Below are 72,089 nucleotides of genomic sequence, written 5' to 3'. Positions count from 1 at the left end.
AAAGAATATCAAACATTGTCTTTACAAGTAGAACTGCAAGTCCCAGCTAGCCTGCCCCGCATGCTGGTACTTGGAGAACCACAAGTACCAGCATGCAGGGCATTAAGGGCCCACTAGTACCTGTAGTTCACCTGTAAAAAAAATGTTTAAAAAAACACAGGACACACACACCGTGACAGTATAAGTTTATTAAACATACATACACACACACACATGTACACATACTCACCTATGTAACCTGTAGCATCGGTCCACTTGTCCGGTAAAGTATCCCTAGGGGACCTGTGAAAAAAAACATACTCACCATCTCCTATGCGAGGTTCTGTCCTCTTCGTTCCAAAGTAGGCATCCCCGGACTTGGCAAAAAAAAAAAACGAAAACGCGATCCACGAACTTAGTACCGTTCTATAGAACGGTACTTCCCGAATGAGAGCTTAGCGGCGGGGTATCACCATGGAAACCCCGCTGCTAAGCGTTCATTGGCTGAGAGAGGTCATCTCCCGTCTCTCAGCCAATGAACGGCTCCCTCCATTGTAGTCAATGGTGGGAACCGCAGGGTAAACTTTAATAACCTTGCGGCTCCCAGCATTGACTACAATGGAGGGAGCCGTTCATTGGCTGAGAGAGACGGGAGATGGCCTCTCTCAGCCAATGAACGCTTAGCAGCGGGGTTTCCATGGTGATACCCCGCCGCTAAGCTCTCATTCGGGAAGTACCGTTCTATAGAACGGTACTAAGTTCGTGGATCGCGTTTTCGTTTTTTTTTTTTTGCCAAGTCCGGGGATGCCTACTTTGGAACGAAGAGGACAGAACCTCGCATAGGAGATGGTGAGTATGTTTTTTTTCACAGGTCCCCTATGGATACTTTACCGGACAAGTGGACCGATGCTACAGGGTTACATAGGTGAGTATGTGTACATGTGTGTGTGTGTGTGTGTGTGTGTATGTATGTTTAATAAACTTATACTGTCACGGTGTGTGTGTCCTGTGTTTTTTTAAAAAATTTTTTTACAGGTGAACTACAGGTACTAGTGGGCCCTTAATGCCCTGCATGCTGGTACTTGTGGTTCTCCAAGTACCAGCATGCGGGGCAGGCTTGCTGGGACTTGCAGTTCTACTTGTAAAGACAATGTTTGATATTCTTTATTTACACCACACCACACAATCAACCCGCCACCCACCGCCACCAGGGGTGGCGGGGATAGCCCCGGGCTATCAGCCTGGGCCTGGGGTGCCCTGGAGAGGGTGACCCCTTTATTGGGGGGGTCCCCAGCTCTCCAGGGATCCCCGGCCTGGGCTGACTAGCGGTCAGGGCTGATGCTGCGGCTGGGGGGCCCGGTGAAAGGGCTCCCCTGGCTGTGGCATCAGCCCCCCGCTAGAAAAAGTCCAGTGCTGGTTCTGGAACATACAGGGGAACCCTACTCATTTTTTTCCCCTGTATTTCCAGAACCAGGACCGGATCAGAGCCCAGAGCTGGTTGCGCAGAATACGGGGGACCCCTACGTCGTTTGTCCCCCGTATTTTGGCAACCAGCTCTGGTTCTGACTAGCCCGGTGCTGGTTGTGTTTAAGTACAGGGGACCCCTATGTCGTTTGTCCCCTGTATTTAAGCACACCCAGCACTGGGTCACTAATGCCCGGGGCTGGTTGCTCTTTTTTGGGGGGGGAGGACGCCATTTTTTTCTCTTTTTACACAGGTTTTTTTTTTTTTATTTACCACAGCAGCACAGACGGGTCTCACGGACCCGTTAGTGCTCTGTGTCAATGACACAGATGCAAGTAGCACGGATCTCCTGGTCCGTGCGTGCATCTGTGTCATTGAAATACACAGCAGCACAGACGGGTCTCACTGACCCATCTGTGCTCTGTGTCACTGTCAATCACACAGATGCATGTAGCACGGATCTCACGAGTCCGTGCTACATGCAAATGAGCACCATAATGCTGATTGGCTGAGAGCCGTGACAGACGGCTCTGTCAGCCAATCAGCACTTTGCCCATTAAAGGCAAAGGCATTTTTTTTTAAATGGCCGCTCGAGGCAAAACCTCGAGATCCGACAGCAGATCTCGAGGTTTTGCCTCGGGAGAGGGATCCGGGGCAGACAGGGAGATCCGAGCTTGGGCTCGGATCGCCCCGGATCCCCGAAGTTCGGGTGGGTTCGGTTCTCAGGGAACCGAACCCGCTCATCCCTACTTTATACCCCTGTCATTGTGTGTGTATGTATATATATATATGTATATATATATATATTTATTGTATTTAACCCCTTATCAGGGTTACATATATATTTACACTCCTGTGTATGGCAGTCAGTTTTGTGGGCAGGGAGGTGTCATGGAGGCAGTGCAGTGTTTGGTATGCAAAGAGGTACTGTTTTGATAAGGAAGGGTCAGGGAGGCAGTGTAGGTAGGTAGGGGTGAGTATGGAGGGGGTCAGGGAGGCAGTGTAGGTAGGTAGGGGTGAGTATGGAGGGGGTTAGGGAGGCAGTGTAGGTAGGTAGGGGTGAGTATGGAGGGGGTTAGGGAGGCAGTGTAGGTAGGTAGGGGTGAGTATGGAGGGGGTTAGGGAGGCAGTGTAGGTAGGTAGGGGTGAGTATGGAGGGGGTTAGGGAGGCAGTGTAGGTAGGTAGGGGTGAGTATGGAGGGGGTTAGGGAGGCAGTGTAGGTAGGTAGGGGTGAGTATGGAGGGGGTTAGGGAGGCAGTGTAGGTAGGTAGGGGTGAGTATGGAGGGGGTTAGGGAGGCAGTGTAGGTAGGTAGGGGTGAGTATGGAGGGGGTTAGGGAGGCAGTGTAGGTAGGTAGGGGTGAGTATGGAGGGGGTCAGGGAGGCAGTGTAGGTAGGTAGGGGTGAGTATGGAGGGGGTCAGGGAGGCAGTGTAGGTAGGTAGGGGTGAGTATGGAGGGGGTTAGGGAGGCAGTGTAGGTAGGTAGGGGTGAGTATGGAGGGGGTTAGGGAGGCAGTGTAGGTAGGTAGGGGTGAGTATGGAGGGGGTTAGGGAGGCAGTGTAGGTAGGTAGGGGTGAGTATGGAGGGGGTTAGGGAGGCAGTGTAGGTAGGTAGGGGTGAGTATGGAGGGGGTTAGGGAGGCAGTGTAGGTAGGTAGGGGTGAGTATGGAGGGGGTTAGGGAGGCAGTGTAGGTAGGTAGGGGTGAGTATGGAGGGGGTTAGGGAGGCAGTGTAGGTAGGTAGGGGTGAGTATGGAGGGGGTCAGGGAGGCAGTGTAGGTAGGTAGGGGTGAGTATGGAGGGGGTCAGGGAGGCAGTGTAGGTAGGTAGGGGTGAGTATGGAGGGGGTTAGGGAGGCAGTGTAGGTAGGTAGGGGTGAGTATGGAGGGGGTTAGGGAGGCAGTGTAGGTAGGTAGGGGTGAGTATGGAGGGGGTTAGGGAGGCAGTGTAGGTAGGTAGGGGTGAGTATGGAGGGGGTTAGGGAGGCAGTGTAGGTAGGTAGGGGTGAGTATGGAGGGGGTCAGGGAGGCAGTGTAGGTAGGTAGGGGTGAGTATGGAGGGGGTTAGGGAGGCAGTGTAGGTAGGTAGGGGTGAGTATGGAGGGGGTTAGGGAGGCAGTGTAGGTAGGTAGGGGTGAGTATGGAGGGGGTTAGGGAGGCAGTGTAGGTAGGTAGGGGTGAGTATGGAGGGGGTTAGGGAGGCAGTGTAGGTAGGTAGGGGTGAGTATGGAGGGGGTTAGGGAGGCAGTGTAGGTAGGTAGGGGTGAGTATGGAGGGGGTTAGGGAGGCAGTGTAGGTAGGTAGGGGTGAGTATGGAGGGGGTTAGGGAGGCAGTGTAGGTAGGTAGGGGTGAGTATGGAGGGGGTCAGGGAGGCAGTGTAGGTAGGTAGGGGTGAGTATGGAGGGGGTCAGGGAGGCAGTGTAGGTAGGTAGGGGTGAGTATGGAGGGGGTTAGGGAGGCAGTGTAGGTAGGTAGGGGTGAGTATGGAGGGGGTCAGGGAGGCAGTGTAGGTAGGTAGGGGTGAGTATGGAGGGGGTCAGGGAGGCAGTGTAGGTAGGTAGGGGTGAGTATGGAGGGGGTCAGGGAGGCAGTGTAGGTAGGTAGGGGTGAGTATGGAGGGGGTTAGGGAGGCAGTGTAGGTAGGTAGGGGTGAGTATGGAGGGGGTTAGGGAGGCAGTGTAGGTAGGTAGGGGTGAGTATGGAGGGGGTTAGGGAGGCAGTGTAGGTAGGTAGGGGTGAGTATGGAGGGGGTTAGGGAGGCAGTGTAGGTAGGTAGGTAGGGGTGAGTATGGAGGGGGTTAGGGAGGCAGTGTAGGTAGGTAGGGGTGAGTATGGAGGGGGTTAGGGAGGCAGTGTAGGTAGGTAGGGGTGAGTATGGAGGGGGTCAGGGAGGCAGTGTAGGTAGGTAGGGGTGAGTATGGAGGGGGTCAGGGAGGCAGTGTAGGTAGGTAGGGGTGAGTATGGAGGGGGTTAGGGAGGCAGTGTAGGTAGGTAGGGGTGAGTATGGAGGGGGTTAGGGAGGCAGTGTAGGTAGGTAGGGGTGAGTATGGAGGGGGTTAGGGAGGCAGTGTAGGTAGGTAGGGGTGAGTATGGAGGGGGTTAGGGAGGCAGTGTAGGTAGGTAGGGGTGAGTATGGAGGGGGTTAGGGAGGCAGTGTAGGTAGGTAGGGGTGAGTATGGAGGGGGTTAGGGAGGCAGTGTAGGTAGGTAGGGGTGAGTATGGAGGGGGTTAGGGAGGCAGTGTAGGTAGGTAGGGGTGAGTATGGAGGGGGTTAGGGAGGCAGTGTAGGTAGGTAGGGGTGAGTATGGAGGGGGTTAGGGAGGCAGTGTAGGTAGGTAGGGGTGAGTATGGAGGGGGTTAGGGAGGCAGTGTAGGTAGGTAGGGGTGAGTATGGAGGGGGTTAGGGAGGCAGTGTAGGTAGGTAGGGGTGAGTATGGAGGGGGTTAGGGAGGCAGTGTAGGTAGGTAGGGGTGAGTATGGAGGGGGTTAGGGAGGCAGTGTAGGTAGGTAGGGGTGAGTATGGAGGGGGTTAGGGAGGCAGTGTAGGTAGGTAGGGGTGAGTATGGAGGGGGTTAGGGAGGCAGTGTAGGTAGGTAGGGGTGAGTATGGAGGGGGTCAGGGAGGCAGTGTAGGTAGGTAGGGGTGAGTATGGAGGGGGTCAGGGAGGCAGTGTAGGTAGGTAGGGGTGAGTATGGAGGGGGTTAGGGAGGCAGTGTAGGTAGGTAGGGGTGAGTATGGAGGGGGTTAGGGAGGCAGTGTAGGTAGGTAGGGGTGAGTATGGAGGGGGTTAGGGAGGCAGTGTAGGTAGGTAGGGGTGAGTATGGAGGGGGTTAGGGAGGCAGTGTAGGTAGGTAGGGGTGAGTATGGAGGGGGTTAGGGAGGCAGTGTAGGTAGGTAGGGGTGAGTATGGAGGGGGTTAGGGAGGCAGTGTAGGTAGGTAGGGGTGAGTATGGAGGGGGTTAGGGAGGCAGTGTAGGTAGGTAGGGGTGAGTATGGAGGGGGTTAGGGAGGCAGTGTAGGTAGGTAGGGGTGAGTATGGAGGGGGTTAGGGAGGCAGTGTAGGTAGGTAGGGGTGAGTATGGAGGGGGTTAGGGAGGCAGTGTAGGTAGGTAGGGGTGAGTATGGAGGGGGTTAGGGAGGCAGTGTAGGTAGGTAGGGGTGAGTATGGAGGGGGTTAGGGAGGCAGTGTAGGTAGGTAGGGGTGAGTATGGAGGGGATTAGGGAGGCAGTGTAGGTAGGTAGGGGTGAGTATGGAGGGGGTTAGGGAGGCAGTGTAGGTAGGTAGGGGTGAGTATGGAGGGGGTTAGGGAGGCAGTGTAGGTAGGTAGGGGTGAGTATGGAGGGGGTTAGGGAGGCAGTGTAGGTAGGTAGGGGTGAGTATGGAGGGGGTTAGGGAGGCAGTGTAGGTAGGTAGGGGTGAGTATGGAGGGGGTTAGGGAGGCAGTGTAGGTAGGTAGGGGTGAGTATGGAGGGGGTTAGGGAGACAGTGTAGGTAGGTAGGGGTGAGTATGGAGGGGGTTAGGGAGGCAGTGTAGGTAGGTAGGGGTGAGTATGGAGGGGGTTAGGGAGGCAGTGTAGGTAGGTAGGGGTGAGTATGGAGGGGGTTAGGGAGACAGTGTAGGTAGGTAGGGGTGAGTATGGAGGGGGTTAGGGAGGCAGTGTAGGTAGGTAGGGGTGAGTATGGAGGGGGTTAGGGAGGCAGTGTAGGTAGGTAGGGGTGAGTATGGAGGGGGTTAGGGAGGCAGTGTAGGTAGGTAGGGGTGAGTATGGAGGGGGTTAGGGAGGCAGTGCCCACACGTTATACACACAGTGCTCTCACCAGCAGCAGTCACAGCCTCACAATGAGCCTCTCCCATCTGCTCAGCTCCAGGATCAGAGGAGCATGTGATAGGATCCTCCAATCAGAGCCCACCGCCTGCTCCTCTGACTCCTCTGCAGAGTGTACTGGGATTTATTACTAGGGATGGGCATCAGAAGCCCACCAAATGATGGCTGGACTTCCAATGTCGAAACTTTTGATGTGATGGTAACTAATCATTGCATCAAAAGAATTAGATAGAAAAAAACTTCATATAATTTGTGCATGCACAAAAACCCTTATTTCTGCATGCACAATACCAGTGCAGCACGGCTGGACGGGGACAGGACTGAGGGTGGGATCAGGGCCGAGACTATAGATGGACATCGGAAACCGATGGTTAGCAACCATTGATGTTTTGGATTTGATGAAAATACTTTTTCCCTCTTGCGATAGAGGGAGTGGATACAAATCAGTGGGGCTCAATGGGGTTTCACTGACTTCCCGACGGCCTAATCCTATCCCGAATTTAGATGTACACAAACCCGATGTTTACGTACATCTCTGGCGGTGCGAGATCTGCGCATACGCAGATGCCCCGTAAGCTGCAGCATGATTGACATGCTGCAGCCGTTTAGGGGTGAGACATGGAGGGGTATTCAATTTAGAGCGAAAAGTCCGGAGTTCCGCATGGCGAGGTTTTTGCAGCACATCGGAGGTTTTGCCAGCGAAAAAGTATCATGCTCGCCCCCGCTTATACACGTATTCAATTTGAAATCGTCGAAAACGGGACCCGGCGAAACTGAAATCAGCGAAAACTTTGTCCAGTTTTGGGGAAATCAGCCTGTCACCCCCCAAAAGATGCTCTGACATGGGGGATCAGTCTGGATACCCCGATTAGCCCTGCTGAAGGTTTTTGGGGTCTTTAAATGGGCTCAATAGCTGCTATTTTGGGGATTTGGGAAAGTGGTGAAGAATAGTATTTTGGAGTTGTTTTTCCAGAAAATAATTAGCCCCAGCATATTTAAAAGTTGCTAAAGTGAAGTTTTTAAAAAAGTGAAAAATCCACCTTACGCAAGCACCTGCAATGAAAAAAACACTTGGGGCATACTTGGGGACTCCCCTAGATTGTAGTTCGCTAGTTTTTAACTTTGTTCCTCAAAAATGTTTTTTTTCACCCCCAAAATGAAAGTGCTTTTTTTGGGGTGTTCTGAGGTCTTTTTTTAAAATTTTTTGACACAGATTACCTTTGGGGGACTGTCTGAAGGCTGCACGGGTGTTCCCGCAACGTTGCACCCCAAAACCCCAATTCTGCACTTTTTTCCGCCACCTATTCATATGTGATACTTTTTCGACGGGTCGAATGGATTAGACTTTCCGTCTAGGTAAAAAGTTTTCAAATTGAATACGGGGATAATTTGCCGCCGGGCGAAATGACGTAATCAGCTAAACTTTTTAGCCGATTCCGGCTTTTCGCTCCAAAGTGAATACCCCTACTGGTCTTAAAAATGGTGGCGTGTCTGCCCCGTTTGAGGAGTCTGCATCATCCGACTCATATTTATTGGCCTTGGCGACGTAGAGTAGACAGCCATTCTGAGTAGCCTTAGGTTCATTGAGATGGCTTTTCCTCTGACTGATTGTCGCGATGGTGATCAAATGCTGCATCTTTGGATTAGGGGTGAGCGGGTTCGGATTTCTGAAATCCGAACCCCCCCGAGCCCCCCCGATCCGAGGCAGATCCGAGTCAGGCTCGACTTTTCCCGCCTGACTCGGATCTGAAATCGAGGCAAAACGTCATCATCCCGCCTTCAGAGTCTCGCGGGTTTTGGATCCTATATAAGGTACCTGCATCGGCGCCATTTTCTCACTCGGCTGTGGACAGTGAAGAGGGAGGGTGGGAGTTAGGGCTGGCTGGGCTGTGTAGTGTAGTGTAGTGCAGAGTAGTGTTGTGCTGTGCTGTGCTGTGCTGCACTGTGCTGCTGTTGTCCACTACTTCAAAGTCCATAGGGGCTGGCTTTGTTGTGCTGTGCTGCTGTTGTTAATAGGGGCTGTGTCCACTACTTCAAAGTCCATAGGGGCTGGCTGGACTGTGTTGTGCAGTCAGTTCTCCATAGGGGCTGTGTCCACTCCAAAGTCCTGTGCAGTGTCCCAGTCCTAAAGGGGTGCTGTAGTGTTGTCCAGGGGGTGCTCTGTCCATCAGGGGTGCTCCCCCCAAGAGCTAAAAAAATGATATTTTTTGTGTGCATCAACAAAGTAGTGCCAAGCGTGCGCCTGTGTCATAAGTAAAGGGCCGGCTGGCTTGACCGTTAAAGGGTGCTGTAACTCCCAAAGTACACTCCAGTCCAAACCAAAAAAAATAATATTTTCTGTGTTTGTGAATTGTGTGCGCAGTAGCCGCACGTGCATCAACAAAGTAGTGCCAAGCGTGCGCCTGTGTCATAAGTAAAGGGCCAGCTGGCTTGACCGTTAAAGGGTGCTGTAACCCCCAAAGTACACTCCAGTCCAAACTAAAAAAAAAATTATTTTCTGTGTTTGTGAATTGTGTGCGCAGTAGCCGCACGTGCATCAACAAAGTAGTGCCAAGCGTGCGCCTGTGTCATAAGTAAAGGGCCGGCTGGCTTGACCGTTAAAGGGTGCTGTAACCCCCAAAGTACACTCCAGTCCAAACCAAAAAAAAAATTATTTTCTGTGTTTGTGAATTGTGTGCGCAGTAGCCGCACGTGCATCAACAAAGTAGTGCCAAGCGTGTGCCTGTGTCATAAGTAAAGGGCCGGCTGGCTTGACCGTTAAAGGGTGCTGTAACCCCCAAAGTACACTCCAAACCAAAAAAATATATATTTTCTGTGTTTGTGACTTGTGTGCACTGTGGCTGCACGTGCATCAACAAAGGAGCAGCGCCAAGCGTGCGCCTGTGTCCCATAAGTAAAGAGCCGGCTGGCTCATTTCTTAAAGGGTGGTGTAACCCACAAAGTGCACTACTCTCCAGCAAAAATAAAAAAATATTTTCTGTGTTTGTGTGCGCTTTAGCCGCACGTATATATCAATATAACATAAATGGAGGACCAAACTTTCTCCGATAAAAATAAAATAGGGAAAGATCAAGAACCACTTCCTCCTAGTGCTATTGCTGCTGCTGGGAGTTGTTCATCATCCCAGAGAGGAAGTAGGAACATCACTACTTTTACTAAACAATTGACCCTCCAACAGTCCCTAGCGATGAGGATGAAGTACGACAGCAGTCATCCTGAAGCAAAACGTATAACTGAGGCCTTGACTGCTATGTTGGTGTTAGACGTGCGTCCGGTATCAGCCATTAGTGCAGTGGGATTTAGACAATTGATGGAGGTAGTGTGTCCCCGGTTCCAAATCCCGTCTAGATTCCACCTGCATCCTCAAAGCAGCAGCGACAAGCGTGCGTCTATCTGTTAAAGGGTGGTGTAACCCTCAAAGTGCGCTCCACAAACAATAAAAATATTCTTTTTTTTTTCTGTCTTTGTGAATTGTGTGGGCTGTAGCCGCACTTGCATCCTCAAAGCAGCAGTGACAAGCGTGCATCTGTCTGTTAAAGGATTACATCGGTGACAGCATCCAAGTAGGCATGTCAGATAGTCCGTACCTGTACTGGCAGGAAAAAGAAGCAATTTGGAGGTCCCTGTACAAACTGGCTCTATTTTACCTGAGTTGCCCCCACTCCAGTGTGTACTCCGAAAGAGTGTTTAGTGCAGCCGGGAACCTTGTCAGCGAAAGGCGTAGGAGGTTGCTTCCACAAAATGTGGAGAAGATGATGTTCATAAAATGAATTATCAACTCTTCCAGGGAGACCAGCCTCCAGAACGTACAGAGGGACCTGTGGTTCCAGCGGGGACAAATTAATACTCTGTGAGGATGAGGATGTACACACTGAAGAGGGTGAGGAATCGGTGGATGAGGAGGATGAGGATGACATCTTGCCTCCGTAGAGCCAGTTTGTGCAGGGACAGATTAATTGCCAGCTTGTTTTGTGGGGGCCCAAACGAACCAATCATTTCAGCCACAGTTGTGTGGCAGACCCTGGCGCTGAAATGATTGGTTTGTTAAAGTGTGCATGTCCTGTTTATACAACATAAGGGTGGGTGGGAGGGCCGAAGGACAATTCCATCTTGCACCTCTTTTTTTTCTTTGCATTATGTACAGTTTGGGGCCTAGTTTTTCAAACTGCCATCCTGTCTGCCACTGCAGTTTCACGCCTAGATGGGTCACGTGTTTGTGCCGCCCACTCGTGTCGCTTAGCATAGTCATCCAGCTACCTCGGTGCAACCTTTTGGACATAAAAACACTATTGTGAGGTGTTCAGAATAGACTGGAAATGAGTGGAAATTAAGGTTATTGAGGTTAATAATAGCATAGGAGCAGAAAAACCTACAAATTCTGTGATTTTAGCTGTTTTTATGCTTTTTAAAAAAAAAATACAGATCCAAAACACAAAACCCAGAACCCAAAACACGGAAGGGTGGTTTTGGCAAAACCAATCCAGATCCAAAACACGCAGAAAGATCCAGATCCAAAACCAAAACACAAAACACGAAAAGTGGCCGGTGCACACCCCTACTTTGGATATCAGATGTCTCCTGCGGCATTAACATATTTTTGCACCATCCAAAGACGCAGCTACATTACTATTGCTATTATATGGGATGCCGGCATTCGGGATTCCGGCAGTTACAATCACGACGCCGGCATCCGGAGAGGGTTAAAATGCAGACACTTGTCGGTCGGTAATCTGACTCTCCCGATCTCCCTACCATAACCCTCACCAGTGCCTGATCCTAACCTAGGAGCTTACAATCTAGGGGAGAGGAGAGACAGACAGATGACATGAGGCATGAGTGTGTAGAGGGGGACCTGAGTGCAGGAAATAGGCAAGATAGAGATGGCTGAGGCAGGAGGGACAGTGACCTGGTGACATGGTTATGTGGTGGAAGGGTATGCTTTGATGAACAGGTGGGTTTTCAGTGCACGTTTGAAGCTCTGCAAGGTCGGGGAGAGCCTGATTGAGCGAGGGATCTCATTCCAGTGAAGGGGAGCTGCATGGGCAAAATCTTGGATACGAGCATGAGATGAAGTAACCAGGGTGGAGGAGAGATAACAGTCATTGGCAGACCGGAGTGAGCGGGAGGGAGTAAGTTAGGAGATGAGGTTGGAGATGTAGGGAGCAGTAGAGTTATGGTGGGTACACACTACACGATATACTCCCTGAGCGATATCGTGTAGTGTTGTCCCCGGCAGGCTGTGCTCAATGTCGTTCATGACATTGAGCACAGCCACTGAACGATATCATTAATGATACCGTTCAGCGCCGGGCTCCCTTCCCCAGTCCCTGACATGCAGCAAACGCGCGTCGTCGTTATTGTTCATCTTTTTGGGGTTAAAAATGGACGATAAAGTGGACGACTGAATGATAACGATATCGTTCAGTCATCCACTTTATCGCCCAGTGTGTACACACCTTTAGAGAGGGCCTTGTATGTGAAGATGAGGAGTTTGAAGAGGATTCTGTAGGCAGGGCCATCTCTTCCATTGGGCTTATTGGGCAGTTGCCCAAGGGCCCGAAGCTTGTAGGTGCCCACCAATCCGCCCCCCTGCAGCCACGGCCAGTTGGTAAATTTGTGATATTTCTATAAGTCGGCCGCCGGTGCACTGTATTCTGATCTAACCTACCCCAACCCCCCAAACACCACCCCCCCTGATGATGAGTACTCACCTCTGTGTCCCTGTTTCACTTCATTCACTGGCTTCAGACCGGTCAGACATAGTCTCTCTGCATGTGTGGGAGGTCTGCTGGGCATGCAGGAGGGTTTCATTTTATTGACCATTTACATTTTTTTCCCGTGAATTGCCTTGCCCAGGGCCCACACTGCTGTTAAGACAACCCTGTCTGTAGGGGAATGGGAGCCAGTGCAGGTTTTGGCAGAGGGGAGCAGCAGAAGTGGAACTCAGGACTCTACAACCTAGAGGGCTCAATGGATATTTTGAGACCAAGTGGTTTATGTGACACTCCATCAACTATAGGTCCATATTTCTGGTTATGTGATTTTTTTCACACATTTAAAAGATATTATACAGATATACATTGCCTTTATTATAGTTTATTTTAGTATATTATATATATATTATAAATAGGAGTATTACTATGTACAGTCAGACTTTACAGACATTTCCATTTTTATATGTGGTTTATAATTCTATTTGTAAGTGAATATATAGAGAAATCACCCTTACAGGTTGTTTGAGTGTATTTCATTGCTACAAACACATACAGGTTGCAGAGAGCACTGTTTAGAGGCCACACAAGATTTGTATATCTGCACAGGTGTAATTCATTTATTGCCGTTATCTTTTATTCAGGTTATCCGCTATCTATAAAAGTGGAGGTTGTGTTTTAAGATCCCCGAAATGTGTATTTTTTATATGATATTAGGAATATGCACACCGGATCTGTAGGGAACATAAAATGAAAGGACAGTGTTCAAGTCAGCTATGCCTTGACAAAGACCCATAGAGGGTAGAAACGCGTCGGTAGCTGACTTGAAAACAGAGATCTTATTATTATCATCTGAGTCACACGGAAAACAGGGTTTGAACTAGGGGTGTGCACCGGCCACTTTTCGTGTTTTGTGTTTTGGTTTTGGATCTGGATCTTTCTTCGTGTTTTGGATCTGGATTGGTTTTGCCAAAACCACCCTTCCGTGTTTTGGGTTCTGGGTTTTGTGTTTTGGATCTGTATTTTTTTTTAAAAAAGCATAAAAACAGCTAAAATCACAGAATTTGTAGGTTTTTCTGCTCCTATGCTATTATTAACCTCAATAACCTTAATTTCCACTCATTTCCAGTCTATTCTGAACACCTCACACCTCACAATAGTGTTTTTATGTCCAAAACGTTGCACCGAGGTAGCTGGATGACTATGCTAAGCGACACGAGTGGGCGGCACAAACACGTGACCCATCTAGGCGTGAAACTGCAGTGGCAGACAGGATGGCAGTTTGAAAAACTAGGCCCCAAACTGTACATAATGCAAAGAAAAAAAAGAGGTGCAAGATGGAATTGTCCTTGGGCCCTCCCACCCACCCTTATGTTGTATAAACAGGACATGCACACTTTAACAAACCAATCATTTCAGCGCCAGGGTCTGCCACACAACTGTGGCTGAAATGATTGGTTCGTTTGGGCCCCCACAAAACAAGCTGGCAATTAATGTGTCCCTGCACAAACTGGCTCTATGGAGGCAAGATGTCATCCTCATCCTCCTCATCCACCGATTCCTCACCCTCTTCAGTGTGTACATCCTCATCCTCACAAAGTACTAACTCGTCCCCACTTGAATCCACCACCACAGGTCCCTCTGTACCTTCTGGAGGCTGGTCTCCCTGGAAGAGCTGATAATTCATTTTGATGAACATCATCTTCTCCACATTCTGTGGAAGCAACCTCCTACGCCTTTCGCTGACAAGGTTCCCGGCTGCACTAAACACTCTTTCGGAGTACACACTGGAGGGGGGGCAACTCAGGTAAAATAGAGCCAGTTTGTACAGGGGCCTCCAAATTGCCTCTTTTTCCTGCCAGTACAGGTATGGACTGTCTGCCATGCCTACTTGGATGCTGTCACCGATGTAATCCTCCACCATTCTGTCAATGGTGACAGTATCATATGCAGTGACAGTAGACATGTCAGAAATTGTTGCCAGGTCCTTCAGTCCGGACCAGATGTCCAAACTTGGTCCTGCCTGCCCTGCATCACCGCCAGCGGGTTGCTTAGGATACCTAAGTTTTTTCCTGGCAGCCCCAGTTGCAGGAGAAAATGAAGAAGGAGCCGTTGACGTGTCACGTTCCGCTTCAGCTGACAGTGTGTTCACCAGCAGGTCTTTGCACCTCTGCAGGCTTGTGTCGGCCGGAAAGAGAGACACCACATAGGCTTTAAACTTAGGATCGAGCACGGTGGCCAAAACGTAGTGGTCTGATTTCAACAGATTGACCACCCTGGAATCCTGGCAAAGCGAATGAAGGGCTTCATCCACAAGTCCCACATGCCGAGCGGAATCGCTCCGTCTTAGCTCCTCCTTCACTTTCTCCAGCTGCTTCTGCAAAAGCCTGATGAGGGGAATGACCTGACTCAAGCTGGCAGTGTCTGAACTGACTTCACGTGTGGCAAGTTCGAAGGGCTGGAGAACCTTGCACAACACGGAAATCATTCTCCACTGCGCTTGAGTCAGGTGCATACCCCCTCCTTTGCCTATGTCATAGGTGGATGTATAGGCTTGTATGGCCTTTTGCTGCTCCTCCATCCTCTGAAGCATATAGAGGGTTGAGTTCCACCGCGTCACAACCTCTTGCTTCAGGTGATGGCGGGGCAGGTTCAAGAGTGTTTGCTGGCGCTCCAGTCTTCGGCACGCAGTCGCTGAATGGCGAAAGTGGCCAGAAATTTTTCGGGCCACCCAAAGCGTCTCCTGCACGCCCCTGTCGCTTTTCAGAAAATTCTGCACCGCCAAGTTTATTGTGTGAGCAAAACATGGGACGTGCTGGAATTTGCCCAGATGTAATGCCCGCACAATATTGGTGGCGTTGTCAGATATCACAAATCCCCAGGAGAGTCTAAGTGGGGTAAGCCACTGGGCGATGATTTCCCTCAGTTTCTCTAAGAGGTTGTCGGCGGTGTGCCTCTTACTGAAACCGGTGATACACAGCGTAGCCTGCCTTGTAACGAGCTGGCATTTCTGAGATGCTGCTACTGCTGACGCTGCTGCTGTTGCTGCGTAAGGTGATACATCTACCCAGTGGGCTGTCACAGTCATATAGTCCTTAGTCTGCCCTGTTCCACTTGTCCACATGTCCGTGGTTAAGTGGACATTGTGTACAACGGCATTTTTCAGGACACTGAGGACACTTTTTCTGACGTTTCTGTACAGTCTCGGTATCGCCTGCCTAGTGAAGTGGAATCTAGACGGGATTTGGAACCGGGGACACACTACCTCCATCAATTGTCTAAATCCCACTGCACTAATGGCGGATACCGGACGCACGTCTAACACCAACATAGCAGTCAAGGCCTCAGTTATACGTTTTGCTTCAGGATGACTGCTGTCGTACTTCATCCTCCTCGCTAAAGACTGTTGGAGGGTCAATTGTTTAGTAAAAGTAGTGGTGTTCCTACTTCCTCTCTGGGATGATGAACGACTCCCAGCAGCAGCAACAGCAGCAGCGGCAGCAGTAGGCGTAGCAATGCAGGATCCTCCAGAGGAATCCCGGATAGGAGAGTCAGTCATGCCAGTGACATGGCCTGCAGGACTACTTCCGATCCTGACTAAGGAGGAAATTGACGAGGAGGGAGTTGACGGTGTGGTTTGCAGGCGCTTGGATACAACAGGACAACAGGATTTAGGTGTCCCTGGACTGCTTACGGTCTTAGCCAAAGTTTCTGAACTTGACAGTAACTTTTTATGAACGCGCTGCAGGTGCCGTATAAGGGAGGATGTTCCTAGGTGGTTGACGTCCCTATCCCTACTTATTTCACCTTTACATATGGTACATATGGCAAGACAGTTGTTGTCCGGATTTGGATAGAAATATTGCCAGACCAAAGAGGTGGAATGTTTGGTCTTCTGCCCAGGCATGACCGTGATGGGCTTTTTCATCCCACGGACAACAACTGTCTCCCCCGGAGCCTGATTTAAACAAACCACATCACCATCAGAATCCTCCTCGCCAACTTCCTCCTCAGCGCCAGCTACACCAGTATCCTCATCCTGTTGTACTTCAACAGTGACATCTTCAATTTGCATATCAGCAAGTGGACTGTGGGTGCTCCTTTCAGCACTTGCAGGGGGCGTGCAAATGGTGGAAAGAGCCACCTCTTCCCGTCCAGTGCTGGGAAGGTCAGGCATCGCAACCACCACCACACTTGGACTCTCCTTGGGGATTTGTGATATCTTCTTAGAAAGCACAGTTCTTCGCTGTGCTTTTGCCAGCTTAACTCTTTTGATTTTTTTAGTGGGAGGAGGGCTTCCATCGTCATGTGAAGCTGAACCACTAGTCATGAACATACTAGGGATCGACCTTAGCCGTTCCTTGCCACTCCGTGTCGTAAATGGCATATTGGCAAGTTTACGTTTCTCTTCAGCTGATTTAAATGTCTTTTTCAAGGTCATTTTCCTGAACTTTGCCATTTGGGATTGTATGTGCCCTCTACTATGACATTGGGCATCGGCCTTGGCAGACGACGTTGATGGCATGTTATCGTCTATGTCATGACTAGTGGCAGCAGCTTCAGCACTAGGAGGAAGTGGTTCTTGATCTTTCTCTATTTTATTTTTATCGGAGAAAGTTTGGTCCTCCATTTATGTTATATCGATTTGATATATACGTGCGGCTAAACACAGAAAATAATTTTTTTTTTGGTTTGGACTGGAGTGTACTTTGGGGGTTACAGCACCCTTTAACGGTCAAGCCAGCCGGCCCTTTACTTATGACACAGGCGCACGCTTGGCACTACTTTGTTGATGCACGTGCGGCTACTGCGCACACAATTCACAAACACAGAAAATAATTTTTTTTTTGGTTTGGACTGGAGTGTACTTTCGGGGGTTACAGCACCCTTAACGGTCAAGCCAGCCGGCCCTTTACTTATGACACAGGTGCACGCTTGGCACTACTTTGTTGATGCACGTGCGGCTACTGCGCACACAATTCACAAACACAGAAAATAATTTTTTTTTTGGTTTGGACTGGAGTGTACTTTCGGGGGTTACAGCACCCTTTAACGGTCAAGCCAGCCGGCCCTTTACTTATGACACAGGCGCACGCTTGGCACTACTTTGTTGATGCACGTGCGGCTACTGCGCACACAATTCACAAACACAGAAAATAATTTTTTTTTTGGTTTGGACTGGAGTGTACTTTCGGGGGTTACAGCACCCTTAACGGTCAAGCCAGCCGGCCCTTTACTTATGACACAGGCGCACGCTTGGCACTACTTTGTTGATGCACGTGCGGCTACTGCGCACACAATTCACAAACACAGAAAATAATTTTTTTTTTGGTTTGGACTGGAGTGTACTTTCGGGGGTTACAGCACCCTTAACGGTCAAGCCAGCCGGCCCTTTACTTATGACACAGGCGCACGCTTGGCACTACTTTGTTGATGCACGTGCGGCTACTGCGCACACAATTCACAAACACAGAAAATAATTTTTTTTTGGTTTGGACTGGAGTGTACTTTCGGGGGTTACAGCACCCTTTAACGGTCAAGCCAGCCGGCCCTTTACTTATGACACAGGCGCACGCTTGGCACTACTTTGTTGATGCACGTGTGGCTACTGCGCACACAATTCACAAACACAGAAAATATATTATTTTTTTAGCACTTGGGGGGAGCACCCCTGATGGACAGAGCACCCCCTGGACAACACTACAGCACTCCTTTAGGACTGGGACACTGCACAGGACTTTGGAGTGGACACAGCCCCTATGGAGAACTGACTGCACAACACAGTCCAGCCAGCCCCTATGGACTTTGAAGTAGTGGACACAGCCCCTATTAACAACAGCAGCACAGCACAACACAGCCAGCCCCTATGGACTTTGAAGTAGTGGACAACAGCAGCACTACACTACACTACACTACACTACACTACACAGCCCTAACTCCCACCCTCCCTCTTCACTGTCCACAGCCGAGTGAGAAAATGGCGCCGACGCGGGTACCTTATATAGGATCCAAAACCCGCGAGACTCGGAAGGCGGGATGATGACGTTTTGCCTCGATTTCAGATCCGAGTCAGGCGGGAAAAGTCGAGCCTGACTCGGATCGGACTCGGATCGGGGGGGCTCTGGGGGGTTCGGATTTCAGAAATCCGAACCCGCTCACCCCTAGTTTGAACCGACAGGTGGTTGTTGTCGGGGGAAAGTCAGAGCACCTGGGACCCTCATTATTGTTGTTACACACAGTACATCGGCCGCAGGTGAGAGCCGCAAGTGCTTTTTCATGAGTGAGAGTCACGAGTATGTCAGGGTGAGTACTGGAAGAAGCGGGCAGGTGTCGGGTGAGAGCCGAGTCCTATAAGACATCTACCGCCCAGAAGAAATACCATCCTGGTATTACCAGGTGTCATAGGATTTCCTCTGTGAACACACACTTACAATTACAGATGAAGCTGATTGTGCTGCAAACTGTTGAGTCCCTACAGGTCCGGTAAGCCACCCCTTTTTTTCCGTGTATAGACTTAACATCATTGGATGGCATAAAAGTGTTCTTGAGAAGATCGTTGTTTTAAAGGATATTATTTGAATGTTTTGTTCTATTAAACATATGTTTTTTATTGAAGATCATCATTTTTAGACTCTCATTGGTCTACTGCAAATATCAATACCAGACATATAGACATTTTTGGGGCCACTATCCAGTGTTCTGTCTGAGGAGTATAGTCTTGTTTGCTGAGGAGGACTATTATTTTATACACTGAAGTTACATTGTCTTTGAACATTACAATTACAGCGCTGCAAGATCTGACAGTGTCTATACACTATTTTTCTCTATAGAGTTAGAGAGGGCCTTGTATGTGAAGGTGAGGAGTTTGAAGAGGATTCTGTAGGGGAATGGGAGCCAGTGCAGGTTTTGGCAGAGGGGAGCAGCTGAAGTGGAACGTCGGGAGAGGAAGATAAGTCTAGCTGCAGCATTGAGCACAGACTGGAGGGGAGCAAGATGGCAACGTGGGAGGCCAGTAAGGAGAAGGTTGCAGTAGTCGAGGTGAGAAATGATTAGTGAATGAATAATCAGTTTGGTAGCATTCTGGGAGAGGAAAGGCCTAATGCGAGCAATGTTGCGTAGCTGGAACCGACAGGATTGAGCCAGAGATTGAATGTGGGATGTGAAGTCAACGATGACACCCAAGCAGCGAAGTTGGGGGACAGGGCAGATGATGGTGTTGTCAACAGTGATAGCGAGATTGGTTGGAGTGGAGACTCTATTAGGGGGAAAGATGATGACTTCGGTTTTGTCCATGTTGACCTTCAGAGAGCGCTTGGACATCCAACATCCAGGAAGAGATGGCGGGGAGGCAGCTGGATACCTGAGAGAGGACAGAAGGGGAGAGTTCAGAAGAGGAGAGGTATAGTTGCATGTCATCAGCATAGAGGTGGTATTTAAGGCCGAAAGGAGCTGATGAGTTCTCCTAGTTTAGAAGTGTACAGGGAAAAGAGCAGTGGGCCCATGACAGAACCCTGCGGTACACCAACAGGAAGGGTGGAAGGGCGGGAGATGGAGCCAGAGGCAGACACAGAAAAGGAGTGGTTGGTGAGGTAAGAGGTGAACCAGCCATGGACGGTGTTACAGATGCTAAAGGTCTCAAGGGTGTGGAGGAGCAGAGTATGATCCACGGTGTTGAATGCTGCAGAGAGGTCCAGGAGGATGAGCAGAAAGAAGTGGCCCCTGGTTTTGGCTGCAAGCAGGTAATTGGTGACTTTGGACAGGGCAGTTTCAGTGGAGTGAAGTGGGTGAAAGCCAGATTGGAGAAGATCAAGGATGGAGTTGTCAGAGAGATAGCTGGTGATGCAGCTGTAGACAAGCCGCTCAAGTAGTTTGGAGACAAAAGGGAGATGAGAAATGGGTCGGTAATTGGCAGGTGAGGATGGGTCGAGCTTGGGTTTTTTAAGAATAGGTGTGACAAGAGCATGTTTGAATGGTGAGGGAAAGATGATGGTGGAGAGAGATAAGTTGAAAAGGTGAACAAGGTGGGAGCAGGCGGTGGAGGAGATGGAGCACAGAAGATGAGAAGGGAGAGGGTCAAGGGGGCAGGTGGAGGGGGGAGAGGACAAGATGAGGGAGTGGACCTCGTTACCCATGGTGGTGCTGAAGGAGCACAAGGTGGGGTGGCCGGGAGGTGCGGATAGTTTTGCAGCAGGGAGATTGGAGGATATACTGTGACAAATTGCCTCAATTTTGGAAGAGAAGAAGGAGGCAAAGTCAAATGCAGTGAGGGAGGATGGGAGGGCTGGAGGGGGGCAAAGGAGAGTGTTGAAAGTACCAAAGAGGCGGCAGGAATTAGAGAACTGAGAGGAGATGAGTGTCTGGAAGAAGGATTGCTTGGCAAGGTAGAGGACCGAGCTGTAGGAAGGGAGGACAAACTTGAAGTAAAGGAAGTCCACCAGAGAGCGAGATTTCCTACAGAGGCTCTCGGCTGAGCACAAGCATTTTTGGAGACACCAGGTCAGTTTGGAGTGCCAGGGTTGGGGTTTGGACTGATGGAGGGGAACAGATGAGGCGGGGGCAACAAAGTCAAGTGCAGAAGTGAGGGTGATGTTGTAGAAGGAGGCCACCTGGTTAGGGCAGGCCATGGTTGATAGAGGAGAGTATCAAGTGAGGAAGACAGGACAGCAGGGTTGAGAGTCTCAAGATTTCTGCTGGTGATGGTGGCTTTGGGTGAGGGGAGGAGTGGAGGAGTTGAGAGAGTGAAGGAGAGTAGATGGTGGTCAGAGAGGACGGTAGAACACTGCAACACAGAGATTAATGGGGTAGAAGAGACGGATAGAGTGGACCTCAACGGTGGAGAAATAAAAGGTGGGCTCAGGTGGGATAATGTGAAAGGTGCAGCTGGAGGATAAGAGGATGCCCACTCCGCTGCCTTAGCATTTGTCAGGTCTGACAGAGTGGTTGTTGGAGAGGCCCCCATAGGAGAGCGCTGCAGGGGAGGCGGTGTCAGAGGAGGAGAGCCAGGTTTCAGTGATGGCGAGAAAATTTGTAGTATGAGTGAAATGACAGAGAGGGAACTGCAGCAGCTCCTCCCGTGGCTCCATCAGCAGCCAGCAACACAGGAGGTAAGGGGCAACTGGCACTGCTAGTAATAGTATATTATAAATATATCATTTATTTATATTCTAAAGTTGGCTCAAAAACTACTGAACCAATTTTTTATTAGCACTGCATCACTGTGTAGTGGAAACTCCTACAAATAACCCGCACTTTGTTTCACCTCCATCCATCAAGGTAAAGCTGAGCAATAACAAAAACAAAATGTATTGACATCATCAATGTAAGAGATAGGTGCGGCACCATGCACGCAGCTGGTAAGGGGAGGGGAGAGAGGTGCTTGACATTTTCACAGATATATGTGGACCTATTATACATCAGTAATTGAATCTGGCTGTGTGTTCTATTGTAGTGTTGTATAGTTACATTCAATTGTATAAAGCACAAAAATTCCCTTATTGCGCAATGTATAGTCAGGTCCATAAATATTGGGACATTGACAGAATTTTCATATTTTGGCCTCTATTCACCACCACAATGGCTTTGAAATGAAACAAACAAGATGTGATTTAACTGCAGACTTTCAGATTTAATTTGAGGGTAATTACATCCAAATCAGGTGAACGGTGTAGGAATTACAACGGTTTCTATATGTGCCTCCCACTTTTTAAGGGGCCAAAAGTAAAGGGACAAACTAAACAATCCTAAATCTAACTTTCACTTTTTAATACTTTGTTGCAAATCCTTTGCAGGCAATTACAGCCTGAAGTCTGGAACGCATAGACATCACCAGACACTGGGTTTCAACCCTGGTGATGCTCTGCCAGGCCTCTACTGCAAATGTCTTCAGTTCCTGCTTGTTCTTGGGGCATTTTCCCTTCAGTTTTGTCTTCATCAAGTGAAATGCATGCTCAATCGGATTCAGGTCAGGGGATTGACTTGTCCATTGCATAACATTCCACTTTTTAGCCTTAAAAAACTCTTTGGTTGCTTTTGCAGTATGCTTCGGGTCATTGTCCATCTGCACTGTGAAGCGCTGTCCAATGAGTTCTGAAGCATTTGACTGAATATGAGCATATAATATTGCCCGAAACACTTCAGAATTCATTCTGCTGCTTTTGTCAGTAGTCACATCATCAGTAAATACAAGGGAACAAGTTCCATTGGCTGCCATACATGCCCACGCCATGACACTACCACCACCATGCTTCACTGATGAGGTGGTATGTTTTGGATCATGAGCAGTTCCTTTCCTTCTCCATACTCTTCTCTTCCCATTACTCTGGTACAAGTTGATCTTTGTCTCATCTGTCCATAGGATGTTGTTCCAGAACTGTAATGGCTTTTTAAGATGTTGTTTGGCAAACTCTAATCTGGTCTTCCTGTTATTGTGGCTCACCAATGGTTTGCATCTTGTGGTGAACCCTCTATATTCACTCTTGTGAAGTCTTCTTTTTATTGTTGACTTTGACACATATACATCTACCTCCTGGAGAGTGTTCTTGATTTGGCCAACTGTTGTGAAGGGGTTTTTCTTCACCAGGGAAATAATTCTTTTGTCATCCACCACAGTTGTTTTCCGTGGTCTTCCGGGTCTTTTGGTGTTGCTGAGCTCTCCAGTGCGTTCTTTCTTTTTAAGAATGTTCCAAACAGTTGATTTGGCCACACCTAATGTTTTTGCTATCTCTCTGATTTGTTTGTTTTGATTTTTCAGCCTAATGATGGCTTGCTTCACTGATAGTGACAGCTCTTTGGATCTCATATTGAGAGTTGACAGCAACTGATTCCAAATGCAAATGTCACACCTAGATTCAACTCCAGACCTTTTACCTGCTTAATTGATAATGAAATAATGAGGGAATAGCCCACACCTGTCCATGAAATAGCTTTTGAGTTGATAGTCCCATTACTTTTGGCCCCTTAAAAAGTGGGAGGCACATATAGAAACCGTTGTAATTCCTACACCGTTCACCTGATTTGGATGTAATTACCCTCAAATTAAATCTGAAAGTCTGCAGTTAAAGCACATCTTGTTTGTTTCATTTCAAAACCATTGTGGTGGTGAATAGAGGCCAAAATATGAAAATTCTGTCAATGTCCCAATATTTATGGACCTGACTGTATATAATAAGCGAGAAAGCAGGTCTGTCTGTCCGTCTGTGTGTCCTTTATGCACGGCCTGAGTTTTGGACCTAGCTCCACCAAATGCATGGTGGTGTTTGACCAGGATTATATTTTTGTCTAAGTTTGAACTTCATTAGGGCCACACACTGTCACACAATGCCTAAAAATGGGGACATTCTTAAATTACACAGGTACTGGGGCTGGCTCTAGTGGAAATTGACAGTCTGCCAAAAACTTGAGAGAAAGCTACAAAAGTATCATTTTAACCTCTGAGCAAACTTGATGGCTCATGCAAGTTCATATTAATTTCAGAGCCTCTATGTGTGCATGCAAGGGCATAACTACAACTTTGTGGGCCACATAGCAAAATCTTAAAAGGGCCCCTTCAGAGGTAAAAAAAAAAACACATAAATTTGTCCCCATTCATGTTATCAAAAAGATGAGTAATGATAACACACTAGTTTGCACAGTAAAAATAGAACCACAAATATGCCTCACAAATATGTTGAAGGAGTAACACCTACTCCAGCTGTGAATTTGTAATGATAAAATACACATAGCAAATGGCGCTAGGTCCTATTAGGATGGATAGTTGTACCTTTTCAGTATACCCAATGAGACATAAAATCAAGTAAAGGAAATATATTCCACTGATTTTAAAAATACATATGAATTCATAAAACAACACCATTAAAATGCAATTAAAAAAATCACTAAGATATAGCAGCATACGTATTCAGCAGCATAAATATGTGCAAAATGTATGTATTAGCACCAATGAGAAAATAGCAGCATGAAAGATATGGTCCATAAGTCTCTCACCATGTGAAGGTGTTGCGGTGGGCTAGCTTACAGTGAAGCAAGGAGCTCCCAGGCCTTCCAGCTCGGCACCACCACAAATGATTTTGCCAAGGCCAGTAGGTAAAAGTTCCGCTACAATGGGTCCATTCAGAGTTCCGGCATCAGGATCCCGTGCAACGCTTTTCGGTACGAATACCTTCTTCAGGAACAGATTTCACGTTATGTTATACCACACAGACCCCATTCAGGTTTTGACACACAGTAGTACCTCTTATATACATTATTCCAGGCAGTAGTAGTGCCACTTATACATTATGCCACACCAGAATGCCCCTTACACTACACAGTAATGCCCCTTACACATTATACCACACAGTAATGCCCTTTAAAGATTATACCACAGTGCCCCATATAACGCATTATTCCACACAATAGTAGTGTCTCTTACATATCATGCCCCCCCCAGCAACTCACCTCCCCATGTGTGCTATCAGAAGCCAGCAGGTGTGGATTAGGGGCCGGAACAGCCGCTAATTATAGCTGGTGCACCGACAAGCAGCAGCAGACATGGACAGACAGCGCCGGTGTAATTTTAATCTGGCGCCGGTCCCGAGCCAATCAGAGCTTGTGGACCAGCAGGCAATCAGGAGCTGCCACTGCTGATTGGCTGCCGGTCCACGAGCTCTGATTGCCTCGCAACCAGTGGCGCTGTCTATCCATGATGCCTGTCAGTGCGCCAGCTGTAATCAGCTGGTGGGCCGGCACCAAATCAACATCGCTGTCACCGAGGTCCTCCCTCGATGGCCCAGACTGGACTGGCCCACCTTGGGAGCGGTGGGCCACAGAGGCAGCTCGGGCATCAAAGCAGCAGCATCCATGGTAGTTACAGCACTGTTTGCATGCATGATAGCAAACAGTGGGGTCCTTTTCAGGACCAATGGAATGGGGAATGAGGACAATGTAAACAAATAAAGGCTGCAGGTGTACTTCAGTGTCCAGTCCTCAGTGTCCAGTCCTCAGTGTCCAGTCCTCAGTGTCCCAGCTAGTATTAAATAAACATCCAAGAAAAGTAATTTTTTCTGTGTTGCACCTCTCCATAATGACCCCTTTCCCCAAGGGCTGATTTCTGTGCACAAATGAGAAGAAATGGAGGCATTCATTTCCATACATCAGGAATTAATGGTTGCTCTGACGCTCATATTTATAGATACAATAATGCTGATAAGCCATTATTGAATAGTGTAAGTTACACGTTTGTTACTATTGTTTTGTATGTTCAGTTTTTTGCATTTTTTTGTGCATTTATTTAGTTTGTGCACATCTCCTATGACGCCGTGTCATGCCTGTCACACCGGAACCTTTGTGTGGTCCTCATATGAGGATCCCGCCCTATTGGTTCCGGACAGCATATGTGACACCTTCCCCGCTTGCATGCTGGGACTTTGGCAGTCTCCTCTGGTATCGAAGGCTGTTTTCCGTGTTCCTGCTGATGGCGCATGTAGGAGAATGGTTAGTATTGGTTAAGCCGTGTTTTGAGTGCCAAATTGCTATGTTATAAGCCCGCATACCCCAATGTATTTGTATGCCTTTGATGAAGGTGGATGCTTTTATTTTCCCACCAGGCCAGAGCAGATAGACCACTGCTTCCCCTCACGGCCATTAGCCTGCGCCTCATATCAGTCATAGGGGTACATTTACTAAGATTCGTGTTGGTCCAGATTTGTCCTGTTTTTCAACTCGGATAGCCCCCGAAAACCTAACCAGCCCCGGACTTGTCAGCCAGGCCTGGTTCCAAAAATTATGGGGAACAAAACGAGTAGGGTTCCATGTCTTCCCCATCTGTATCATGCCTGTATGTCTGCCCCTCCCCTTAAGAATGTAAGCTCTTGCGAGCAGGGCCCTCTACCCTCTTGTGCTTCTCCTTACTTTATTTTCACCTACTTCTTATCCACCACTAGGACACCTAACACTTGGTTGCTTATGCTCTGTTGCTTATTTGGGTGTTATGGCCACCAATGTATCAATGTATATTATCCATGTCCTTGTCCTGCATTGTATTGTATTGTACTGTAAGTCACTTTTTTGGTTATGTACTTTGTAAGGTGCTGCGGAACACTTGTGGCGCCACATAAATAGATTATAATAATAATAATAAAGTACAGTTTTATTACATACATAGACACACACACATACTCACCTACATTACCAGGAGTGGTCCCCTTGTCCAAAGTAGGCATCCAAGACGTTCATAAAACAAATAAATGAATATCCCGATCCACGCAACGGATACTAACCAGGATGGTTGATATCTCCTGAATGAAATGCTCAGATGCGGCATCTGCCTTTATAGAGCCATATCTGAGCGTTCATTGGCTGAGAGAGGTGAGCCCCAGCCTCTCTCAGCCAATGAACGGCGCCCCCATTAAAGTCAATGGAGAGCCGCAGGTTACTAAAGTTTATTCTGCAGTTCCCACCATTGACTTCAATGGAAGAGCCGTTCATTGGCTTAGACCTGGGTTGACTAGTGGTCAGGGCTGATGCTGCGGCTGGGGGGCCCGGTGAAAGGGTCCCCTAAAACAATACATAGCACTATATTTTCATTCCCGATTCATGCCCCTTACATTGTTTGTTCTTTTTCCTCCTTATATTCAACTTTTTAAAGCTTACCTAGTATGCACCACATGGTGTAACAAACCTACCATGCACCCTCACTGAAGGTTAGCCACACCCTGCCCTCTCCATTAACTAACCTAACTGGATCTTTTCTCAAGTTGTAGTTTGTTTGCAGAAAAGCCTCACACCATGTGAGAACACCCTGTCTTGATGAAGTCCCTGCCACACAGGGGACAGCGTGTGAAGTAGAGAGAGAGAGTGAGTGATTAGAGTGGGTATTGGGGAATATTAATGAAGGAGAGGCTGTGTATTGGGTACAGAAGAGGGGGTGTACTGTTAAGTTTCTTGTCCTGGGTAACACTGGCCATTACATGCTATGTTACTATATTTAGGCATGGTGCTCAAAGAAATAAAAGCACAAAGGCCAAACTTTTCAGATAGCATATCCCACATGTTATGTGTTCGGCATCCTAGCGGAGGGGATGCCGCCACTCACATTACCAGTACCAGAATGCCGACGCCGGTCATAATCCCGGCAAAGTTTCTGAAGGATCTATTTATCAATATTATTTTTACTACAAAAATTTTAAAAAGGATCTTTTCCCATTATTTTAGTATCACATTATTAAAGGGCATTTAGAGTAGTTTTCATGAAAAACTATTCTATGCCCTTTAATTCGCATATTTTTAGTATGCAGATTGCATTTCCCATACCTGTAATGGCAAATGTGATCTGCCCGAGACTTACTAAAAATAAATTGTAAAAAAATTAAGTGGGAAAGCCCTGTGATAATAACGCCATCTCCCAACTCCTGCTCTGCTCTGACAGGTAGAGCATAGCTGGGAGCCTGGCCCTTGTGATCAGCTGTGAGGAAAAAAAAATAAAATAACCCCACTTCCCTGATTCCAGGGACCGGAGATCGGTGCTCCGGTGATGTCCTCTGGGCTCCGGTCAGCTGGTCTCCAGGCTCCTGCACTGTGACCCTGGTCAGCTACTGCATAGAACAGCTGATCGGGGTCACAGTGCAGAAGCCCGGAGACCAGCTGAACAGAGCCCCAGAGAGAGGACCTCACCGGAGCACTGCTCACCAGGCAGGTAAGTGTAAGCTAAAGGGGGGGGACGATCGCAGGCGGTGCAGTCGCGTGGGGGGGTGGGGTGGTCTGTCACAGGGGGGGTAGTGGCAGCGCATGGGTGGACGCCTCACTGTATTTTTTGCTGAAAATACAGTGAAAAAGTATGTGAAGTGGCTTCACAGGGACAGAGCAAGGATGCTTGCGATATGGGGCGAATTCTTCACAGCCAATCCACATCTGAGATGTGGACTGTGATAAATATGCCCTTTAGTTACATATGAACTTTGAACATCAATTAAAGCAAGCAGAGTTTATGTATTGTTGATTTTTGAACAGAACACAGACATCCTATCATATTGTATATAGATGAATTTTTTTTATTTTATTGTATTTATGTATTTTTTAAATACAGTATGTATAGATTTTTTAATACGTTTATTTTATTTGGAGTGTAAGAAATTGTACGTCATATTTTCTCTAAACCAAGACAGCGCTCCTTCTTTATTTCCTTGTTGATGACTAATTATTTAGTTTATTTACCTGCTGCTGCCTTCCCGGTCACCCGCCCTCACCACCAGTCCTCCTGATGTTGATCCTCAGTCAGAGCCGCCTCTATCAGTTCGTCCGCTCTCCGGTTCCTCCCTCTGCTGTGCTGTGGCCGGCTGTAGCTGAGCAGTGGCTGGGCCACCGATGCACTGCAGAGTGCAGGCACAGTGGGACTCTGGGAGTGTGGGGTGGGTCTGCATGACATAATTACATCACACGGTGTGCGCAGTGCTCCTCCGGGAATATTATACAGAGGCACAGTACAGTAACGGAGCCCAGTGCCAGTAGTAGTGATATTAATACTGGTCTGATCCCCGTTACTGAGCCTCTGTAAAACATTTAATACAGCTACAACTGGAAGCCAGCCTTGTGATGGACGGGCCAGATTTCAGGGGACCCGCCGGGCCATAGGCACGCACCTAGGTTGCCTTGTGGCAAATGCAGCCCTGAAACAAATGTTCAAGATGAGCAGTGATCCAGCCGGTAAAGCACGTCCACTGCGGATGAAAATCTCCCATGGATGCTTGCTTCGTCTCTGGTGTCACATGATGCACAGTAACCTCTCAGATGTTCAGTTCGACAGCAATATCACAAACTCAAACACATCTGCCCTCCTGAAGCAGATCTTCAATGCAGCACAAATTGCTCATTTTGAATGTGTGTCCTGTCGTTATCAAAGGCCATGCACCAAACCCAAACATGTTTCCGTGACATGACATTATCACCGTACACCGACAATTTAGAAATGAATTTCAGCTGCTGATGTGCCCTTTAGATGCAGAAATTTTATCACACTGCGCACCTTAATGTTTGGCCATGTTTCTACCATCTTACTCCTGATTTTGGGACTGTATGACTGATATGAGGCGCAGGCTAATGACTGTGAGGGGAAGCAGTGGTCTACATGCTCTGGCCTGGTGGGAAATTAGAATGAAATAGAGAACATTACACATGAGAGGTCTTGTTACCATGCTTACTGAACCACATACACACACACATATACATATATATATATATTTATATATTAAAATGTATTGGTTTGTTTGTCTGTCTTGTTATGCATTTTTTGGACACCCCTGCACCAATTGGGATGAAACCAGTGCGAGATGATCCATGTGGATCCTGTCAGGTTACGGCCTGGGATCGGCCTTTACTTACCGCTGAACTGGCGTCTTTGGGATCTAAGGCGTTCAGACACCAGGTGTAAGTGATGAGTTATGGCTGAGGTTTCTCCCCGGGTCCGCTAGGATTTCCCTGCGTGCGTCCTGGTTCGTGTGGTAGCAGGCATGGGCGCAGCCATGTTTGTTCATCTAACCTGATCAGTCTCCTCCAATGGCAGTCCTGCGGTCTCTCAGCTGATCTCACGATCCAATGACCAACTGCCTAGGGGTATTTAGGTCTGACTCCTGCAACATGAAGTTGCCTGATCAGCTTCACTGTATTACTTTCCTCAGTGTTCCTGGCTTCCTGTTGTCTTCTGTGACCTCCGTGTACTCACTGTGTTCCTGTACCAGTCCATGTCCGCACCTCGAGTGCGTCTCAAGAGCACCTTTGTGTATTTATTTCCAGTATTCCTCTATCCTCCGTGTATCCGGTACTTCTGCCTTCATGTTCGCACTTTCTGTGTGTCTCAAGTAGCTACTCCGTGTACTTAGTTCCTGTGTTTCAACACAAGTTCGTTCCCGCACCTCCAGTGCCTCTCAAAGCAAATCCTTGTGTACTCATTACCCGGACCTCAGTACAAGTTCATCTCTGCTCCTCCAGTACGTTCCCAGAGGATCTTTGTGTACTCAGTTCTTGTGTTTCAGTACAAGTCCGTCCTCAGTGCATCTTTGTGTACTTAATACCTGGATCACAGGACAAGTTCTTATCTACACCTCCTGTGCGTCTCAAGTGTATTCCCACTTACTCACTCCCATGTACCTTTACCAATTTGTGTCAAGAGCTCCAGTGTGTCTCAAGTGCAACTCTGAGGTTATTCCTTGTGTTTTCCTGAGCAAGCCTATCTCTGGATCATCCTCTCCCAGTACTTCTAGTGCCTCTTTATTTCAGTTGCTTTTAGTGTTAATCCATTCCCAGTCTCCCTGTGTTATTTCTAGTGTTCCCAGTGTTAGTGATTTTCTTGTTATATTTGTTACGGTCTTCTGTCACTCCCAGGTACCTGTCCAGAGGGCCACGACCTACTTACTTGGTGCAGCAAAAACCAAATCCCAGCTGGAGGTGTCACTGGAGAAAACCACCAAGTGAGTTAGACTCCGCACCTCTGGGTTGGTCTAGCCAAACCTGGGTTTGACCGCAATTAGAAAACTTAGGGCCTGATTCGGAGGTGGACGCTAATGCTAATTATGTTAATGTTAGCATAACACCCCCAAACGGTCACTTCCTGTCAATCAATCTGCAATGGGCCTCCTTGGTCTGCGAGCTCGCATGGTGATCGCTGCAGGATCGCACAGCTGCCTTCACACACGTGCACTGCAATGTATACGCATGTGCAATGGCAAACAATCGTTCAGTCTGCGTGCGAATTGCAATAGCAGCCACCTCTGAATCAGGCCCTTATTCTGTCACTCCCATCATTGCTTCACGGCTATCCTAACCCCCCCCCCCCGGTTCTTGACCTCAACACATGTATTCCTAATGCCCGGTTGTGGCAGATTCTGGTCAAGTTTTTTGGGGAGTTAGGGTCCCGGTCGGATCTCCCGTTGGTGTACGCTGGGCAGAACTTTGACCCGGGTAGCCTGTTCTGCGCCTTCCACTCGATGGATTTGGATGAAAACTTCACAGAGAGGTGGAGTGCACCAGGCAGAATTTTGATCCTGGGAGCCTGTTCTGGGCCTTCCACTGGATGGATTTAGATGACATCACATAATAAAAGTTAAGATTCATTGAAGATTTAAACTGGGGACTTCAGCTAACTATAAATAGAGAGAGCGATGTGCAGGAGAGGCAGAACCCTCCCCCCCCCGCCCCGTCATTAATGATTAAAATAATACAAAGATACTTCTGACACATATTCTGTGTCACAACTATCTTCTTTATATTATTCTAATAATTTTTACAGTGGAAATAGAGTTACATTTGTTTGGGAGGCACCAAGAGTAGTGCCTCCCACTGAGAAGAGTAAAGGAGATTATGCGAGGGGGCAGGGCCAAGCTACGGGCACTGAAACCCATTGAAAAAAGTAGGAGAAACGGCATCTACTGTATACAAGTGCCTCATTGACAGGGACGTGCTTTCAGCCCACATCAAAGCCACGCCCCTGTCAGTGAGGCTGCTGTGATTGGGCATCAGAGCCAGCACTGACAGTGACTGTATCTGACTGTGTCAGTGCTGAACTCAGAGTGAGAGAGATAGAAGTGACAGCACTGGAAGTCTTGTACAAATACATAAAAAAGGTTCTTACATTAAATAGAGGCTACACCGCCAGGGGCGCCGAGAGGAGGGGGGGAGCGGGAACTAATTACCCAGGCCCTGGGCTTGCTGAAGGGGCCCTAGTCTGGTGTTCGCCCCCCCCCCTTCCTCCAACCTCACAGCAGCCCAGTACGCGCTACTGTGGGCTGGGCTGCAGTGGGAGACTGCTTGCGGCTGTTGAGCAGTAGCCGCAGCAGTCTCCTACTGTATTCCTGTGAGAGGGGAGCGATCACACTGACCCGTCCCCGGGGCGCAGTGGAGCTGCAAAACTTAATTTAAATTTTAGGCTATTTTTCTAGGGGTGCGTGACCACACCTCCCGTGATTAGACCACGTCCCCTTTTTACCCGAGCCTGACACGGCTGTCAGCGCCCCTGTACAGCGCTATGGTAGTGTCTAGATTCCCTTCACGGAGAGGACCCTGATGTCATCAGCTACTGTCCAACGTCATTCCCTATCATCCACGTGGGCATAGAGGGGGAATACAATCTAGTGGTGAGCGAAGCGAGCCCAAAGCGTGGCAAGCAGAGCGAGCCTGCGAGAGGACAAGTTACTTCTTTAGATGGCCTTTAGATGCAACTGTACTTCTGCCCTCACTCATGTCACGTCCAGGCCCTTAGCGCGAAGGGGAAAAAAGCTCTACCACACCGCTATGTGTGGTCCACAGCCCCGGAAGATTACTTACTAGGATCCTGCGCTCACAGGTCTCCACGGAGACCAGACGCTCTCCAACCCACAGCCTGTATCAAGGGCTGCGGAGAGAAAAGTGACATATACCACCACCATATGCAGTGCCAGTGCCCCTTACACACACACGAAAAAAACCCAAAACACAACTTACCTGAATCCCCGCTCCTGATGCGACTGCCGCTGTGCGCTCCGAGTCCCGGCTCTTCTCCTGTACTATGGGAGAGATGTCATGACGTCTCTCCCATCACCTGCTGCGGAGGGAGCCGGAGCTCATGAGTGAGCTTCAGACTTCTCCCTCCATTGACGCAGCAGCCAATGAGAGTCTGTCTGAGAGAGAGTATAACAAACAGCGTGTTTGTTACTGTGTAGTGTGGACCGTGCTCACGCGTCCTACAGCGGACCCCGATTCAAGCCAACGGCTGCACCGCTGCTAGTGGGGGCCCCTCCATGTGTGTGGGCCCAGGGACGACCGCCCCTGTCGCTCCCCCCTTAATCAGGACCTGCCGGGACATACTATATATTTGTGGTTAACCCCTGAAAATGTGTGCTTTCAGGGATATAGCCGTAAATATAGATTGATAAATGGTCCCCTAAATGACAAGATCTGCTGGAATGCACTATAATCATGGATCTGATGTATCTGTCATATATCTGCCTATTTGAGTTTGAATATGTGCAGCAACAGAGTGTGAATTAATTTAACAAACTTCATCCAGTAATGCCCCTAGTACTGCCCCTTATGCATTGCCCCTAGAAGTGTCCCCAGTAATGCCCCTTATGCAGAGCCCTCAGTAATACCCCTTACGCAGAGCCCCTAGTAATGTCCCTAGTGCCCCTTATGCATTGCCCCCAGTAATGTCCCTAGTAGTGCCTCTTATGCAGTGCCCCCAGTGATGCCACTTATGCAGAGCCCCCAGTAATGCCCCTAGTAGTGCCCCCTATGCATTGTCCCCAGTAATACCCCTTTTGCAGTGCCCCAGTAATGCGCTTTATGCAGAGCCCCCAGTAATGCCCCTTATGCATTGCAATCCAATGCATGAACACTAAGGCTGAAGAGCGAAATCTGTGTTCACAAACTTCTCAAATCCATGAGGAGACTCTAATGGTGTCCACGAGTGCTATGCATGTCTGACATTTCTGACACTGTAATCATAGATAAGCATCCCAGCAATGCACCCTCTGCAAATGTGAGGACGAGTAGTAGTAAAAGTAATAATGATACGTTAGACATAGAAATTGAGGCTGCAACCATGGAAGCTGTAAATGTGCAACAGGAGGATAACAGTATCCGACACTAATGAGGATGTCAAAGAGGAATGTGTTGGACAAGAGCAAGTTGATAAGATTCCAGAGGATGATGTGGTTTGTGTCGAAGTCAGTCAATCAATCACCAGAGGCAGCAGTGATAAGTGCATTGTTATGCATGAGCAAAAGATCAAAAACCACCTCTTCCACGTGAAATGTTTTTACCCAAATCCTGATATTTGTGAAGGCAACTGTAGTACCAAAGTAGGCCCCTCCTCCCTATTAAACTATTTGAATGAACTCTCTGCAAATGATTTATCAAAATCTGGGAAATCATATGTAACAAGCAGTCCAGCATCAGCTACCAGCAGCATGGATAGATACCAGCACATGCAATCTCCACCGCCAACACCTCTATCATCAACATCCTCATTAGTAATTGGAGGTAGTTCTCCTGCATCCTAATTGCAAATGCAAACCAACTACCATAATGCAATCCATGACTCCAAAGAAAAATCCTTGCATGCTAGGGCTGCTGCTGGGAGTGAATCTTCATCACAGAAGAGGACCAAGAAGACTAGTAGTCTCACATAACAATTGACTGTGAATAACTTGCAAGAGGAACTAAGTAACACAGCCCCAACCCTGTAGCACAGCGTAACCCTGAAGCCATAAAGTCTATGTTAGCATTAGATCTGCATCCAATATCTACCACCAATGCATCTGGATTTAGCCGATTAGTTGAGGTCATACAGTATGTCCACGCTTCCAAATTCCATCTCAACTATTTTACAAGAAGAGCAATTCCTCACCTGTACAGTGATGCTAAAAAAAAGTTATTCTTTGCCTTAAAAATGCCATTGTACTGAAAATGCGTTTAACTACAGATATGTGGAAAAGCTATAAAACAAAAGATTTATATGACTGTGATAGCCCACTGGGTGGGTTTGTCGCCTTCATCAGCAGCAGCAGCAGTATCTAACACACAACACTTAGAAGCATACATATGTCAATCTGTTGGAAAAACTCAGGGGATGCGATAGCAATATGGCTTACCCCACTAATACTCTCCTTACTATATATCATTTCCATTAACGCAAGTAATATATGAGCATTCCAACATGTACCATGTTTTGTGCACACACTAAACTTGGTTAAGAAAATGACAGGTCCATGCTGGCTGTGGCCCTGCAAATTTCTAGGCATTTTTGTCATTCAGCAACAGCTGCAAGAAAAGTTCAATTTGTCACGCCATCAACTGCAGGAAGAGGTAGTACCCAGGTGGAATTTCACACTTTATATTCTTCAGCAACTGGAGGAACAGCAACAACCTATCATGATTTACACATCAAGCCATGAGATGGGGGGGGGGAGCATGTTAACACCTTACTGCACCACAGTGGAGAATACTCAGTTTAATGCCAGCTACTGAAACCATTTGTAATTCTAACCTATGAGAATTCAGACTTCCAGCCTCAGTCAGGTCATACCCTAATTAAACTACTGGAAAAGCATTCTACCAAGTGTGTTGGACTTGTAGATCAATTTCTTAATTTGCTTTGCCAGAACCAAAGGGTTTTCAACAGCTTACAATTAGATCACTACATTTGGCAAACATGCTTGATTCTAAATACTCCAATCAAATCACCTAAACTGGCCTGGGGCCTGTGATTTGCTGTTTGGAGAAGTGTGTTGGTAATACATTTTCTACTACACTTTTACATTTAGGCTATTAGTTCTTGATTAATTAAAACATTCTATAGGGTCATATAGTTTGTTAAACTGCCATCCTGACTGCCATTGCTGCACCACTATGTTTCATAGATGTGCTATATTATTTTAAAACTGCCATGTGTTTTTGCCACTGCTCTGTTGCTTAGTTTAGTCAGTCAGTTCACTGCATCCTAAGGGCAATATCGGTGAACACAATATTGTAAGCTGCGGAGTGGACAAAATAGACTGGAAATTAATGTTATAGATGTTAACAATACTGTAGGGAAAAAAAAACACAGATCCAAAATTAAAAATGGCTAAAATAATGTAAAGAAATTCAAAACACGACGATGATTTAGAATAAAAAACACAGGGGTCTGCTCACAACTATTTATTATAATTTAGCCAACCCCAAAGTTTTGGATTGACGTTACTGTTTGATAAACATATTAATTCACTCTACAATGGTCTTTGGTCTATTTTGATTATTGTGTTCATGACAGTTGTTAATTATTAAGAAAAGAAAAAAATGGATCAAAGATATTAGTAATATTTAGTTATTAATTTTCCACAGTAAATGATTTCTTGCAACAGATCTACTTGCTACAGTATTTACATTATGATTTCCATGCAATGGTCGTACACACGGAACGCAGCATGCAGGGGCTCAGTGAAGGTGGCAGAGAAGGTGTGTAAGTGTCTGATGGGGTCACACAGCTGATAGAAGGACAGACGCCCGGCCTCATAGTCCAGGTATATCCCCACTGTCTCCACAGGAGGATCTAGCTCTATTTCTTCTATTTTTCTATGTACATTGTTATGTCCTGATCCAAGCTGATCAACAAAGTACAGACCCCATGACTTGTCATTATTACCAATGTATGATTCATCTTCATCTTTTCTCTCTATACTGTGAGCGGCCACCCCTAAATCCCATCCTTCTGCTTCACTCACATCCACTTCCCAGAAATGTTTCCCAGATGAGAAACTACAGGAGCTTAACACCTGCGGGACTCTAAACCTCTCTGGTCCATCTGGTCTGTCCTGATATTCAAAAGTTCCATATACAGATCTGCAATCATCTGATATAATAAGGTCATTTGCAGCTGTCTTTATATCCAGTAATATGTCTGCTTTCTCCATCATTGAGAACTGTCCATCTATCTTAAAATCCCTCAGATTATTAGCCAAGCGTAAAAGTCCCCTGTATAACATCTGTGAGATTATTTCTTCATCCAGACATCCAACAACTTTTATATCACCGATGACATCACAGCTCCTGTGACTGACGACATCACTTTCTGGTACTTTCTTCAGGAGAGTTAATGGATCAGTGATATTACACATCTCCTCAATGCTACTAATCTTCCTGGACAGCTCGTCCTTCTGTAGCTCCAGCTGTGTGATCAGATCAGAGACTGAGAGTGACATCTGCTTTTCCTGTCTGGTGATTTCACTTACAACCCCCCTTTCCAGAGTGTCTAACTTCTCCCTGATGTCTCTAAACAGATCAGTGACTCTCTCAGTGACACCGACGGCTTTTTCCTTCTCCTCTCTCCTGTGACCCTGCAGACGCTGCACTCTCCTCTCAGTTTCCTCCCTCTTAGACTTCAGGGTCTCAGTAACAGTTCTCAGTGTCCCCTTTTTCTTCTCAGTGGCCACATCCAAAAGCTCCACGTGGTGACCCCGGTGGTCTCCAGCCACCCAGCAGGATATACATATAGCAGATGAGTCCTCAGAGCAGTAATACTTCACCATCTCTCTGTGTACGGAGCATTTTCTGCCCACAAAGAAAACAGTGGGTTCAGTTAACTCATGTTCAGCAGATTTACTGTGTTTGCTCAGGTGTTTGTCACAAAATGAAGCCTCACACTGCAGACATGTTTTAATAGCCAGCACAGGAGAGTCACAGTAAGTACAGAAGATCAGAGTCTCCTCTTGCTCTGGCTGACTACATAGGAAACGATCTACAATGTTACTCAGCTTCCTGTTCTTCACCAGTGCTGGACACTCCCGATATTCTGTTCTGCATTCGGGACAGGAATAACCTCCAGCCCCCTCCTGTGTTTCCAGGAGACTCACAATACAGAACCGGCAAAAGATGTGCCCACATCTCAGGGATACAGGGTCTGTATAAAGGGCCAGGCAGATGGAGCAGCTCAGCTCCTCTCTCAGACACGCAGACGCCATTCTAGGAAACAGGAAGACATAAGAAAAAAAAACAACATGAACATTTTATAAATTAATATCAGCACACAGGTTGGTGGCAGAGCAGTAACAGCCGCAGGTAGAGCTACGTAATGAAAGTATGTGATTAAAAGTTTATCTTGGAAGAAACTAGAGCATTGATATATTCTCAGTGACAGTCACTTTATTATGAACACTTTTCTAGTAGTGGGTAGGATGTTTTTCCCTAAAGAACAGCCTGAATACTTTGTGGTGTAGACTGAGGCACTGAGGGGGGAGGGGTTACCAGTTACCTGTGCTTGCTGGAGGTGTCCAGCAGGGGCACAGGTACAGCTCCACCCCCCCTCTTGCATCACACGCTGCTGTGTGTTGGGCTGCACTGGGAGACTGCTCATGGCTCCTAAGCAGTGGCCCCAGCAGTCTCCTATTCCTGTGGAGGGAGCGATCTCACTGATAGTGCCCCCCACTGGCTACGCGCAGAATTTTTTTCCCTCTTTCCTAAGGGGGCGTGGTCACACCGCAGTGATTAGGTCACTCCTCCTGTAATTAGGCCACGCCCCCTTTACCCAGGCCCGACTGGGTTATAGGCATGCCTGGGTATGGATACAATGCTGGAGACATATTTTCAGATCCTAAGACATAATAGCATGACACAATTACTGCACATTCATGCTGTAAAGTCCTCTTTTGCTCAGTGTAAAAAAACAGGGTGCCATAGCAAAACCTCTCCAGAGGGCCATGAACATATGGGTGCATAGTACATACATTTGTGGTGGCTGGACATCAGTGGTGGGGCTGCAAATTCAAATAGGGAGCCACAGCTACGGCCAGTCCAGCACGCTGCTAAACATCGCCGGCTGGGACTAGCATTTCCGATGCTAGTGTTCTCCAGCATATTGTGTAATGGATTCAAACACCCTATAACATGTCTTCTCCAGCACAAAAACAAACAATCGAAAAAACACAACTTTACCAGATGTACTGTAACTTTGTCTTCAATAAACCATCTCCTTACTCCATGTAATAAAATGAGTTTGAATAATAAATAAGGCGCCGAACACTTAATTGCTGCAAACAAGAAGTCACCGCAGTACCACCCTGAGATACTGAATAATAGTATATAATAAATAGGTTGTGACGACTATACGTGCGCATGGTGTTATAATAAAAATATATGGAAAATACTTCCCAAATATGTTGATTCTTGTAACTAGATGTCAATAGGTCGTTTCTCCATGGACATGAAAAACATCAGAGATGTATACAGATAAATTTTATTCACAATGCAGAGCAATAAGAAAAAAAAAAAAGAGTATATAAAAACTACACAAAATATAAATGAAAAAATACAAAAATAAATATGCTCAATGTAACCTTCAATAATGTGCCAAAAAAGGTATTAATATGAAGGACACGTTTTAATGTGACCTTCAATACTAATATGTCCAAAATATTAACATGTGGTATATATATGGAATCCTTCAATGATATTTAATATCAAATTACCAGAAGTCCCATTTCTGAGGGCTCGTAGATATAAAGGTGGAGGTTTTCCGGATAACCTCTTATCCACTCCTCGTCAGGGAACTCCTTATGATGTGAGTCTCACAAATCAAGTGGTCCTGTCATCAAGTGCCAACGTGTTTCGAAAGACAATCTCTCTTCCTCAAGGCTGTGTGACAAGGATACCCACAGTCTGCCTTATATACCCAGCAGTCAGACATCTTCCGGGTCAGAGGGTAATTCTTCTCATTTATTTATAACTACTTTCTAAAACACCCTAAGGGAGAATATTCTAATATCTAACCACATTGCAAAGTCACACTTATAAAAAACTCCCTCTATACAGTGATAATTTAGAAACCTCGCGTATGTGGACCGGAAGTGCGTCACTCCGTTACTTCCGGTTCTCGATTTGTCTTTATGGATTGTTTGCCGCAATTTTAATCCTTATATGATGGTTAGATTCCCGCATGGCTGCGCTGTATCGCTGCATACTGTGATATATCTAAATAAATATCATCAAGAACCTCCGTTTTCCTTGGAGGACACTTCCGGTTTTGTCGGCCATTTTTTTGGAGTCTCTAGGCGCGTGTTTTTGCAGACCAAAATATTCTGTTGAAAGGATGCTTCAAGATTTGGTGGCCATTTTGTTGAGGTCTTTAAAATACATCTAAATTTAGACTGAATGGTTTATTTTGTTCATAATTCCTCCTAATAGTATCAAATTTTGGATCTTTGTCACCTTGTAAAAACCAATAGTGAAAATTAATAATATAATCATGGAACAAATGATTTAAAATAGATAAAAACTATAAAGTGACTCGTGCTGAAAGTGACTGGTGCACAGACCCCAAGTAGCTAATGTGAAGATCTGAACAGAGATAAAATTTCTATGCATAATAAAACGGATACAATAAGTGTAATAAATAAAAGTTCTTAAAAAATATTATTAAATATATTAAATTAAATTTCATAAAAACCATTTTAATTCGAAATCTGAATTAAGTCCCCTGGGTATAAGGGTTTTTAATTTAAAAATCCAATTCATTTCACTTTTCGCCAGACGTTTCTCTTCATTTCTATCTTTCCATGAATTCTTGATATTGTCAATGGCCATGAATAATTTTATTTCTTTAGTAGAACAATTGTGTACTTGTTTAAAATGGTTTGATAGAGAGTGTGTCAATACACCTTTTTTTATATTTCGAAGATGTTCACTTAACCTTGTTTTGAGTGCTCTACTGGTTCTCCCTATATATATAAGTCCACAGCTACATTCAATAAGATACACAACATTGGTTGTGTTGCATGTCATGAAATGATTAAGTTTATAAGTTTTCTCGTTTCTTATGAAATCAACATACTTTGTTTGATCCGTTTTTATTTCTCTGCAGGCAATGCAGTTTCCACACCTAAAAAATCCTTTACTCCTAATTGGATGTGGATTCACTGTATTAAGTGCACTGCGTGTTAATTTGTTCTTCAAATTTGGGGCACGTCTGTAAATAAAAGATGGTTTCATGGGTAAAGTCTTCTTCAAAATAGGGTCCTTCAGTAGTAAATGCCAATGTTTTTTAATAATGCCTTCTAATCTCTTGTGTTGACCTGTGTATTCGGTAATGAAAGCATATTCATATTTATTTCTACCATTATTTTCTTCAACTTGTTTTTCTTCTAATAATGTGGCTCTATTTTTGTCCATAACCTCTTTTTTATATTTATATAATACTTCATCCTTGTAGCCTTTGGCCCTCATTCAGAGCCGTACGCTCTGAGCAGAGCGCACGCTCTGAATGAGGGCCGGGCTCCATTTTCATGGAGCGTCCTCCTGGACGCTCGTATAGCTGTGGGTCACCACCCACAGGCTATACGAGCGTGCTTTGTGATGGCCGCGATGGTCGAGACCATCGCGACCATCGAAATTGCGAGCCGGAGCCTGCGGTTGAGGTTTTCAACCGCAAGCTCCGGAGTGATTTTGGCTCTATCAGAGCCAAAATCACTCCCACTGACATCACTAGTGATGTCAGTGGGCCGGCTACTGACGGGAGGCGTTCCCGTGGGAACGCCCCCGTCAGGGAGGCACGCCCCCGGCACGCCCACCAAAGGGGGCGTGCTGTCAATCAACATTGACAGCACGCCCCCTTTGATCGGACACAACGAGCGAAGGACTTTCCTTCGCTCGTCGCGTCTGGCGCATGCGCACGACGGAGCTCCCTCCGTCGTGCGCATGCTCAGTGCATAACATCGACCCACTTGCGAGCGGACAGCCGCTCGCGAGTGGGTCTGAATCAGGCCCTTTATCTTTGAACCTTTGTTCCATAGTATTAATTTGTTCTTCACAGGTTGTTTTCTTACTGCAATTGCATCTCAGACGTAAATATTGGCTTTTTGGTACGCTCTTAAGCCAATTTTTATGGTGTTCACTCTTAATGGATATATAGTTATTTGCGTCTGTAGGTTTGCTGTAACCTTTGGTTTCTAATTGTCCATTTTCCACATATAATGTTAAATCCAAAAAGTTGATTTCTGTGCGGCTCACTTGAAAACTAAAACCAATATTGAAATCATTCTCATTTAAAATGGTTAAAAATGAATCCAATTTCTCTTGTGTATCTTCCCAAATAAAAAAGACAACATCTATATATCGATACCATATACTGAGATTTTCTTCCAGAATTCTTATCATTTTAGTTTCTTCCCAGTACGCCATGAACAGATTGGCTTAACTGGGAGCGAATTTTGTACCCATAGCAGTACCTTTAACCTGCATATAGTACTCTCCATTAAAATAAAAATAATTGTTTTTAAGGATAAAATCGATACTTTTTAATAAAAAATCTTTCTTATCTTCATTTAAATCTGTTTTGTTCAAAAACCACTTAAACAGCTTCTATACCTTTATCGTGTGGTATGTTTGTGTATAGTGCTGTTACGTCTGCAGTGACCAAGGTCTTATTCTCGTTCCATCTTATGTCTTTTATTTTCCTCAAAGTATCTGTGGTGTCTTTTAAATGTGATTTTGTTGTGCATACCATGGGTTGCAGGTAGGCATCTATGTACTCTGACAAATTAGTAGTCAGACTCCCTATTCCTGCCACTATGGGTCTGCCAGGTGGGTTTTTTGGATCCTTATGTATTTTGGGGAGAATATATACGGTCGGGATAGTGGGATCTTCTACTTTTAATAAATCATGTTCTTTTTTAGTGATGATTTCTTTCTTCAATGTCTCATCCAATAGTTTCCAGAGATTATTTTTGATCTTAGATGTTGGATCACCACGAAGTTTATGATATGTATTAACTTCTTGTAGTGGTTTATCAATCTCCTTAATGTAATCTTCCTTGTTCAAAATGACAACACCGCCTCCTTTATCACAAGGTTTTATAATAATTGTTTCATCCTTCTGTAGTTCTTTCAGTGCTGCTCTTTCTTTTCTTGTGAGGTTCATTTTCTTCAGATGATTTTTCTCAAATTTTTCGATATCTTCTACTACACATTTCTGGAAACTATCGATCAGTGACCCTTTCAGATGTTTTGGATAAAATAGGGATTTCTTTTTAAATTCCTTACTATTTCTCCCCTCAGAAGTTTCGGTTTCTTTTTCTTTGTCATCAAAAAATTTCTTTATAGTTAATTTTCTTGCAAACTTTTCCACCATCTAGAAAGGTGTTAAACTGATCAATGTGTTTACTTGGTGCGAATTTCAATCCTTTTAATAATAGGTACTCTTCATCTTTTGTTAACACTCTCTGGCTTAAATTATATATTTTCCCTTCATAATTATTTTTTTGTGTCAGATCTTCATTGGTGCCTTTTGCTTCAACTTCTATTTCCTCTGTATTAGCTATGGCCTTCTTTTTTCTTCTTCTTTTCCTCTTCTTCCCTCTCATCGTTTTATTTATCACCATCTCCTCCTGGGATGGTGATCTACATCTAAAAAAGGGCTGGATTCCTGTACATCCTCTAGATACGTTCTGTTTCTTCTTATTCTCCAGGGTTTGTCATCTGGATATACGGTATGTGATCCTGTACACATTTTTCTATGATGCTCGTTCTCCTCTTCCATCTGTTTATTACCATTATATCGTCCAGTTTGGTAATTTCTTTTATCTTGATATTTTTGATATTTATCATATCTTCTCCTGTTGTTATCATATCTGTTATTTATATATTATCATATGTCCTATAGGGAATTTCTCTCCTTATTCTCGACATCCCGTCTATAGTCGTGATTCCTTGTTAGTCTTTTTCCTTCATTTTCTCTACAATTATTATTCCCTAGTTTTTTTCGTACTATTTCTTTAATATCTTCGTTTTCTTTACCTCTTCTATCTCCCTTGTTTTGTGTTCTAATCATTTTCTTATCACTCTCCTTGTTTTCTTGACATATATATCCTTCGGGGGTCTGTATACTCCAACCGGTTGATATCTCAAGATCAGAAGGTGTGTCATCAAAGGAATATGTAGAACCGTCATGTAGTACTTCTCTAAATATGTCTCCTTTACCTCCTCTATAGTACTCGTGATCTCTCTTGAGTTTTTTTTGTTTTTTCTTAATGATATCTCTTGTGTTCTTAATGATTTTCTGTTCTATCATAGTCTCTGCTCTTTTATACTCTATTAATTCCCGACATGGTTCAATTGAGGTTTTAATAATGTCAATTTCCTCCTTGATTCCCTTCAATTTCTCTCTACGATCTCTTAGGATTAAGTCCATTAATGAGAACGAGCACGTTTCCAACGTTCTCATCCATTCGTCTCTAAAACTTTCATTAGTATCTTCAAAGGTGGGAAGTTTCTTCAGTCTCAATCCTTTGGGGATAATCTGATCTGACATATATTTTTCAAGTGTCACAGTTTCCCACCATAATCGATTTTCTCTTAACAAGAGTTTCTCTAATTTATTTAGCACAACATCTATGTTGTCATCATTTATTGTTGGAATAGTTTCACTAAAAATCTCTTTTACAGTTTCTTCTATGTTTTTTAAATGTTTAAACATATTTAAAAAGATGGCGGCCAATCAATTATTCTTAGGTGTGGAAACTGCATTGCCTGCAGAGAAATAAAAACGGATCAAACAAAGTATGTTGATTTTATAAGAAACGAGAAAACTTATAAACTTAATCATTTCATGACATGCAACACAACCAATGTTGTGTATCTTATTGAATGTAGCTGTGGACTTATATATATAGGGAGAACCAGTAGAGCACTCAAAACAAGGTTAAGTGAACATCTTCGAAATATAAAAAAAGGTGTATTGACACACTCTCTATCAAACCATTTTAAACAAGTACACAATTGTTCTACTAAAGAAATAAAATTATTCATGGCCATTGACAATATCAAGAATTCATGGAAAGATAGAAATGAAGAGAAACGTCTGGCGAAAAGTGAAATGAATTGGATTTTTAAATTAAAAACCCTTATACCCAGGGGACTTAATTCAGATTTCGAATTAAAATGGTTTTATGAAATTTAATTTAATATATTTAATAATATTTTTTAAGAACTTTTATTTATTACACTTATTGTATCCGTTTTATTATGCATAGAAATTTTATCTCTGTTCAGATCTTCACATTAGCTACTTGGGGTCTGTGCACCAGTCACTTTCAGCACGAGTCACTTTATAGTTTTTATCTATTTTAAATCATTTGTTCCATGATTATATTATTAATTTTCACTATTGGTTTTTACAAGGTGACAAAGATCCAAAATTTGCAACTATTAGGAGGAATTATGAACAAAATAAACCATTCAGTCTGAATTTAGATGTATTTTAAAGACCTCAACAAAATGGCCGCCAAATCTTGAAGCATCCTTTCAACAGAATATTTTTTTTCTGCAAAAACACGTGCCTAGAGACTCCAAGAAAATGGCCGACAAAACCGGAAGTGTCCTCCAAGGAAAACGGAGGTTCTTGATGATATTTATTTAGATATATCACAGTATGCAGCGATACAGCGCAGCCATGCGGGAATCTAACCATCATATAAGGATTAAAATTGCGGCAAACAATCCATAAAGACAAATCGAGAACCGGAAGTAACGGAGTGACGCACTTCCGGTCCACATACGCGAGGTTTCTAAATTATCACTGTATAGAGGGAGTTTTTTTATAAGTATGACTTTACAATGTGGTTAGATATTAGAATATCCTCCCTTAGGGTGTTTTAGAAAGTAGTTATAAATAAATGAGAAGAATTACCCTCTGACCCGGAAGATGTCTGACTGCTGGGTATATAAGGCAGACTGTGGGTATCCTTGTCACACAGCCTTGAGGAAGAGAGATTGTCTTTCGAAACACGTTGGCACTTGATGACAGGACCACTTGATTTGTGAGACTCACATCATAAGGAGTTCCCTGACGAGGAGTGGATAAGAGGTTATCCGGAAAACCTCCACCTTTATATCTACGAGCCCTCAGAAATGGGACTTCTGGTAATTTGATATTAAATATCATTGAAGGATTCCATATATATACCACATGTTAATATTTTGGACATATTAGTATTGAAGGTCACATTAAAACGTGTCCTTCATATTAATACCTTTTTTGGCACATTATTGAAGGTTACATTGAGCATATTTATTTTTGCATTTTTTCATTTATATTTTGTGTATTTTTTATATACTTTTTTTTTTCTTATTGCTCTGCATTGTGAATAAAATTTATCTGTACTATATCACATGATGTGTATACATCTCTGATGTTTTTCATGTCCACGGAGAAACGACCTATTGACATCTAGTTACAAGAATCAACATATTTGGGAAGTATTTTCCATATATTTTTATTATAACACCGTGCGCACGTAAAGTCGTCACAACCTATTTATTATATCCTTACTCCACCAGCACAGTTCTTAATCACACCAACAATAGGATACATGTCAGCTGCTGCTGGGGGCAGGACTTCCACAGTCACACAGGATCATAACTCTCTGATGACCATATCTGGGATCACTCCTTGCAGCTCATAACCATTCCCTTAGCCAGAAACTAGATGCCAAAGCCAATTATGAATCACACTGGTAACACTGAGAAGCCTTTAGAACCTGAACCAATAACTTCACCTATAATAGCATAACTAGCTCTTGGGGAAAGGTGGCCAACTGGTACTCAGATATCAAGGGTTAGTGTGGTAACCAAAGGATATACAGGACACACAAGTCCGGTCCAATACTGAAACAGACATACTGTAAAAGAGCCAAATGCAAGGTTCATTATAAATATAGTGAATTAGAATAACATATACCATTTTCTGACAAGAGCTTCTGCATCACACGCATCACACACACACACACACACACACACACACACACACACACACTGGGTGGGGGGGGAGGTAAGAATTCAGTTCAGTGGAAAGTGCTGCCAGGCGTAGCTGCTATGACTGGCTGCACACATATAGGGCACTTATGGTAGTGCCAACATCCTTCAAAAACTTGCTATGGCAGGGCGATGTGTGCCACACCACATCAGTGTTGGGAATTGAATTCCCCTCAATATGGTAGGGAACACCCCAACCCCAACACACACTCACTGACAGCCACTTAAATCCCCAGCAAATGAATAGATATGTAGAATGTATAAGGTAACAAAACATACCTAAATTCAAGAGATGAGACAGAAAATAAAGATGGACGCTCCCGGGTCAGGGCAGGTGGCACAGGATCAGTGTCACGGAACAAGCTAAAGTCAGAAAACAGGAATAACAACAAACATTAGAGAGAATTGATGGCTACTTGTAGTGCACTCCGATCCTAATGTATAAATTTTATTGCATAATTATTTTTATTAAAAAAAAATAAAAAATACATCTTCTATATAAAGTAATATACAGGGCCAGTGCAAGGTTTAAGGGCGCCATCGGCAACATTTCACCACCTGCCCCTGCTCCCTCCAATTCATAATATCAGTCTCCCCAGTTAAATAACATGCTACAAAGCAGTGTACCAAAATCATAATATACTATATAGAATATTACACACAGCAGAGCGCCAAAATTATAATGTAATGTAATAACACTGCCGCAAATATGCCACACAGCTGTGCCACAAATTCATTATATGCCACTCAGCCATGAATTATGCCATGAATTTTTTTTATTGCAGACTCAGCAGCGCCCTCCAGTGGTTGGTGCCCTTTGGCGGCTACCTAAGGTTGCCTAATGGTAGCACCGGCCCTGGTAATATAGTTTTAATAAATTTATAATATATATATTTAACCAAGCCTGAAAAAGTATTCCTGCATTTATTAGAACTTTATTAACATATCCACATACTTGCCTACTCTCCCAGGAGGTGAGGAGGCTCCCAATTTTTCAGGCAGTAACCTGCACCCCAGGAAGAGTGGCCAGATCTCCCACATCCCGCCCACTAACTATTGAAGTAAAGAGGATAATGCAGTCCGTATGGAGGAGGCGGGGCTAAAATGAAAATTTTAGCCACACCCCCTCCCAGACTCGCAAATCGCATAATTTTGCCACAACACGGGTGGAGCATAATGACATGAGAGCCCCCCTCCTCCCCGAAGTAGCCAGCTGTATCTCCCCTCCTGGAGGGGAGACAAAAAGTAGGTAAGTATTCCTCCACATCATGGGGTATGTGTGGCGATCTTTCCAGGAAACTATTTAAGAAGAATAATCTGTTTGGTTGGAACAAAAATCTGGTAATGTATAAGCGCAAATGACAATTGCCCGTTTGCTCTCAAATACTGAAAAAAAACAGACAATGGTCATTCAGACAAATTGATTTAATCAGTTTATCAAAACATTTTTAAGCCGCGAATCCACTTGCCGATTAAAATGGGCGATTGAACGATAACGTTATCGTTCAATCGCTCATTAATTGTGCAGAATTCAGGCAGTATAAGGTCAGAAACGACCAGCGATGCGCGCTCCCGCTGGTCATTTCCGACATCGATCATCGCCCGAACATGCCGGTCAATCAGATTGGGCATGTTCGAGGATGAGGGAGGGTGCCTGCACTGAACGACATATCGTTCAGTGTGGGCACCTACAGGATGAGGAACGACTGAACGATTACAATGTCGTAATCGTTCAAACGTTCCTCAGGTCGGCAAGTGGATACGCACCTTTAGTCTCTGCGTGTGTTTAAGGGGGAGATTTAATAAACCTTGGAGAGAGATAAAATTGAGAGAGATAAAGCACCAACCAATCAGCTCCTAACTGTAATTTTTCAAACAGCCTGTGACATGACAGTTAGGAGCAGATTGGCTGGTACTTTATATCTCTCAATTTTCTGTCTCTCCAAGCTTTATTAAATCTCCCCCTTAATCCCTAAAGTTGCACAGCGCATGTGTGCCACAATGTTTGTAGAAAGAGTCACAGGACGGATAGCGCTGCATGAACGTCTTATAGACATGTTATGGAAGCATCACAGGCGTGTTTGCAAACCCACACGCTTAATAGAGTACATTGGAGGCCATACCGTGATGGAAATTCTGCACCTAACATGGCGCAAGTCCCAATGGTGTGTCCGATGGCTGCGACTGAAGACGCACAAAGAAGGTGTTACAGTTCTTGCACATTCCGATACATGGATATACATCAGGAAAGGGCTTATACTAGCACTTATACTAGCATCAGTATAAAGTAGGGATGTGCAGGCTCGGATAGGTTCGAGTTTGCACGTTGAGTTCGCATTTTTCCCACTCAACGTGCAAACTCGAACCTATCCGAGCCTGCACATCCCTAGTATAAAGTCATAGACGCGACTATAACAAAAGACACAAACACAGACGCTAATGAAATATGATGGGCAGGATGTACTAACAGGAAAATGTAGCCGAAAATGTGAAAACTGATTATTAAAATTTATTTCATATGTACCAAGCTCCGGAATGCGATACATTCTCGAGCTTTGATCCCAATAGAAGTCTGTGGACTTATCACATTCTGCACATGCCCCGAAGGAAACCAGAGGGACTTCTGGGAGAGCTGTCCTGTTATTTTAATCACATACTGGCATTAGTAACACCGGTATGTACCCAATGAGTGGCGGAATGTACAGAACCATGATGCGATGCTTTAGTGATCGCTCCTACTGAAAAAATGTGTGGCTCCCAGGGACCGCTCACTTTAAAATATTGGGTTCCTACTCCACCGTTTCTGGGTCCCATCAGAGGGGGTTAAGGTCAAGCAGCAGTTGGTGCAGATCTGGGGGTATAGGCTGGGAGAACTTGAGGTAGAGCTGGGGACAGAAGGGAGTAAGGGCAGACAGCAGTTGGTGCAGAGCTGGGGGTATAGGCTGGGAGAAGTTGAGGTAGAGCTGGGGACAGAAGGGAGTAAGGGCAGACAGCAGTTGGTGCAGAGCTGGGGGTATAGGCTGGGAGAAGTTGAAGTAGAGCTGGGGACAGAAGGGAGTAAGGGCAGACAACAGTTGCGACAGTGCTGGGGGGCAAGGAGGGGGCTAGTGCAAGGCAAAGTTGGGGGTAACAAGGTTGCAAAGGTAGATAGCAGCTGACGCAGTACTGAGGGGTAAGGAGGGTGTTAGGGGAAGGCAGTAATGCCTTCCCCTAAGTAGGGAGGGATGGTGCAAGGGTACATATCAGCTGGGGGAGTGCTGAGGGTAAGGGTAGATAGCTTAAACTGACAGGTCATTCATTCTTGTTTCAGTTAAACAAATTACATATGGATATCTTTTTTTCTCATGTTATTGGCCTGTTCAGATTAAAAGATGAATCACCTCCCCCCCACCTTTGTTTGCCAAATAAGAGTACCCCCTTCTGGCCGCCCGTCCGCCCACCACTCTTCGCCGTCATCAGCAGCCATAGGAAGTTAACCCAGAACCCACAGCACCAAACAGCAACCTGATCACCCCCGCAGCACTAAACCCGGGGCAGGGGCAAATGCAGGATTTTCTGGGGAAGAGGTGTCCTATAATAAATATAAATATTTTTTTTTTTAGATTACATGTAAGAGATATGGTAAGACCTTACCTTTGTTATCTCTATTTCTATGAAGTCCATAGGGATCCACAGGAGACCTTGAGGTATAGGTTGATGACGCAGTCGTCGGACATCTCAAAGGTAAGTCTGTGCTCCCAGGATGCACCGGGCCCCTCTCCTATACCCCGCCCCCAGGCCAAGGCACCTCAGTTACGTAACAAGCCAATGGCCGGAGGAGGAGAAGAGAGAAGGAAGAAATTCTGGAACACACAAGTATCACTCTCACATACAGAAGGAGTGTAAAGCAGTCTCCTTAAGGGTGGGGACGCTCCTGTGCAGAAAGGAGAATCCACCGCCCGAAGGAAGCATCCTGAGAGGCAAAGGTATCAAATGCATAATACCTTAAAAAAGTATGGACAGATGACCATGTGGCCGCCTTGCACAGCTGAACAGCCGAGGCGCCACAGCAAGCTGCCCACGAAGGACCCACAGACTGAGTAGAATGAGCCTTAACAGAGGATGGACCAGGAAGGCCCTCATGAATGTAAGCCTCTGAAATCGCCAAGCGAATCCAGCCTGCCAAAGTCGGCTTAGTGGCAGGCCAACCCTCCTTATGGAAACCATAAAAGGACAAACAATGAGTCCGACTTCCGAAATGAATTGGTACGGTCAACATAAATCCTTAGAGCACGTACCACATTCAAGGAGGCCTCACCAGCTGAGAGATCTGGGGAATTGAAGGCCGGCACTATAATTTCATCATTAATGTGGAAACTAGATACCACCTTAGGTAGAAAATCAGGGTGAGTCTGAAGTACCGCCCTGTCCGTATGAAAAATCAGAAAGGGAGGGCGACAAGAGAGCCCCCAAATCTGACACCCTTCTGGTCGAAGCAATGGCCAGAAGAAAAACAAACAGTCTTAGCTGTAAGCCATTTTTAAATCCACTGAGCCCAGTGGTTCAAATGGCGGTCCTTGGAGAGCCCTAAGGACCACAGCCAAATCCCAAGGAGCCACAGGTGGGACAAAGGGAGGCTGGATGCGAAGCACACCTTGCATAAAGGTGTGTACATCAGGAAGAGTAGCAATCCTACGCTGAAACCACACTGACAGGGCAGAAACCTGCACCTTCAGAGAAGCAAGGTGAAGACCGTGATCTAAGCCTGCCTGTAGGAAAGCCAAAACCCTGGGTATTCCAAATACCTGAGAATCATAACCTCTGGGGCGACACCATTCAAAGAAGGTGTGCCACACTCTGTGATAAATTCTCGCAGAAGTAGGCTTGCGAGCTCTGAGCATGGTGTTAACCACAGAGCTGGAAAAACCCCTGGAACTTAAGAGGACAGTCTCAACTGCCACGCCATCAAAGACAGATGACCCAGGTCCGGGTAATGGCAAGAGAACAGCATCGGAGTGTCCATGGAGAGACTCCGAAGATCTGAGTTCCAGTGACATCTGGGCCATGCTGGAGCCACCAGCAGCAGCATGCCTCATTCCTGCTTGAATTTTCGAATCACCCGAGGAAGAAGGGAGAATGGAGAACAGATATGCGAACTGGAAGGTCCAACTGACCGACAGAGCATCTACCAGCAGAGCCCCCACGTCTCTTGTCCTTGACCCGTACACTGGCAACTTGTGGTTGTGTCGGGATGCCATGAGGTCTATTTCGGGAAGGTCCCACCTGTCCACTAGGAGTTGGAACACTTCCTGGTGAAGAGACCATTCCCCTGGGTGCACGTCTTGACGGCTGAGGAAGTCCGCTTCCCAGTTGAGCATTCCCGGAATGAACACTGCCGAGATGGCTGGGAGATTGTCTTCCGCCCAAGTCAGGATGCGGGACACTTCCACTAGTGCAACCTGACTTCATGTTCCTCCTTGGTGGTTTATATAGGCCACTGTGGTGGCGTTGTCTGACTGGACTTGCACAGGTTTTCCGTGAACCATGAACCTTGCTTGCTGAAGAGCTCTTAGAACCGCCGTGAGCTCCAATATGTTTATTGGAAGAACAGACTCCTCTATTGTCCACCTTTCCTGGAAGAAGTGTGGACCTGTCACTGCACCCCAACCCCGGGGACAGGCGTCCGTTGTCAGGAGGACCCACTCTGGGATCCAAAAGGGGAGGCCTTTGGTAAGGTGACTTGTGTGAAGCCACCAAGTCAGAGACAGACGCACCTCCGGAGACAGTACCAAGATCTGGGTTCGTATCTCGCGTGGAGATCCGTCCCACCTGGAAAGGATCAGAGTCTGTAGAGGCCGGGAGTGAAACTGGCCATACTCCACCATGTCGAATGTCGATACCATGGAGCCCAGTAACTGCATTGCTGAGTGAATAGACATCCGGCGACTGTGCAGTCAGCTGCGACTCCGCTGCTGCAAGGTAGATATTTTGTCCCTGGTTAAGAAAATCCTCTGTTGTTGAGAATCCAACAATGCCCCAAGATGAAGCATCTTCTGTGAGGGCATCAGAGAGGACTTCTTCCAGTTGATCAACCACCCATGGCTTTGTAGCACTGTGATTGTCAGCTGTAGATGCTGAAGAAGCAATTCTGGAGACCTGGCTAACAACAGCAGGTCGTCCGGGTAAGGCAATAGACGGACCCCCTGCAGCCGCAGTTGGGCCACCATCACCGCCATAAGTTTGGTGAACACCTTGGGTGCCGTGGACAGCCCAAACGGCAGGGCCTGAAACTGGAAGTGTTGTAACACTGCGAACCTGAGGTACCTCTGGTGAGCCAAGCTATCGGGACATGCAGGTATGCATCCTGAATTTTCAGAGACACCATAAAATGCCCAGGTTCCATAGCCAGTATAATGGACCGCAGGGTTCCATCTTGAACCGAGGCACTCAGAGAAACTTGTTCAGGGACTTGAGGATTAGGATAGGCCAGTATGAACCATTTAGTTTTCGGAACCAAAAAGAGGTTGGAATAATACCCCATTCCCCTCTGGGAAGTAGGTACCGGAACTATAACTCCCTTCAGGAGCATAGAACGTATAACTTTCTGAAGTTCCAATGTCTTTTCTGATCCATCTGAAGACCCATATTGAAAAATTGATGAGGAGGGCTGCTGTGAAGGAGAGGGCGTACCCTTGAGAGTCCACTTGCCTTACCCAAGTGTCTGTGGTGATGTGACACCAGCACTGGCCGAACTGAAGAAGTCCTCCCTCCTTGGGGTCCCCAAAGGAGAGGCCCGCCCAGTCAGGCTGAGTGTTTAGCGTCGGGCTTGGCAGCTGGACGCCTGGTACTCTAAGCCTGCTTCTTGGGCTTTGTGACCTTCTTAGCTCCTGACTGTCTGGGAAAGGACTGGACCTTGGACTTACCCTGAGGACGGAGGTCCGAAAGGATGGAGTTCCAGATCCCGACAGTACTGAGGGTAAACAGGCAGACTTGGCAGCCGCCAAAGTGTCTACAATTTTGTCCAAATCTGGCCCAAACAAGACATGGCCATTAAAGGGTAAACTCCCTAACCCTTTCTTGGACTCTGCATCCGCTCTCCAAGATCGCAGCCAAAGAAAGCGCCTGGCTGACACCGCAGCCGATGAAATGCGAGATGTTAAGAGACTAACAACCAAAGCAGCCTCATTCACATATGTAGCCAAGTCTCTGAGGTAACCTACCAGTTCAATTTGTTCACTAGTAGCTTCCAAAAGGCAAGGATGCTTAATATGAGAATCCACCTGAGGAGGAGCTTCCCATTTAGAGAAATATTTCTCCTCAAATGGATAAGTGGCCTCCAACCGTTTCTGCAGTTGAAATCTCCTGCTTGGAGTTTTCCAGGCTTCTTCCAAATGTTCAACTAGCTGATCCGACAAAGGAAAAGCCGTCGCTGAACTTTTAACTTCCTTAAAGAAAGCATGTTTGGATTTGGCTGCCGGGGTATCCTCATCCCCAATATCCATGGCCACACGGACCGCAAGAATGAGGCCATGCACATAAATTTTGGACTTAGGCTCTGCCTCTTTTTGAGGGAGCTCTGAATCAGATAAGTCCTGAATTTCCCCATCATCAGTCGACACATCATCTTGATGGTCAGTGGACTGAGAAGACGGCACCTCCTTCCTAGTTGGACGCAGGAAAGACTCACCCTGTAAAATCTCTGTCAGGTTTTGCACCGTGTTGTAGAGAGTATTAACCCAAACAGGTTCAGGTAGGGGGTAGGTTGTAAAGGCATATTATGAGCCACAAGCAACTGTCGGGGAGTCCCCTATGAAGCAGATGGCATAGCAACCTGCAGAGCGTACCCCAATTGTGGGTACACTGGAGGTGCAGCAAGCCGACCCCTCAGGGGTTTTGCACAAGCCACCCTGGGCTTGTGCAAAACAAGCCCAGGGTGGCTCTTGAGAAGAGCTGAGCCCAGCAGGTAATCCTGCATTCCTGGCACACAGGGTACACAATCCTTCCACAATAATCTCCCCTTCCTTTGGTCCTGCAAAACACCTAGTGTAGGACTGTGTGAGGGGGATATCAACCAGTCCAGAATCACTTCCAGACATAATGAATGTATGTGTCACACTCCGCAGATCGATAAACAAACTGAACTGTGAAGTAAACTAACACACTGTCAGTATCTGTCACTGCAGGGGCTAGTGAGAATAGAGAGTACAGGGATAGTAAAATGGCTGACAGTGCTAGCATCAGACACATACAATGCAAGAATAACACCTGCACTATTTTGCACCTTAATCAACTACTAGACCTACAGTCTAGTAGGAACAGTGCTACCTGCTGGAGGAGAGGTATGTAGAGGGACCCAGGCTCTGCAGCTACTGGTGAGACCAGCGTCTTATGCACATAAAATGGCCGCCGGAGAACTCAGGAGGAGGATTGCATGAGGGAGGACAGCTGCCTGCAACCGCCAGACCGCAGTGGAAAGGTGAGCAGTGCAGTGGGGGAGGGGCCGACTGTGCCTTACAGGGAAGGCCCACTCCCCTGGCGTGCTGTTAACCCCTGGGATGCCACAACATCCGCACGTTGTGGCCCCCTATCCCTGGTGGTCTAGTGGCAGCGCAGGTGCAGTGCCTGGTTCCACATGCAGCCGGTTCCCAGGGGGTCCCCATCCCTGGGAAGTTAAACAGACTGTGAGGTCAGTGGGAGCCCACCGCTTACCGGAATGTCCCCCGTGAAGTCCGGCCACAGTCCAGGGCGTCTTTGCTAGCCAAAACTCCCAGACACCCGCCGCAATCCCTAGCGCAATGCCAACATCTCGGCGCCGGAAGGGTGTCGGAGTGACAGCATGGGCTTCCGCTGGACAGCCCATGCTGACCACTCTGCAGGAAAAAACAAATTTTCTGTGGCTGACACACAGCCCCTCTTGAAGTGAACCGACTCCGGCCGGACACCTACGAAACTGAGGTACCTTGGCCTGTGGGCGGGGTATAGGAGAGGGGCCCGATGCATCCTGGGAGCACAGACTTAACTATTGAGGTGCCCGACGACTGCGTCATCAACCTATACCCCAAGGTCTCCTGTGGAGCCCTATGGACCCTGCAGTAGAAATATATATATATAGCATACAGCAGGCGGTACTCGGAATCAGACAACTTAACACAGGCAGTAATTAAATCAACATTGAGATTTTTTTTATCTCGTTATCAGGATAAAATTTAGTAAAATCTTGAAACGTTGATCTCTCTCGTTATCCTGATGGAGAGATTAAAAAATAAATAAATCTCGAAACATTGATTTAATTAATGCCTGTGGCAAGTCGTCCAATTCCGAGTGCCGCCTTCTGTATGCTGCATGTTGGATCCCTTGCGGGGACACCTAGGAATGCACTATCCATATGTATATTGGAGTGCTGCCTCTACATGGGATAGAATATATATATATATATATATATATATATATATATATATATATACTGATTGATATATATACAGGTTGAGTCTCCCATATCCAAATATTCGGAAATACGGAATATTCCGAAATACGGAATTTTTTTGACCTGACTAAGATAATGAAACTTTTGATTTTTGATGGTTCAATCTATACAAACTTTGTCTAAGGCACAAATTATTAAAAATATAGTATAAAATTACCTTTAGGCTGTGTGTGAAAGGTGTATATGAAACATAAATGAATTTCATTTCTGTACACAAACTTTGTTTAAATCACAAAATTATTGAATATATTGTATAAAATTACCTGCAGGCTGTGTATATAAGGTGTATATAACACATAAATGCATTCTGTGTATATATTTGGGTTCTATTCCCAAGATATTTCATTATAATATGCAATTATTCCAAAATACGGAAAATTCCATTATCCAAAATTACCCTGGTCCCAAGCATTTTGGATATGGGAGACTCAACCTGTAATATATATCGATCAAAACACTAACACATACACAGTATACAGTCTAACATAGATAGAGGTATGTACACATTACATATGTGCACTTTTAAGGCTGCTGTAGTTTGCTAATGGGGGTGGGCACATTGCTCCATTAGGCCTGCCCCCTTACAATGTAATGCCGCGATTTGCGGATGGAATGGTGGCACGGTTTGCCATATTGGCTCTGCCCCCACTGCGGGCAGTGTACAGGGAATAGGTCTGTTAGGGGGGAGTTTTTATGTACTCAGAACCCCCACCTGCGTGAGATAATGAAACCCCCTCCCGCTACCCGCTGTGACAGAATTCCCCCGTGTGCAACCTCACCAGAGACCATCTTCTGCAGTGCAGCCTCCCGCAGCAGTGGAGCGTGTCCCCAGGGCCCAGGGACCCAACCATTTTGAAAAAGTGAGTCCCAGGTCCCTGGTGACCATTTGTACCTGTCGACCTATAGACTAACATCTGGTGTCTATCTGGACATTGTTACCGTCCATCTGCAGTCCAGAACCCATTTATATTGTACAGTATATGTATTTACTGATTATTCAACATTTCATTGCAAGTTATTTTCAGATCGAGGGCATAATCATAGGTGATCTCCGCAAACAGAAGTATCCCTTGGAGGTTTCTAGGTGGGATCAGCAGATATAGGAGATATCTGCTGCAGTCCCCAGTTTTCATTCACACAACAGCCACCATAGGTTCGGGACATTGGCCCAGGTAACTAACGCCAGATTTAGGTGGTGTTGGCCATTGTAGCCTAGGGGCTATTTTTTACACAATTAACCAGTTTAGATAAATGTTGTACAACAACAGGTTCATAGGCTCCCTCCCGGCAATGGCAGCTGGCACATGTATGGTCTGATGTACAGCGGCTGGCCCTGAAGCAGGAGGTAAAGTGATTACATAAGCGATCACTTTTACACATCGCAGGGATGGGCCCCTATCAGAGCCTTTGTCCCTTGATGTGTCTTTGTAATATATTACAGCCACACAATTTCTTATTACCACAAGAAGAATTGATAATTGCGGGGTTTAAAAAACCTAATAGTAATAAATATGCCACATAGGGGCCTATTCATCAATACTAAAATAACGTTTTTAAAAAGGACATTTTCCTTAATTACCGTTATTTTAGTATTCATGAAGACACTTAACACAGGAGAGATCACTGATATCTCCTGCTTAAGTCCGCCTGCATTAATTTCCACACTCCCCATACATTAGTACATTAGTATGGGGACGTAGAAATTATGTCATTCATCAAATTCCGAAAATTATGTATTTTCGGAATTTGATTGTGTTGCCCTATGCCACTCTGAGGTGGCGTACAGCGGGTGACACTTACCTGCTATCAGCTGGGCAGGTCCTCCTCCGCTCTCTCCGGTGCTCTGGTCCCTTCCTAGGCTCCGTCTGCTGTGCTTACACTGGGTCTCATTCAGACCCACTCGCAAGCGGGTCGATGTAGAGGCCCTGCGCACGCGCAGCGGCCGCACTGCGCGTGTGCTCAAGCCCCAGAGCGTGAGAGAAATATTCTCTTGCTCCGGGGCTTACTACAAAAGGGGCGGCTGTCGATGGTGATCGACAGCTCGCACAGTTTTGTAGGCGGGGCGGGGGGGTGGCTTGCCAAACGGAGGCGTGCCATTTGGGGGCGACCCCACTGACCTCACTTGTGAGGTCAGTGGTGAGCTTCCGGCTCTAATAGAGCCGAAAGCTCACTGGGGCTTGTGGCAGACGAGACCCTACCACAAGGGTCTCGTCGCAAGCCCCCGATGGTCGCGATGGTCTTGACCATCGCGACCATCAACCTGGGCGCTCGCTAAAGCTGTGGGTGGTCACCCACAGCTTAGCGAGCGGCCAGGAGGCCGGCTCATTTTAGAGATGCGGCCGCTCTCATTCAGAGCGAGCGCTCGTATTTTGCGAGCGGCTCAGTATGAGGTCCACTGTGTTCTCCCGGGCAAAACACAATAAAGTTTAGAAAAAAATAAAAAAGGTTTTTCTTCTAAACTTTACTGTGTTCTGCCAGGAGAACACAGTGTCAGCACAGCAGACGGAGCCTGAGGCGGATGTTACGGATGTAATAGTGCTGCGCAGCACTAATTGCAGCTGTGGTAAGGAATGTATAGGCAGGGAAAAGAATCTATTTCCCGAAAAGCTGTCATCGCAAAAAAAAATAAAAAATGACAGCTTTTCGGAATAGATACTGATGGAGAGGAGGAATGATGAATTCCTCCGGTAATTAGGTAGAACTGAATGCAAGTTCTAAACCTAATTACCTCTATCGAGTTTTGAGTAATGATGAATAGGCCCCTAGTGAGCACTGTTACTCATGTACAAAAAGAAATTTGAACTCAAAACCTCATGTCCATAGTCAACTATTCCCTCAAGTGTGTTATACCCCTTTTAAACAGACATAAAAATCCCGGGTTGATGCACGAGAAATCGCATCAACCCGGAAGTTTTGTCAGAGTAAGTGGATCCACCTGGGTCCAGGGACCCGGGGATCCAACTCTGTTAATACTGACAGCATTAGTGATTGACATATACTACAGACAAGGGGCTAAATGTAATAGCTTGCCACCTACAGCCGCTGTGGGGATATATACGAGAGTCACCTGTATATTTAAAGTGTAAATAATTTTAAAGGCTAAACCAAGCTGGTTTAGCTTTTAAAATGATTGCCACTTTGAATATACGGGGAGACTCGCATAAATCTGCGCAGCGGCTGAAAGTGGCAAGCTATTACATTTAGACCTTCACCAGCCATCATCACAAACTACAAACAGCATCAGGAAGCAGCTGTCTGGCAGGTAGGTCCCGCTGAGGCTGCTGCTGTCGGTGAGGAGGAGGTGGGTCCATGCACAGACAGACAGGGAGCCAGGGTCTCTGCAGCCTACTGCAGCACAGCCCAGCCCCATAGAGGGGATAACTGTAGGTTTTCCACTCTTCCTGCATCACAGCTGCTGTAGCTGCATTCTGGATCCCATGCTGCCACCAGGGCCTGATTATGGTTTGTTGGAGCCCTGGGGCAACAACCTTGTGGGGGCCCCCCATCAATATAATTCAGGGTTGCCTACCTTTAATATTCTCTTCCCGGGAGAAGCCCGGGTATGAGAAGCAGCAGGGGGCCGACGGGGGCGGGGCTTGACGATTCGCTTCATTAAGCCCCGCCCCCTCGCGGTAAAATTGTCGCGATTGGGCACAATTTACATAGGGGGCGGGGCCAAATGCTGTGATTCATGCAGAATCACAACTTAAGCCCCGCCCCCTTCACGGAGACCCGCGATCGCTGCGGGTATTCTACTCATTCTGCCCACTTCACTAGAAAGTGGGCAGAATGCGGGAGAAATGCCTACCCTTCTGGGGGTGCGGGGGATTACCCGAAAAATCGTGAGCCTCCCGCGAAAACCGGGAGGGTAGGCATGTATGATATAATTGTATTAAAAGTATATACATTACATATTTATATTTAAGCAGGAGAGCTGCATAGGCAGGCAGGAAATGGGTGTACTTGGGCAGATGCACAGACACTGTCTCGACATGCCAGGATACGGGGGAGCACTGAGTGGCCGGGATCTCCATCTCCACACTGTGACCATCCCAGAGCACGGATACAGTCAGCAGGGGCAAATGCAGGATATTACCGAGGGGGTTGGGAGGTTATATATATATATATATATATATATATATATATATATATATATTAGGGGTGTGCACCGGCCACTTTTCGTCTTTTGTGTTTTGGTTTTGGATCTGGATCTTTCTTCGTGTTTTGGATCTGGATTGGTTTTGCCAAAACCACCCTTCCGTGTTTTGGGTTCTGGGTTTTGTGTTTTGGATCTGTATTTTTTTTTAAAAAAAGCATAAAAACAGCTAAAATCACAGAATTTGTAGGTTTTTCTGCTCCTATGCTATTATTAACCTCAATAACCTTAATTTCCACTCATTTCCAGTCTATTCTGAACACCTCACACCTCACAATAGTGATTTTATGTCCAAAAGGTTGCACCGAGGTAGCTGGATGACTATGCTAAGAGATACGAGTGGGCGGCACAAACACGTGACTCATCTAGGCGTGATACTGCAGTGGCAGACAGGATGGCAGTTTGAAAAACTAGGCCCCAAACTGTACATAATGCAAAGAAAAAAAAGAAGTGCAAGATGGAATTGTCCTTGGGCTCTCCCACCCACCCTTATGTTGTATAAACAGGACATGCACACTTTAACAAACCAATCATTTCAGCGCCAGGGTCTGCCACACGACTGTGGCTGAAATGATTGGTTCGTTTGGGCCCCCACAAAACAAGCTGGCAATTAATCTGTCCCTGCACAAACTGGCTCTACGGAGGCAAGATGTCATCCTCATCCTCCTCATCCACCGATTCCTCACCCTCTTCAGTGTTGTGTACATCCTCATCCTCACAGAGTATTAATTCGTCCCCGCTGGAATCCACCACCACAGGTCCCTCTGTACGTTCTGGAGGCTGGTCTCCCTGGAAGAGTTGATAATTCATTTTATGAACATCATCTTCTCCACATTTTGTGGAAGCAACCTCCTACGCCTTTCGCTGACAAGGTTCCCGGCTGCACTAAACACTCTTTCGGAGTACACACTGGAGGGGGGGCAACTCAGGTAAAATAGAGCCAGTTTGTACAGGGACCTCCAAATTGCTTCTTTTTCCTGCCAGTACAGGTACGGACTGTCTGACATGCCTACTTGGATGCTGTCACCGATGTAATCCTTTAACAGACAGACGCACGCTTGTCGCTGCTGCTTTGAGGATGCAAGTGCGGCTACAGCCCACACAATTCACAAAGACAGAAAAAAAAGAGAATATTTTTATTGTTTGTGGAGCGCACTTTGAGGGTTACACCACCCTTTAACAGACAGACGCACGCTTGTCGCTGCTGCTTTGAGGATGCAAGTGCGGCTACAGCCCACACAATTCACAAAGACAGAAAAAAGAAGAAGAATATTTTTATTGTTTGTGTAGCACACTTTGAGGGTGTCACCACCCTTTAACAGACAGACGCACGCTTGTCGCTGCTGCTTTAAGGATGCAGGTGCGGCTACAGCCCACACATTTCACAAAGACCAAAAAAAAAAGAACAATATTTTAATTGTTTGTGTAGCACACTTTGAGGGTGTCACCACCCTTTAACAGACAGACATACGCTTGTCGCTGCTGCTTTGAGGATGCAAGTGCGGCTACATCGCACACAAGTCACAAACACATTAAAAAAATAGTTTTTTATTTTTTGGAGCACTTTAAGAGTTACACCACCCTTTAACAGACAGACGCATGCTTGTCGCTGCTGCTTTGAGGATGCAGGTGGAATCTAGACGGGATTTGGAACCGGGGACACACTACCTCCATCAATTGTCTAAATCCCACTGCACTAATGGCGGATACCGGACGCACGTCTAACACCAACATAGCAGTCAAGGCCTCAGTTATACGTTTTGCTTCAGGATGACTGCTGTCGTACTTCATCCTCATCGCTAGGGACTGTTGGAGGGTCAATTGTTTAGTAAAAGTAGTGATGTTCCTACTTCCTCTCTGGGATGATGAACAACTCCCAGCAGCAGCAACAACACTAGGAGGAAGTGGTTCTTGATCTTTCCCTATTTTATTTTTATCGGAGAAAGTTTGGTCCTCCATTTATGTTATATTGATATATACGTGCGGCTAAAGCGCACACAAACACAGAAAATATTTTTTTATTTTTGCTGGAGAGTAGTGCACTTTGTGGGTTACACCACCCTTTAAGAAATGAGCCAGCCGGCTCTTTACTTATGGGACACAGGCGCACGCTTGGCGCTGCTCCTTTGTTGATGCACGTGCAGCCACAGTGCACACAAGTCACAAACACAGAAAATATTTATTTTTTTTGGTTTGGAGTGTACTTTGGGGGGTTACAGCACCCTTTAACGGTCAAGCCAGCCGGCCCTTTACTTATGACACAGGAGCACGCTTGGCACTACTTTGTTGATGCACGTGCGGCTACTGCGCACACAATTCACAAACACAGAAAATATATTATTTTTTTAGCACTTGGGGGGAGCACCCCTGATGGACAGAGCACCCCCTGGACAACACTACAGCACCCCTTTAGGACTGGGACACTGCACAGAACTTTGGAGTGGACACAGCCCCTATGAAGAACTGACTGCACAACACAGTCCAGCCAGCCCCTATGGACTTTGAAGTACTGGACACAGTCCCTATTAACAACAGCAGCACAGCACAACACAGCCAGCCCCTATGGACTTTGAAGTACTGGACACAGTCCCTATTAACAACAGCAGCACAGCACAACACAGCCAGCCCCTATGGACTTGAAAGTAGTGGACAACAGCAGCACAGCGCAGCATAACACTACTCTGCACTACACTACACTACACAGCCCAGCCAGCCCTAACTCCCACCCTCCCTCTTCACTGTCCACAGCCGAGTGAGAAAATGGCGCCGACGCGGGTACCTTATATAGGATCCAAAACCCGCGAGACTCGGAAGGCGGGATGATGATGTTTTGCCTCGATTTCAGATCCGAGTCAGGCGGGAAAAGTCGAGCCTGACTCGGATCTGCCTCGGATCGGGGGGGGCTCGGATTTCTGAAATCCGAACCCGCTCACCCCTAATATTATATATATATATATATATATACATACACACACACACATATATGTGTATATACACATATACGCACACACACAAGGATAGATCTCTCTATAAGTAATCCCCCTTCAACCTATAAAGGGACTCTGGCCCTGATTCAGCAGTGCTCGCAGATGCAACTGCGTATGCAATTCAGATGATTGTTCAATAGTGCGCATGTGTAAAAGCCGCACTGCATTTACGGACACACAGAGAACGCCATCGCAGCGTGAGCGACAGGCAGTGAGCGTTTTGGGGTGGGGACGGGGGACACGCAGGCGTGTCTGTCCTTTTGAACGCAGTTTCATGGGCATGCATAAATTAGCCACTGCGATTGCACACGCCCCTGTAGTACTCACTGCGTGTGATGAGACGTGCAGTGTCTGTGGCTGGTCAGACCTGGTGTAAATTGCGCGTGAGGGGGCGATGTGTGTTGATGGTACCGATGTATATGCCGGAGTGCGACGCAGTGCGGATGTGAGAAAGCAGCAGTGGGCGTCTTTATGTCTGCTGCGATGTGTCAGGCATTAGCATACATTCGCAGCTGCATACACAATAGCGATCCTTACTGAATCAGGCCCTCTATTCACCTACTTTCTTTAGGTTACTAATTTACACAGTGTCTCCACCCAAGAGAGTGTGTGTGTGTGTGTGTGTGTGTGTAATATATATATATATCACACGTTTTGGGCTTGCTTGAATAAACCCAATCACCTATTGTATTATCTGTTTCCTAATTATGTAGTGCAGCGATTAAACTTGTATGTACACAGCGTTTAAGTATACACAGCGACCATCACATCCCTCTGTGTTACCTATATTATTATTAGCTGCTCCTCAGGGCTGGTAATAAGCCGATATCCACTGCAGATAAAGTAATCACTCAACAACTTTTTCTACCTAAAAAAAATAAAAACAAAAACAAACACCTTAAATATAGTTTTTACCTTACATTACAGTATTTACTTACATTACATCTTCTACATTAACCTACAAATAGGCGACATTCATTATGACTGGGAATACCTCACACTATTATACTAGTGACTGCACGGGCCTTCTTTTCCTGACAGGACCAGATCACTCCCAGGTGTATCACTCCGCCCCAGCTTCTATCTCAGGGCCTGATTCAGAGCCGGACGCTCTGACCAGAGCGCTCGCTCTGAATCAGGGCCCTCCTACCTCAACTTGGAGCGGCCTCTTGGACGCTCGCATAGCTGTGGGTTACCACCCACAGCTATAGCGAGCTTCCATGATGATGGTCGCGATGGTCAAGACCATCGCGACCATCGGGCTTGCGACGAGACCTATATATATATTTATTTAGAGAGGTCAGTGATCTACTCCTGTGCATGGCAGTCAGCCATGTGGGCAGGGGAGGTTGTGGTGGGCACAGAGGGGTCATGGAGGCAGTGCAGTGTTTGGTATGGAAGGCCCAGGGGCATAGGACAAACTTGGTAAGGAGGGGTCAGGGAGATAGTGGTGAGCAGCCCAAGAACCCTTGCAATGCTGGTCAGTTGTGGGTAAATGAGACCACTACCCATGTACTAACATTGTCACATTACAGTGCCCACACGTTATACACACAGTGCTCTCACCAGCAGCAGTCACAGCCTCACAATGAGCCTCTCCCATCTGCTCAGCTCCAGGATCAGAGGAGCATGTGATAGGATCCTCCAATCAGAGCCCACCGCCTGCTCCTCTGACTCCTCTGCAGAGTGTACTGAAAGTTTTTAGAAGTAGAGCTGTTGCCCATAGTAACCAGATTCTACTTAACATCTAACCACACCTTCTAGAAGATAATAGCAAGAATCTGATTGGTTGCTATGGGCAACATCTCCACTTCTATAAACCCGCACTTTAGTAAATATCCCCCTGGGGATTCATTACCCAGTAGTGCAGTGCTAAGTCTGTCTGCAGTGTGCCCCAGTCCTCTGCATGTAGCTGCCAGCTAGGTCACAGCCTTGATGACTGCCCAGCAAGCAGCTGCACTGCACCCTACCCATACTTACCTACTTTTGAAAAATAATTTCATGTCAGGGAGAGTGTGAAAGCAGCACCTATGAGCGCGGCGGTAAAGTGGGTATGTACTGCTACATCTGAGAGGCGTGTCATATAACTGACTTACATCCAAATGCAAATAAGCCCCAAAGCAGTTAGTAAGATCTACTTGGTGATGCAAAACACACTGATACTTTTCAGAAAGTGCATGTAGCCATAGGGATCACTGTGCCTTATAGCCAATGCAGGGAAATTATACTAATGATCCCATTTGAATGTATAGATCTCTGTTTTTTTCTTAATATAACAGTTTCATAATGGGGGTAAGGTGCAATTAGGGAGATTGCTACTATTTCTGGGAGTGTCCCTGACAATCAGGGAGAGTTGTCAAGTACCTGTACTGCAATCTGTATAGCTATAGGCTCCACCCTCCCGCAAGAGAGGGCATGGCTACAAATTAGTGGGGTTCACTGGGGATTTTACAGACTTCCCGATGGCCCAGTCCAAGCCCAAATTCAGATGTACACAAACCTGATGTTTACGTACATCTCTAATGGCGCGAGATCTGCGCATACCCAGATGCCCTGTAACCTGCAGCATGATTGACATGCTGCGGCCATTTAGAGATGGGGCACGGTCTTAAAAATGGCGGTGTGTTTGCCCCGTTCAAGGAGTCTGCATCATCCGATGCATATTTACATACCTCCCAACTGTCCCGCTTCCAGCGGGATAGTCCCATTTTTGTGGGACTGTCCTGCCCGCGGGCCGCAGTGTCCCGCGGTGGGGGGGAAGTTGGGAGAGCACAAACCGCTGCTCTGCGTATCAGACCAGCGGGTGTGCAGGAGGAGAACAGATGCCGTGCGCATGCGCTAAACACACACTGGGGCTGGGGAGTATGAGGTGGACACACACTGGGGCTGGGGAATGGGGTTGAGACACACACCGGGGATGGGGGGAATGAGGCAGACAGACACTGGGGCTAAGACACACACGGGCAGTGGGGCATTGTTCATCACCAAACTGTTCTTGGATGGTTGGGACAAGTTGCTCTTGTAGGATGTTTTTGGTATCAATCTTTTATTCATGGCTGTGTTCTTACGCAAAATTGTGAGTGAGCCCACTCCTTTGGCCAGGGGCGTAAAGGACCGCCGGAGCACTGGGCTGGTTCCCGCTGGGCCGGTCCCTACAGTGGCCGGTGGCCACCCAACACTTACCCACAGATACTGGTACAAAAAATAAAAAAAGCCGACAGGTCCCTCCACAAATCTTTGCGGAGCCTGTCAGTCACCACTGATGACTCCATTTCCTTCCAGCTCCTCTGCAGCCCGGCTTGACTCCCCACCTCCAGGACAGCAGCCTGAGCCTGCACAGTGCAGCCGCAGCCTAGAGAAGCATCAGACAGCCAAAAACAAACAACCACTGGGGCAGGTGGGAATGAGGCTGACACATATTGAGTCTGGGCACACGGGCTGAGACACACAGGTGCTAGGAGGAATGAGGATGACACACACTGGGGCTGGTGGACATGGGGCTGACACACGGGCTGGGGGGAAATGAGGTGGACACACATTTGGGCTGGGGTACACAGGGGCTGGGGGAAATTAGGCTGACACACACTGGGCTGAGAAACACACTTTTATGATTCAATATTTGTGTTGCTGACCCTGCTCCCCTCAGTGGCTTGCAAAAGCCACTCCAGGCCCTAAGAGAAGGGAGTATCCTGTCCTTCTCCACAGACCCAACCCCATAAGGGCTGTTTCCAGAAATTTCCCGGGTTGGTTTTCCATCCCAATCCGCCCCTGCCCTTGGCTGAAAGCAACCCCACACATGAATGGACTCAGGATGCTTTACTGTTGGCATGACACAGGACCAGGGGCGCCGAAAGGGGGGGGGGAGTGGGTACAGATTACCGGGGCCTGGGCTTCCTGAGGGGCCCGGCGGGGGCCCGGGTCCGGTGCCGCTCGACATCCCTCACAGCAGCCCAGCACACAGCGTGTGCTGAGCTGCAGTGGAGACTGCTCGTGGCTGCTCAGTAGCAGCCACAGCAGTCTCCTATGCCTGTGGGGGGGAGCGATCACACTAATCACGCCCCTCCTGGCTTGGAGCAGGGCTGAGTGGGCCCAGAGCGCCCCCCTCCCCAGCGCTCGCGCTGCAAATCTTTTTTTTTTTCGGGAAGGGGGCGTGGCCCCGCCTCCCGTGATCAGGCCCCGCCCCCTATTACCCGGGCCCGCCGCGGCTCTCAGCGGGCCTGCACAGGACTGATGGTTGCGCTCACCTTAGCAGTCCAATTCCTAGCAGTCCAATCCCTGTACCTTTTGCAGAATATCAGTCTGTGCCTGATGTTTTTCCTGGAGAGAAGTAGCTTCTTTGCTGCCCTTCTTGATACCAGCCCATCTTCCTAAAGTCTTAGGGCCTGATTCAGAGCTGCTTGCTGCTGGCAAGCGCTCGCTCTGAATCAGGGCGGGGATTTTTTTTTTTTTACCAGGCCGCTCGCAAAGCTGTGGGTGACCACCCACAGCTTGTGCAAGCGGCCTGGAGCCCGTCACAATTATCGCGTCCATCGGGCTTGCGAGGAGACCCTGTGGTAGGGTCTCAGCTCTTGCAAGCCCGAGTGGACTCCCTGCTCTAATAGAGCAGGAAGTCCACTACTGACATCACTTGTGATGTCAGTAGGGCCACCCACAAATGCCAGGTGTTCCTAAGGGAACGCCTGCGTTTGTGCAGCCACCCCCCTCTCCGCCTACAAAATGGGTCAAGCTGTCAATCAACATCGACAGCCGCCCCGTCTTCTAGCAAGACCCGTAGCGACAGAGCTGCCGTCGCTGGACGGGTCTCGCGCATGCCGGAGGCACCACATGCGCAGTGGGTAACCATCGACCCACTTGCGAGCGGGTCTGAATTAGGCCCTTAGTCCTGTGTCATGCCAACAGTAAAATATCCTGAGACCATTCATGTGTGTGGTTGATGCTCAGCCAAGTGAGTGGGCTCACTTTTCCAGCATGATGGAGCACCTTGCCATAAGGCAAAAGTGATAAGTGGCTTGGGGAACAAAACATCAAAATTTTGGGTCCATGGCCAGGAAACTCCCCAGTCCCTAATCCCATTGAGAACTTGTGGTCAATCCTCAAGAGGCGGGTGGACAAATAAAAAACAAAAATCCACAAATTCTGACAAACTCCAAGCACTGATTAGGCAAGAATGGGCAGCCATCAGTCAGTTTATGGCCCAGAAGTTGATTGACAGCATGCAAGGACGAATTGTAGAGGTCTTGAAAAAGGGTCAACACTGCAAATAATGACTCTTTACATAAACTTAATGTAATTGTCAATATAAACCTTTGACACTTATGAAATGCTTGTAATGTTACTTCAGTATACCATAGTAACATCTGACACTTATGTCATGCTGTAATGTTACCTCAGTATACCATAGTAACATCTGACACTTATGTCATGCTGTAATGTTACTTCAGTATACCATAGTAACATCTGACACTTATGAAATGCTGTAATGTTACCTCAGTATACCACAGTAACATCTGACACTTATGTAATGCTGTAATATTACCTCAGTATACCACAGTAACATCTGACACTTATGTCATGCTGTAATGTTACCTCAGTATACCATAGTAACATCTGACACTTATGTCATGCTGTAATGTTACCTCAGTATACCATAGTAACATCTGACACTTATGTCATGCTGTAATGTTACTTCAGTATACCATAGTAGCATCTGGCAAAAAGTTCTAAAAACACTGAAGCAGCAAACTTTGTGAAAACCAATACTTGTGTCATTCTCAAAACTTTTGGCCATGGCTACACGAATATAGAGTGTGTATATAAATATAATATGCACATACACACACCATCCAGGTCAGGCACTCCTTATACAGGGTAAGCCCCTTATGCAGTTCCCCCAGGAGTGTGGTGTCCCTTATGCAGTTACCCCAGGAGTGTGGTGTCCCTTGTAGTAATGCCCCTGTAGTAATGCCCCTGTAGTGCTGCTTACACAAAAAACAAACAATATTTACCTTAAGCCCCGCTTCTGGTCCACCTGGCTGCTCCGAGTCCTCTGAACTATAGGAGAGGCGTCATGACATCTGGCGCTGTGAGGAGCCTATGTGCTGGTTGGACAGCAGCTCCCCATGACCCTCAGCACGCTCTGTGGGGCTAGGCAGGCAGGAAGCAACGGGCTCCTTACAGTGTGTGGGTGATGTCATGATGTCACTCACGCACTACACTACTGCGAGCTTGGCTTCTAAGTTCTCAATTGAGACCTACCGGCGGATGCCATGTGAGCTACCGGTAGATCGCGATCTACCTTTTGGCCAGGTCTGTACTAGGGGTCTCTCTCTATAGCAGAAATTGATATATATGAATTTAATAAAATGCAATGTGAAAAATTACAACATATTTTAATGGAGTATATAAATAAAATTGTTTTTATTTTCACTTCACTTTACATGTACACACACATTATAGTGACATTAAGAGTGCCCCAGAAAGGAGTCTTCTGGTCTTTGCTATGCAAAAAATTCTTTATATAAAAAGGTTATTCAGTCAGACTTTATTATTATCCTTTATTTATATGGCGCCACAAGAGTTCCGCAGCGCCGTACATAGAACTAATAGGTGAATGGCGCATACACACGGTCAGATTTTTCTTTAGATATGAACGATAACTATTTTAAAAATCGTTCATATCTGAAAGAAAAATCTGACATATGGGCAACAATGAGATGAACGATGCGCGTTCCCGTTTGTCAGATAACGATATCTGACATCCGATGTGTTTGCAGTCACATTGGTACGATTTCCATTTATTGTAATACAGGCTGAAATCGTTCAATCGTTTGCAAATCGTTCATCTGATATATCTGACCGTGGGTATGTACCTTTACACAGACAGAACATGCACTGCTGAAAACACTATTGCATGCAATTAGGTTAATTGCTTAATAAGTATGCACAAAAAGGTTATTCAGCAGTAGAGGCCCATCAGTACATCACAAGTAAATCAGATGTAACCCCCCTTCAGTGTGCGGTGTGGTACATAGGTGCATTTGGAGTGATACACCTCCTATTGCCTCAGGCTAGCTCTCCAGGGTGTGGGCAATACCTGAGAAGACGACTGTCATTTGCTCCCATACATTACCAGATTTTCATTGCAACCAGCCAGATTGGACAAATAATTGTATACTGTATGCCCAGCATAAGACTTGGAGAGAGAAACTATACAGAGATAAAGTACCAACTAATCAGCTTCTGTAACTTTACATGTAATATATTTCATCTGGGCAACTCTCACCATCTATGTATGTGTAGGCATAGAGATTTGTGCAGATCCCAGTGCTGTGCTATGCCCCAGGTGTGTTTCTTACCTGAGGACAAGGACTTCCCACACAGGGATCACTTTACTCTGACGTGTGGGGAGAGGGAGTGTTATGTGGTCATGTTTTCTGGATTTCATTAATCATGTACAGGTGATCATCTATTTTGCTGGGGCAGTAATTGTCCCACCTGTTTCCAGTGAAAAAAAATATTGAAAACATGACCTGTTGGGGTACTTGGGAGTTGAAAAGCCCTGTGTTAAAGTATCAGACAAGCAGCAGAATTTATTCTACCAAATTAAAGGTGTTTGAGCTACTAAACACCTTATTATACTATTGAAGTGTCCTATGTCACAAAGTTACCACCACAGTGACTGAAGCTTTGTGACTGAGAATGAATGACGAAATATGAATAGGATTGAGGAGTGTTAAGATTATTAGTTTTTACTGACAGTGTGTTTTGAATGACAGCCTTGTTGCTGGGTAAATTGAGTATTAGTTTGGGTGTGATCAGCTGCTTCCAAGGGCCAGTCATATAGTTTGGGGGAGTGGTTATAGGGGACTATATAGGAGCCTGTGGTCCTTGGGATCAGCCTCTTTGAAAGAAATTTTGAAAGCTAAGTACCAGTGCCCCTGTGCCATAGCCCAAGCAGCTTAGTTTGATCATGCCTCGCCCACGTCGCTCTGCTCCCCCACCCCGTCAGCTAGCTGATTATGCTAGCCCCCTCAGCTTGCCCCCTGCGCGTCCGCGCCCCCCCCTTTCCCCACCTGTGCTGTCCCCACGTCCTCCTTCCCCCCCCACCTCACCTCTGATACTGCCGTCCTTCCCATCGGCTCCCCCTCCTCCCGTGCACGCTGGTGCGGCTGCACCAGCGCATCATGCGGGTCCTACTACCCCGGCGGAGGTTGTGCACTCGGCAACCTCCCCGGGCCGACTCACTCCCCACGCGGCTCCGGCGGGAGCGTCCGATGGACACTCCTCGCCGTCCCACAGCAGTCGCGCAGCGGCTGGCACTTCCGCTGCGCCAGCGGGGGCGCGAGTGCTCGCGCCTCCCGCTGGTTACTCTGCTTCGGGTCCGCCGATGGGAGCGTCCGATGGACGCTCCTTGCCGGCGCCCACCAGCCACGCGGCGGCTGCCGCTTACGCTGCACCGGCGGGGGCGCGAGTGCTCGCGCCTCCCGCTGGTCACTCTGCATCGGGCCCGCCGTCGGGAGCGTCCGCTGGACGCTCCTTGCCGGCGCCCATCAGCCACACGTCGGCTGCCGCTTACGCTGCACCGGCGGGGGCGCAAGTGCTCGCGCCTCCCGCTGGTTACTCTGCATTGGGCCCGCCGGCGGTTAGCGTCGCGGGTCACGTGGGGTCATTAGGTTTTGGTCCCCGGGGAGCGGGGGGTCCCGCAGGCCTGGTCTGCACGTCGGGCCCGGCGGCCATCTTAACCCCGGCGGCCATTTTGAGTAGCACCCCTGGGTCTATCAGCCCCATGCTTAGTCAACCTGCCCAATTTTGGCCTAGGCAAGCTGTCCCTTCCACCTATCAGAATCCATGGTTCCCCGCCAACAGTGCCCCACCTCCCATTTATAATGCGCCCCCCTTGTCAGTCGGCTCATCCTGGGGTCAGGCTTCATGGAGCTCCGGGGCGGCCCCCCCCATTTATCCCTCCACCTCAGTTGTGTCCTCTCCGCCTTTTTATCCCAACTACTCTGGGGCCACTTTTGGACCTTACCCTTTCTCAGGTTTTCATCCGCAGCTTTATTTCCCTTATTTGCCAATTTCGCAGCAAAGCGCATCATCGGCTCCCATGCCGATGCTACCTTCCGCATCTCCTGTCATGTACAGTCAAACCTCCACCAGTTTGTCCGCGACGCCCGACTTCACGCTGGTGCCTCCGGCTCGTCTGTTAGCCGCGCCTGCACCC

At 46.8% G+C, this 72,089-nt stretch overlaps 1 protein-coding gene across 2 annotated transcripts; it reads right to left on the bottom strand.

Annotated features, from left to right (window-relative positions):
* Nucleotides 1-35,594: 35,594 nt before the first annotated feature.
* Nucleotides 35,595-70,303, bottom strand: LOC148534921 (tripartite motif-containing protein 75-like). 2 transcript variants are annotated; one of them, XM_088464876.1, is made up of 4 exons: nucleotides 70,225-70,303; nucleotides 63,653-63,737; nucleotides 46,543-46,626; nucleotides 35,595-37,425 (listed from the first exon to the last, which is right to left on the bottom strand). In XM_088464876.1, exon 4 carries the CDS (start codon nucleotides 37,422-37,424, stop codon nucleotides 35,847-35,849), a length of 1,578 nt encoding a protein of 525 aa, XP_088321002.1. In that variant the 5' UTR covers nucleotide 37,425; nucleotides 46,543-46,626; nucleotides 63,653-63,737; nucleotides 70,225-70,303; the 3' UTR covers nucleotides 35,595-35,846. The 2 variants fall into 2 exon arrangements, with proteins under 2 accessions (XP_088321002.1, XP_088321003.1); XM_088464877.1 differs by lacking the exon at nucleotides 70,225-70,303 and adding an exon at nucleotides 70,152-70,211.
* Nucleotides 70,304-72,089: the final 1,786 nt, after the last annotated feature.

This window comes from Taudactylus pleione, unplaced genomic scaffold (genome assembly GCF_031769625.1).
Source record: "Taudactylus pleione unplaced genomic scaffold, aTauple2 ptg000061l, whole genome shotgun sequence".
Classification (NCBI taxonomy): domain Eukaryota; kingdom Metazoa; phylum Chordata; class Amphibia; order Anura; family Myobatrachidae; genus Taudactylus; species Taudactylus pleione.
Note: the sequence above shows the minus strand (reverse complement) of the source record. Positions and strands in the feature narration are given on the sequence as shown.

Coding starts and splice junctions, on each gene's coding strand:
- LOC148534921 (XM_088464876.1), bottom strand. CDS start 37,424: ATGGCGTCTGCGTGTCTGAGAGAGGAGCTGAGCTGCTCCATCTGCCTG.